Source organism: Mytilus trossulus, unplaced genomic scaffold (assembly GCF_036588685.1).
Source record: "Mytilus trossulus isolate FHL-02 unplaced genomic scaffold, PNRI_Mtr1.1.1.hap1 h1tg000070l__unscaffolded, whole genome shotgun sequence".
In the NCBI taxonomy this organism is placed as follows: domain Eukaryota; kingdom Metazoa; phylum Mollusca; class Bivalvia; order Mytilida; family Mytilidae; genus Mytilus; species Mytilus trossulus.
In genome coordinates, this window is record NW_026963294.1 from 3,015,339 (window position 1) to 3,087,427 (window position 72,089).

The 72,089-nt window shown below is 31.7% G+C and overlaps 3 protein-coding genes across 3 annotated transcripts; all 3 read left to right on the forward strand.

Moving 5' to 3' along the window:
• Window positions 1–1,298: 1,298 nt before the first annotated feature.
• On the forward strand, window positions 1,299–24,144 carry LOC134699534 (uncharacterized). Its single transcript, XM_063561129.1, has 13 exons — window positions 1,299–1,430; window positions 5,193–5,423; window positions 6,132–6,206; window positions 6,654–6,776; window positions 13,511–13,627; window positions 14,780–14,934; window positions 15,920–15,965; window positions 16,360–16,590; window positions 16,997–17,071; window positions 19,104–19,208; window positions 19,593–19,757; window positions 22,105–22,188; window positions 23,986–24,144. Exons 1-13 carry the CDS (start codon window positions 1,359–1,361, stop codon window positions 24,142–24,144), a joined length of 1,638 nt encoding a protein of 545 aa, XP_063417199.1. The 5' UTR covers window positions 1,299–1,358.
• Window positions 24,145–26,700: 2,556 nt separating this feature from the next.
• LOC134699464 (uncharacterized) lies at window positions 26,701–38,402 on the forward strand. Its single transcript, XM_063561055.1, has 6 exons — window positions 26,701–26,931; window positions 28,900–28,974; window positions 33,080–33,208; window positions 33,602–33,796; window positions 34,316–34,399; window positions 37,788–38,402. The coding sequence occupies exons 1-6, from the start codon at window positions 26,893–26,895 to the stop codon at window positions 38,139–38,141; spliced, it is 876 nt and encodes a 291-aa protein (XP_063417125.1). The 5' UTR covers window positions 26,701–26,892; the 3' UTR covers window positions 38,142–38,402.
• A 26,591-nt stretch (window positions 38,403–64,993) lies between these two features.
• On the forward strand, window positions 64,994–65,530 carry LOC134699535 (uncharacterized). The gene has a single exon (XM_063561130.1). It carries the CDS (start codon window positions 64,994–64,996, stop codon window positions 65,528–65,530), a length of 537 nt encoding a protein of 178 aa, XP_063417200.1.
• The last annotated feature ends 6,559 nt before the right edge of the window (window positions 65,531–72,089 follow it).

Consider the following 72,089-nt stretch of genomic DNA (forward strand, 5'->3'; position numbering starts at 1 on the left):
CGTCATACTTTGAACCACACAATTATTTTATTTATTATTATTACTTTTACTGTTAAGGTTGTTTTTTGTGATATCTGTTTTACGTGACTCTGTATTTATGTATCCCGTCATACTTTGAACGACAAAATCATTTTATGTCTACCTGTACGAATTTCAAACGCGCAATTTTACACCAGTACTTAAAACCTCCCATCCTTTATGGGTGGATTTTACATTGATAAATAAAATCGTATAATATAAGCAAAATGAGGAAGTTAAATTTAATGTATGCCTTTTTGTGCTTCTTCGTTACATTTGTTTGTTTTTATAGTGATTAATTAAGATGATAACACAATGTTGACTGCTGTACCCCTATTTTTGACATTTTTACCTATTGTGTCTGTTTGTTTTGATCACGCATCGTTGACAATATAATGGAATTTGATGCGACTGTCATACAAGTGAGAGATTAGCTAGCTATAAAACCAGGTTAAATCCACCATTTTCTACATAAGAAAATGCCTGTACCAAGTCAGGAATATGACAGTTGTTATCCATTCGCTTGATGTGTTTGAACTTTTGATTTTGCCATTTGATTGGGGACTTTCCTGTTTGAATTTTCCTCGGAGTTTGGTAAAGTCACAATCAAGGAGTAGAGAACAGAATTGAGGCTACGAATCACATACTTTTTTTTTATAGTCGAATAATTTATGAAGGCGCCTGTAATACATTCGAAAGGATGACTTTAAATTAAGCATTTGGTTCAAAAAAAATTTCTTTTGATTTTTTAAGTTAATATTAATCATATGATGAACGTGTAATTCGTTTGTTCCCGATTCTTGATCGGTCTTGCTTTCCTCTGATTTCGCTATCGTGATGTCAAATAAACATATCCAAAGATTGATCCCCTAACGCATACCTAACGCATTTAATCATCATTAGATACACATATTACGCCACAGGACTTCACAGGACTTCAGAATGCTTGACTTAATCCTGAGGAAATATTTCAGCATGTATCATCGGATTGAGTTTTCAAGTTTTAAAATTTTCATTAAATAATATCTTATTTTCTTCTTTAAAACCCGAAATAATTCATAAGTAAAAAAAAAGTGTTTAATGCAAAAATTGGACCACTTTATTAAGTGTAAGATTCGTGGAAAGCCGTTATTTTTCATTTTATTATTTATTTTGTATCCTCTGTGTAACAAAGAAGTAGGAAGTCTATTATATAATATATCGTCTTAAATGTCATGTATTTAAATGTAATATAGCCTCGAATTTCACGTATTTTTTGTTTGAAACATGTATTACAATAACAAATTAGACATTTAAATTAACAACCACATCACCGATAGCATCAACATATTATTTGAAAAATGGTGAAAATAAATCGAGGTCGTTTGACTATTTCAGCAAATATTGTTTTGACAGCATCCTTAATAACCAGGGTAAGTTATACATATATATTTTGTCTGCTACAATAATGTACATATCACTGGGTTGATACCTCTGATAGTGGGGTATAAGTCCCCGAGAATATCACCATCCCAGTAGCCAGTACTTCGACAATACGGATACTGTGTTATGGACATTATCATCAATCGAGGAATATATCTTCCAAATGGAAAGGTCAGGTTATAATTTTATTCTTTGTGATTTACTCAGCAATTGAAATTTTTAAAATACGTTTTGGAGTGTCAAATATTTTGGCCTCGAGCATCACTAAAGAGTCGTTTATTGTCGAAATGCGCATCTGGTAGTTTCGAACAAATTCAATTAATATTATAACTTTAATCGTTTAAAAAAATGCGTTTGCAGATAGAAATACCAAAAACAGAAAAATTAAAATTAGAGTTATGTTACATTACAGCTCTGCTTTTTTAGATACTATAATTTACTCTGGTGTTTACTATGCTAACAATCTGGACCGGCTTTTTAACGTAATTCACAATGAAACACAGGTATATATGACTCCCTATCTGGTCACATTATTCTTACTCCGAGCCATCCAATCTTTGAACTTACTTTTAAATATCACGTAATAACTAGATAAGCAGCAATAAAAAAAACCTTCCGCACTGAAAGCGAGCAAGCTACTTTGAGACCATCGATTTGGTTGTAGTGTTTTTGAAATAATATATAGTTTGAAGTGTGAAAACAGATCAGTGAGAATAGTTCTTGTTTGATTCGTGTTAGTGCCACTGAATGCACGCATGGTAGTGCCACTAATATATTTTTATAATTTTTACTATGTCTTTCTCATTGGATTCTATGTTAAACTCCTGTTCACTGAGGACAGTCATATTGGATGTCAGATAACTAGCAAAAACTAGGCATACTTTTGGTGGAGAAGCTATTTGTAAGGATTTTCAACATGATTCTACATAAAACTATGTTCAACAGATGTGTCAATCTTTGTTTTCAGATAGGTACGATATATAAAAGAATAAGTATGGGAACACCCTATGAGCATTTGTACATGATTTGGTTTTAAGTAATGGTTTGGTGAGAAAGGGGCAAAGAATTTGTTTGTACTCATTAATTTTTTTCTCGTATAGTTTTGTTTTGTTCCACTGCGGTGGTCATATCGCTTTGATTGGCAACAAAAAGCGCAAATAAATATAGGACCAGCAAAGTATAATTAGTGCAAGATATTGTTTACATGTATAAAACAGTTTCTCAGAAGATACCATGTGTATGTATTTCACATGTTCTATGGCAATTTTGAATTTGTATTGGCAACATCAACTCAAAATTTACATAATACAAACTCTGGACCAGTTCTATATGACAAGATTCCTCAGATCTTTGTAAAAAAAAATAGAATATACTACATACGACATTAATGTTTCTTTAGTAATGCTGAACACTAAAACCAAATACGAAACCTAAAACAAATATTGAAGAGCTGAACAATTCCAATAATAAGCTGTACCAAGATTAGATGATTCGCCCATATTGTGCATATTGCAATTGGTGCATAGAACGGGATGTTATGAAGTTTTTTTATTAAGAAAAAATGAAAAGGCTCTATAGAAAAACACGCATGATGATAACCATAGGAGTACACATATTGCTTCAAATATGACGGGTAGAAACTTATAACTCTACACAATTTTCGAAATCAAAAGCAAGTCTAGATGGACCAATTACAACGACAGTGTTAAGATTGTAGGAAATTGATCTAAGCATACTAGATCAATTACATAACATTTAAAATAAAAATGAGAATGGAAATGGGGAATATGTTTAAGGAAACAACAAGACCAAAGAGCAGACACCAGCCGAAGGTCACCAATGGGTCTTCAACGCAGCGAGAAAAAAATGTTTTTTTCCTTATCTATGGTAAAAATCCATTAACTCTGATATGAAATATATGAAATACCGGTATTTTTTTTATTCAAAATTTATGTTATGTTTACCAATTCCAACAATTAGGTATTTTTTCCAAGAGTTCGGTATTTTTTTTTTTTTTTTTTTTTTCAGACGATACTTACCCTGTCGAAATACCCGGATCGGTTCCCACTTGCTTTAAGAAATAAGTATACGAAATTACAATGTAACATTGAAATTAATTCTGATTATCAATTTCAAGCATTTCAAAGTATAAATTAAACAAGATGTGATTGTATATTGTTGCATATAATATTTAAAAAGAACACGGATGGAAACGACCTCGTTATTTCAGAACTTGAGTAATATCTTTTGTCACTTTCTGGTTGTTAACTATGAATGTATCAAAAATAGAACACGGATGTTTGTGAACCAAATTCTAAATTTAAACCACGACAAATCGTTTGTAAAACATTAAAATTATATCTCTTTAGAGTTAAAGTCGTTATCTGAAATCAAATACAATGATGTCAGAATAATTAACTTAAATCCTGTTTGCTTGTATATATATAATATATATATTTAAATGCGTATATCAATTGATCTCAATCTCAATCCACAACCTTATCTAGTTTACATCAACTTTTATTTATTTGTTTCTATGGTTTTTTTTTTATATTTCGGACGAAAATGACGCGAAAAGGTCGGGTCTGGTATAAGTTCTGCAATGGTTAAGGCGAATAAAGTATCTGGCTTAAACATACACTCATTATAGATTCCAGGATACAAATGTTGTACGCCAGACGCTCGTTTAGTCTTCAAACGACTCATAGTAGTTATGTTAAACACAATCTAAAGAACGTAGTTGAAGAGCTTCAGAACCCATATTTCCGAAAGAATACACGAAAGTAATAAAATCACTGGAGTACCTGACTCAGTACAGGTTAAATTTATTTTACTTAATATTACTTCTATGTGTAGATTTATTTTTTTAAAAGCACCGACTCAGAAGGAATTTGAGGAACCAATAAAGTATTTACAAATAAAGTATTACAAAACGAGCAACGTTTTTGTTTTGCAATGTTTTAATTCGAACAATTGTTGTACATAATTTGGTTGATGAGGTAATTTAGTATGCTATTGAAATGAACAAGTACATAACAAGTACTGAACAATATGATTATAGACTGAACAGATCTTAGGTGAGTGCAAGCGAATTGTCTGATCACTATTGTATTTACCGCAGTGGATAAATCTCATTATTGACTGAACGACGGAAAATTATTTAACTAGAGAGTCGACAGATACCAAGGTGATCTTAGAAAGCTGAAATCATAACTTTTTTCGTAAAGTTTTGATCTCAACCGATCCTCAATATCAATTTCTAGATAAAAGTTAAGATATGAGACCAAAAAATCCATCTATTGTTTCCTTCAAGTTCAATTTGGTAGATGCGTATAATTAATTAACTTTTTTATTCTTCCTAAAAAGCATATATATGAAATTACCCTCATATGAATAAAGGAACAAGTTGGCAAGACGAAAAACACAGTTGCTTCCCATTTATTGTTTAGTCTTTTAAGATCTGTTCAGATAAAAATGACCGTTTCAGATTGATTGTAATAGGATAATGAGGAACTTATTGTGTATTGTGCAGTAGGGAATGACTAATGATAAAATAGGGAATGGTATATCGTGTGTTAGGGAAAGGTGTATGCGTTCTAATGGTGCACTATCGTGTATGATTAAAATATGTATGGTGAAATGGGGAATAGTATATAGTGAAAAAGGGGAATGGTGTGTGGTGTAATAGAGAATGATGAAGGGGGGAAAGTTTACACGACTCAAAGAAAAAAAATGAAATTTCTTTATTACAGACATTTACCTTTGGTTTTATAATGATGTTGATATTAATGAAGGTTAACAACGACCTTTTAAACGAAGACGTCATCAAAATTATCGACATTGAGATACTAGCTGGGATGTCATTAGGAACAACCGTTAAATCTGTTGTATTTTCTTTTATTGGAGTATTTGTCTTAGAACTGGTTTCTGGTATTTTTGGAATATGGGGAGCTATTGGAAGGAAAAAGCGAATACTGGCCGTTGTAAGTACAACTGGTATCCTGCTTATTACATTATCCAATGATTTACATTATGTATATCTTTACATAAAAACTATGTATGAATAAGATGAAATTAAGATCATACTTATAAAAATGTATGACATGTTTAGATTTCACAACGACCTCAAGATTTGAATTACAAAATATGAAGATTTCCAATCCATGCAAAATTAAAAAGTGATGGTTTTGTACGTTGTTTGTAAGATAAGATGTAGCAATATATACAAAAAAACTTTACAAAGGCTTCTATTTTAAACCTAGTTAACTCTATTTTTAACATTTTTACAACATATTGATAGCACAAATGCCGAATATATGGTATAAATGTTTTTGGCCGACAAAAGCTGAAGATTTTAACTGATAAATAAATCAACATTTTACATTGAATAAAATCGCTATCTCATGCAGCTATTGCCAACAAGAGCTCATAACCTATAAAAATGCTAGAAAGTGTCGATGATCATATATAATTTAAAAACGCCAAGTATTTATATTAATCAAACAAATAAGATACTATACACTTATATACTTAACATTAATTATTATTTAAGATTTAAATGAACACCTCAATTTAAAATAAATGTACCTTCTGTGGTAATTGTACATATGATTACAAAATCCTCTAAGAAATTAGGTGCAAAAATCAAATGGATAGGATTGTATATATAACAATTTGTTTATTTATTGCAGAACGTCTTAATGAGTTCCTTTATGATAGTGGTCTACTTCATAAATATAGTGAATCTTTCTATCATATACGACAAGGTAAGTTACAAATTTTAAAGAGAGGACATAAACACAGAATAAGAATGATAATTTGATAACAAAATCGGGTATTTTAGAAAATAATTTTAATTTGATTCCATTATGTTTTCCCTGGAAACACCTTTTTTGAGCTCATTTCAAATTCAGCACTTGAACGTTCGCAAAACGTACATATAGTTAAATAAACAATTAGTCGTTTTTCCGACGTTAGTTTGTAATTATTGAGATAGAAACTGCTGTTCTGTTCATTGTATTTTCAAATATAATCGATCGCAAAATGCTTGTCCAATATAAATGTAAATTAAGTTCGTTTCTTTTTGGAAATAAAATTGGTACATTTCTCTAGATCCGGTGTTCAATTATATTTACAGAGAACTGAATAGAATGGTTTATGCATTCATTTTGCTTTGAATTATAGTACAAATTAGGTCTTTTTTTATTTTACAGAAAAATCACCTCAACGACACATTATCTAATTACACATTAGCGTACCAAGCCACTACTCCTTATATCAAACACTACATATCATACACGTACTGGGAAAAAACCTTCCCAAACTTTCTAAAAAAGGTGAGATATTGTTGTTTCTATTCGGGATAGGTTTTAACAAGTTTAAGGCCTTATTTTCCCCAAAATATGAATTCACAAAATCGTATTGAATTGTACAAATAGGTAATTAAATACTAAACAATCATGTCCCAAACTTGACCTGTAACGTCTTTGAAACAATATAAAGCATGTGTTTTGATAAAACAAACAAATTTGCGGGAAAGGCTACTCCCTTTTAAAGTGTAAATAAAATCGCCATAGGTACCAGGATTGAAATTTTGTATTTGCGCTGGAAGCGCGTTTCGTCTACAAAAGACTCATCAGTGACGCTGGAATAAAAAAAAGTTGAAAAGGCCAAATAAAGTACGAAGTTGAAGAGCATTGAGGACCAAAAATTCCTAAAAGTTTTGTCAAATACAGCTAAGGTAATCTATTCCTGAGGTAGAAAAGATTTATTATTTCAAAACTAAAAGTTTTGTAAACAGTAAAGACACAGAAATAAAACTGAAAGATTTTTGATACACTATATAGTATATATAACTTTTGAAAGAGTTTTTTTGTGTGTTACATTTTTGCCAAGTTTTTCAATCTCTGTTTTCGACTCACCTTTGTTTTTCGATTCAAATGCACTGCTAAAGTAGTTAAATACATTGTCCTTTTTTGGATTATTTAGTTTACAGGTATTCATCGATTCGCATAGTTTTCCTAACCATTGCTCAATGTTTTTAGATATTACAAAGATTTAAGTAGCTATACCTTGTTCAGGTCTATCGGTTATTCGATGTTAATCTTCAAGAGTCTTAGTTTTCTGTCTAAAAACAACTATTTGATTGAAATTATCTCAAGACACTGGTTTTTATGAATTATTCATGGTTTGTTTATTTTCCTTTGTTTACTTATTGTTTGGAATAAAATATGACTCACCTATTCGACTATTTCTTATTTTCAACAATAAAATACAACACCGTCATTTACAAAGAAAATTAAACCAATTATATGACATTATTTTCATTTTGGACTTTGAATGATGAAATTACAAAATTTGAAAGTCACAAAATTATATTTTGTCAAATTCCTTCAACATTTATACACTGATTGACAATAGTTATCTTCCCTTCCAAAAAAAAAAAAACAATTTAAAAAAAAATCTTCGATAATCACTACAATTTGTTTATCAAAGTATACGTTAAAAGATTAAAAGTTAAAACTAATCAGTTTATAATAATGTCTAGCTACAATTCATCTTTCATCTAAAGTTATAATAAAATAATAAGTTTTAACATAAAACTCTTAAATATGTTGTTCATCAGCTGTGTTGCCATAATTGCTCTATTTGTGGTAAACTCTCTCAAGGTTGATGACCTCCTGAAATGGACATCTCACTTAGAACAAAGCATATAGCGCATCCCGTTATTATTGTTACACCAGCTGTCAACATGCTCCACATGAAGGCATAAGATGCCCACTTCTCAGAATACTTCATATCACCATCATTGTACGATCTTGTTGACATAACTGAAAGAAAGATAGAAAATGATCATGATTATCATTTATGCATAAATCTAGATTAAAGGATCATAACATTTTCTTTTTAATTTTAATTTTTCAATAAGAGAACAATAGTTGCTTATAGTAAAATACCTGTCTCAATTAAATCCAATATTTCAAAATTGACATAGAATGGTTTTGCATACATATACAATACTACAATTGACCATTGTTGAAGGCTGTAGAGACTAATTACATTCTGGTTCTTTGTTCACACTACGATAAATGTACAATATACTTTGTAGTTGTCTCATTCAACTTTAGGTAATCATAGCACATTTCCTTATTTTTATGTTACAGTGTTGTTTTAAATGTTGAAACTCAAAAAAAATAATTTAGAAATAGACTTGTTTCAAAATAGATTCATGCGGGATCAGTGTGTATTTTTAGGTACTGAGTATACATTGTAAATGGAACTTCATTTGTTGTTTTTTTATTCTTAGCCTTCGGCAATTTTTCACAATTCTCAATTTTTGGCAATTTTTTTCATATCTTTAAATTCATAATGACTCCATTATTATATTGTTTATATTTTTGGTCCATTAATCTGTATGAAAGTATGGAAACACATTCAAGCATTTATTTGAGCATTAAATAAAATGTTTAAACCTTTATACATAAAATTTCATGCTACACAGTGCAGTACATGTGTTATTCAGTTATTATAAAAGTGAAGGTTAATGTTAGTCTATGGAAAGGTATATACTATCAAATGTAGTGTGAGTCTTTAATTGGTCTATTGATAGTTTATTTTTAATGTAAATTTTCTCACTTGTATCATAGCAGTCATATAAATCAAATTTGTGACAGAGATTTACAAGATTTTGAGTTTAATATAAAAATGTAGCAAACCCCAACAATTGCAGCATTGGCAAACCCCAGCGTGGTCCCTGAATTGGAAGCTAACCAGTTTCTATGTCAATCAAACAAAACATCGATGACTTTAAAGGCCATTGACATCTGAAAGAAAAGATGATATAAATGTGGCTGCTGGTTCTAGTACATGCACATGTATGTACAATGAATATTGAGATAAAGAGATGTCAACTTGTTTGCATAATAAAATATATTGACCATAAAACGGCGTATGGAGTTTAGTACAAGTGGGTGTTCCACATATTTTTTTGCTTTCTATTTCATGTCAAAACTAAAGCTATGTTAATTTAGAAAACAATAAAGATGTATGCATGGTGTGACGATATGGGCCTCGTCTTTAAACTTTAGTTTTGGGTTGGGTCTAGCTCATGAACAAAAACACGTCTTACGTTAACGACATTTAATAACAGAGAGAAAGCAAACAAAAAGGCGTTTCCCGACATCACTTGTACAATTCCGTATAAACATATAAATGTAACTGAATTACACATATATGATATATATACATATCTAAATATATAACAATGGTTCATCAAGTTCATAGATAAAGTCGTTGGTACAAATGTAGTAGACATTAGAAATCAATAGATCAATAATAAAATTACAGGTTTTTGTGTTTTTGTAAATAAATATTTCTAAGTCAAAGTAAAGCTGTGTCAAAACATAGGTTAAGGTGGCACATTCCCTGCAGACATTATCAGTTCTCATAATGAAAGGGATCAAATTCTTTGAAGTTTATAAATTGACCGCAATATGATCACCATTTTATGTGACATTATTTTTTCCAACTTAAGTAAATATATCAAGTCCTTGTACAATCAAATTGCTTGAAATTGAAAACACAAGATTTTATATGACTAGACCGTTGGTTTTCCTGTTTAAATGGTTTTACACTAGTCATTTTGGGACCCTTTATATCTTGCTGTTCGATGTGAGCCAAGCCTTCGTGTTGAAGGCCGTACTTTGACCTATAATGGTTTACTTTTTACTAATTGTGAATTGGATGGGAGTTGTCTCATTGGTACTCATATATATCACATCTTCTTATATTTATAAAAAATAACTATTCTTCCCAACCGCTGGTTCAGTAATTAAAGTTTTGGAAAGCTAGAGATTCATGTATTTGGTTTTGATGTTATATTTGTTATATTTGTTATTCTTGTGGGATTTTGTTACCCCGATTTTGTTTTTTGTCCATGGATTTATGAGTTTGAACAGCGGTATACTACTGTTGCCTTTATTTAGGTTATTTTTTTATTGTAAAACTTATTTTCTTTTTCTTTTGCTTTGATATTGTTTCTTTTTTTTTGTAATTTGAAGTTATTAATATTTTCATCATCATATTAAACTAGGTAAAAATTTTACTGCACCAGTAAACTTCAATTTATTTTGATTTGTTTGTTTGTTCACAATTCAACTTGTCAGTTTCAATTAATGTGATAATCCTTTCGATCTGATAAATGTGAATCCTTTCAATCTGATAAATGTGTAATTTTTAAATTGTTATTTGGATGGAGAGTTGTCTCATTGGCACTCACACCACATCTTTCTATATCTATTTGATGGGGTAGTTTTAACTCATTTATAGAATCTCTTTGTTTTAAACTGTAAATAGACCCACATAATAGGATAATCCATGACTAATAACATGATTACATTAATCTTCACAATTTAGAGACATCAAATCCTACAATTTTATTGGTCGAGAGCACTTTGCTATATTCTAAAATTTTGGACACCATATTTTAATCTAAAAAAGCCAGTGGCACTTTTTGTTTTAAATATCTCAATTACAATACAATGAAAATATTTTCCTTGTAGTTATTCATGCAAAAAGTAACATGTACTTACATTTAGTACATAGAAAAAGTATGTACTAGTAAAACTTACAAGGTATATTCAAGTAATTCGGTTGGACGGGGAGTTGTAAACATGTGCCTAAATGTATGTTAACACCATCAAAACCTTTTTTTAAGCATTAAAATAATGTTGAAGCCTAATTAAATAAAATTTAATGTTATATTACTGTACATGTGTTATTATTTGAACAATAGCGTAAGATTCAGGAAAAGGTGACAGGGATCAAAATGGTGCCCCTAAAGACAATAAAAATATATGAACAACTTTAATTGGCCTTTTTAACTTTTTTGAATCGAGCGTCACAGTCTTTTGTAAACGAAAGTCACGAAACCCTTGTTTAATTCTGGTATCTTAGATGAGTTTATATACATTGTACCTGGTACTATTGTAAGCGGCTGGATCAAAAAGTGATTAAATATTTACAGGAGAACAAAATAGCTTTTGGACCCAATAGCGGATTTAACACAGTAATAACAATAGCTAAGATAAAAAAGTTTGGTGGTCTTTTTCCAATGTATCTTCCATCAATGATGTTCTTATTGACAAAGACTTGATCCTTTGTCACAAGTTTTTGTTTATCGTTCATTGCCATTTTGTTCCGAAAAAAAAAAAAATATTATATATATTATCGCTGTTTTGTGCATTTTTGATCTTTTTTGTGATAATTTTCATATCGTGCTACTCGCCTGAGATGGAAAATTTTCGCTAGAAACTAAGGAGCCACGTGGCGTTGCTAATGAAATTGACATGAAATTGACAACATCGTCATAGGTAAAATAGCGATAAACAGATTATCATTGGTCATCTCAACTCGATTGCTTTTCTCGCTTTCGCCGTGACCGGCTCAAGCGAGAAAATCAATCTCGTTGAGATAACCAACGATAATCTATAAATATCCTAAATATCCAAGTGAAAGAAAGTTTTAAAACTTTGATTTTTCAAAAACTAAGGGTTTTCTTACGCCCAGGAGTAGATTACCTTAGCCGTATTTGGCACAACTTTTTGGAATTTTGGGTCTTCAATGCTCATCAACTTTGTATTTGTTTGGCTTTTTAACTGTTTTGATCTGAGCGTCACTGATGAGTCTTATGTAGACGAAACGCGCGTCTGGCGTATTAAATTATAATCCTGGTACCTTTGATAACTGTTTACACCACTGGGTCGATGCCACTGCTGGTGGACGTTTCGTCCCCGAGGGTATCACCAGCCCAGTAGTTAGCACTTCGGTGTTGACATGAATATCAATTATATGGTCATTTTTATAAATTTTCTGTTTACAAAACTTTGATTTTTCAAAAACTAAGGGTTTTCTTACGCCCAGGAGTAGATTACCTTAGCCGTATTTGGCACAACTTTTTTGAATTTTGGGTCTTCAATGCTCTTCAACTTTGTATTTGTTTGGCTTTTTAACTGTTTTGATCTGAGCGTCACTGATGAGTCTTATGTAGACGAAACGCGCGTCTGGCGTATTAAATTATAATCCTGGTACCTTTGATAACTGTTTACACCACTGGATCGATGCCACTGCTGGTGGACGTTTCGTCCCCGAGGGTATCACCAGCCCAGTAGTTAGCACTTCGGTGTTGACATGAATATCAATTATATGGTCATTTTTATAAATTTTCTGTTTACAAAACTTTGATTTTTCAAAAACTAAGGGTTTTCTTACGCCCAGGAGTAGATTACCTTAGCCGTATTTGGCATAACTTTTTGGAATTTTGGGTCTTCAATGCTCTTCAACTTTGTATTTGTTTGGCTTTTTAACTGTTTTGATCTGAGCGTCACTGATGAGTCTTATGTAGACGAAACGCGCGTCTGGCGTATTAAATTATAATCCTGGTACCTTTGATAACTGTTTACACCACTGGGTTGATGCCACTGCTGGTGGACGTTTCCTCCCCGAGGGTATCACCAGCCCAGTAGTTAGCACTTCGATGTTGACATGAATATCAATTATATGGTCATTTTTATAAATTTTCTGTTTACAAAACTTTGATTTTTCAAAAACTAAGGGTTTTCTTACGCCCAGGAGTAGATTACCTTAGCCGTATTTTGCACAACTTTTTGGAATTTTGGGTCTTCAATGCTCTTCAACTTTGTATTTGTTTGGCTTTTTAACTGTTTTGATCTGAGCGTCACTGATGAGTCTTATGTAGACGAAACGCGCGTCTGGCGTATTAAATTATAATCCTGGTACCTTTGATAACTGTTTAAATATAAGAAATACATTAACATATATATTTAGTTATATACTTATAGAAAGTAGTCGATTGTTAAGAAATGATCCCAAAGAAATCGATTCATACGTTACCAACAATAAAAAACAATATTGGGTTTGGATGATCGATTCCAGCTAAATAAACATCACGACTACACACCGATCAGTACACACCAAACGAATTTAAAAGTGAAGATATTATCTATATTCTGAGAAACGCATGACCGTATGCAATTTTTCTTCATATTTGTAGCTTGGATGCCAAAATAGTTATCCAGAAATATATCACTGTGGTAGTGTGTATGTCCAGAAATTAGACACTTACTTAGAGATATACATCGGTATATCTGTGACGTGTATAGTATGTCAGGTATTCATCAATACATTATAACACTGAGCGCTTAAAACATTAAAGCGACTTTATTGAATTATTTATGTCGGCGAGACAGTTTTAAAATAAAATATCTTTTACACCTTTTTATCCTATTTGCACATACAATGTCCCAGTAATAATTTGTAATTGTACTATGAATAGTTTTTACTGAAAATACTATAACACGTTAATGGATTTAAACAGATAAAAGTGAGGCGAAACATACCAGACTCATTAGTGGAAAACAAACTCATGACAAAAAAAACAACATTTAACGATGAAGCAGTATAAGATAAGATAAGATAAGATAAGATATTTTATTTCCAATTATGGGCCCCAAAGGGCATAAACATTACAACATCAATAAACATAACCTACAATATCAAAGACTAAGCAACACGAACATCACTAAAACAAGAGAAATAAGAAAGGAAAGAAAAAAAAAACCCAAACTTGTGGCTGTCTGATTCCAATTGATATTTTGTAATCATAGTGTTTTTTTCGTAGGGTGTGTTTGAACTTTTTCCAGGTTACTAAATATATAAATTCCGTGATTTGTTTTATTAAAATCATAACAACATCTGATATGCAAAAGGACAGAGAAACCATAAATACAGAAAAACAAATAATACTATGGCCAAGTAGAAATAACGAAAAGATAAACAACTGTCCACAAATCGTTTCAATAATTGAGCAAAACCCACCCAACAACAAAAATTGAATTGAGGAGTATTATTGATCTTCATTCGTGATAGACTTAACTGAAAACTGGTAAACAACTGTTTCCTATATTGAACAATAACCAACATACTAATAAATCATAGAAAGATTCAACAGCCGATTCACTCGACAAGTGACTTTATAATTTACAAACGGACAGACAACCGCATGCCTCATTAGTCACTGGATTGGTAAAGAAGACTAATGTGAAAAATGTCAAGAAAAATAGAAGGTGTGCAATATGTTAAAAAGGATCGTAATCGTAAGTAATAAATTATACATAAACTTACTATTTACATGTTTTCTTGAATTAGTAAATATTTACTAATTCAAGAAAACATGTAATTAGAAGGTTTATGTTAAAAGAAAGATTGCTCTAACGCTTTTTGTTCTGCCTTTTGTGTTTATATATTGTATGATTTATTACAGATAGTTACAATAGTTGCAGCTGAATATACTTTCCGTAAACTTGAATATAAAGAAAAGAAACCAAGTATTTCAGAGAATAAGTACTATCTTATGTTGAGTTTGAAGCATGGAATATTTCGAAGTCTGATCATCTTTATAAAGGAAAATTGGAATAGGTGAATATAGCATTTTATCTTACCTCCTATACATTTCTAGAAATATAACTGGTTAAAAACGACCGCGTGGAGACCGTGTATATTTCATATTGGGTAAATAGGCGTGTTTTTTTTCAATACATGGTTAGTAGTGGTGTTACATCCTTTTGTTTTGTAAAAACAACACGGTGTTAAGGAAAAAAATGAAAGGTTTCAACAGACGAAGAAATTGATGATGAACGATTGAAATCATTTCATAAAACACATTAAAAGCTAACAAGCTGTTATTATTGGCATTTGTTTTTGTATAGATCCATGGAAGTAGGTTCTTAATATTGAAGACTTGATCATTTTGATAGGCCACTAGTCTGAATACCACATGTTAAGATAGTCGGTAAGATAAATTCAATATATAGTATGCTAGGGACCCCATATGGAATTTACTGACCCCATATATATCGTATTAGGTCACTAGCACACTATGTAACTAATATTCCCCCTAAATAGTATTTTATTAGTTCATTTTCACATTAGTAGTAGTGTTTTATTTTAAAATGATTTTGAGAATACTTAGTTCTCTCGCGTTGAAGAAAATTGACATATTGGTTGTTTTGTTGATCATTTGTTTTTACATACATTTTGTATATTGCTTGAAATATTATATCAGTTTTCTAAACAAAGAAAGTTTCGGTAAATTCGATACTTGTTTCAACAGAGTATTTCTCTTAAACCGACTACCGTTGAAAAACAACGAAACAAATTTGAGAATGAAAATGGGGAATATATCAAAGAGAACAAATTGACCAAAGAGCAGAAAACAGCCGAAGGCCACCAATGGGTCTTCAACACAGCGAGAAAATCCCACACTAAGAGGCGGCTTCAGCTAAACCCCAATATTACCAATATCCTTTACAATATGAAGTATTGTCAGGAAATGTCGACAAACAGTCTAATTGAGTGGGGTCCGAGAGATCATTATGATAATTCTAACTACCTTTCGTTGCAGGTCAAAAGTTGGTGTTGCGTCGGTCTTACTTAAAATAGGCTCTCTTGTGAGTATTGGTAGTGATAGAGGTCATGAGCAATAGATTTGAAATACTTATCCACATCTTCAATGTTCGTCGAAGAATTAATATATTTGCCTAACAATTTTGGCTAGTATTTAATTAAGCATTTTACTCTTTTGTATCATTGTATTTTTTTTTTTTTTTAGAAATTTGTGTTTTCACAAAATAACATAGATTCATATTAAATCTGAACACTATGTTAACTGTTAATATAGCTATCGTCCGAATTTGATTTTACAATAGTAATTACACATAATAATTTTAATGAGGCAATTAAGGATAACACCAAATTAGACTAATTAAAAGCTGAAAAAGAAGATAACAATAAGAAACCACATTAGTGCGACATGCAATAAAATTACTTGAAATATTTTTTTAGACAGCAGGTGTTGGACTTCTTGGACTAGGATTAACACTTCTAGGAGACGAATTTATAAATAATAGCTCCCTCAAACATATATTTTACAAACTACAGTTTCACAACTACTATTTTTATGATATACTGGTTGGTCTTGCTGCAGCTTCTGTTGTACTTGGGACAGTAACATCGACAGTAGCTGTTCTTGGCTTAGTTGGTTCCTGGAAAAAATCACCAATCTTACTTGTAACGGTAAGCAATTTAGCAACAACTTGTTTAGTTAAAAAAGAAAATGATAATGGTAGGATCAATAATGTATCGTTAAAGAATCCTATATATACCAGTTTATTCATTGCACCTTCTTTTAAGAAAAACAGTCAGTTAGTGTTTAGATTCAAATACAAAGGAGCTAAAGATAAACAATCAATCGATTAAAGAAATACGACATCAGTTTCAAATGAAAAAAAGACATTCAACTGTCCACATATAAATACAGATAAGATTGTTTTGTTTTTTGTTTTTTGTGTTGGTGGGTTGCTTTTGTATACAGTAAAATAATTCAATACAAAAATATTGAGGTGTAATATGATTGTCAATTAGACAACTGCCAAGGGACGAAGATGTAAAACAATTTTTATATTAACACTTTCTATTTCAGAGTACTGCCCTCTCTCTGGTTTTGCATGTACCAAGAATCATTGCAGTTACATTTTGGATATTTTTCATTGCAAAGGTATGCACAATAGTTATCAAAGGTACCAGGATTATAATTTAGTACGCCAGACGCGCGTTTCGTCTACATAGACTCATCAGTGACGCTCATATCAAAATATTTATATAATATTGCAAATTTAAATCATTTGTTTTGCGGCAGCCTAAACGTTATTGGTTTTAATTTTAAACTTTTGATCTAAAATCACAAGTAATTGAAATTGCTGTAGTTCAAATATAAGAGAAACAAAAGATATTAAAAGGACAATCAATCTCATAAGTCGAAAATACACTGACTACGCCATGGCAAAAACGAATTCTTATTATTTCATTGTTAGAACTGGAATGAAACCTCTCAGCTTGAACTTAAAATTAGTCACTGAGATTATTGAACGTAGATGAAAAATCAACTAAAGGCGTACACATTTCTTTCCTTCATATTTTCTCAATGTTTAAATCCTAAATTTTACCTTGAGATGAAGGACAGTGATAAGAGTTGAGATTCGTGAAATTTCTTCGCATTTACAACAACCTATTTATAAAGAACGGTTTGCGACCGGTATGATTATCTTCTTTTGTGAATTCATCCTGTGAATGTCACAAAATTAATAACATTTTCATTTATCAGTAGAATTAAATAGTTTTGATTGAAAAAAAGGGATCTAATAATATTATTTATCTTGGTGTAATCAGGGGTGTACAGAATTTTACACCGTTGTTGAAAATTCATACACCCTGAGGCGCAGCCGGATGGGTGCATGAATTTTCAACAACGGTGTAAAATTCCGTACACCCCTGATTACACCAAGATAACGAATTTATTTATATAAACAATTCCTTTACTCATTTTTAAACCAATATGTAAAATTGAAAAATGCTAATGAAAATTTCAGTGTAAAATGTTTCAACCTACATGTTGCTGCATATTGTCAAATCCTTTTTTTCTTTGTTTTTGGGAAATTAAGAAAAATTAAGTTTTTTTGAATGTTTAGGATTTTTTTTTTTTTTTTTTTTTAAATTTTTATCTTCAAATTTATTTATATATTTTTTTATATTTTTTTATAATTTTTAATTATTTTTTTTAACATTTGATTTTTTTTTAAAATTTTGGTAAAAAAAAAATAAAATTAGGTAAAATTTTATTTATCCCGGGGTGAACAAGGGTGGGGTGTTATTTACACCGGGGTAATTAACCAATCAGATTGCAGTATTTTTGCTGCATAAGAAATAATACTTCTTATCCAAGACCAAGATTGATTTCTACCCTGACATATTTCATAACCAGTTTTTTGTTGTCGTATTGTTGTCTTTTGATATCTTTGGTTGAAGTCTCATTGACGCATATATTTACAATGTGAAATATACTGTACTTTCTATTAGCCTATAACTTTGTTTATTGATATAGATATACTGATTATCAATCGGTGTCTTTTTTTTACATAAGGAAATGTCTGGAAAATGACAGTTGTTTTCCATTTGTTTGATGTGTTTGAGGTTTTGATTTTCCCATTTAATAAGAGACTTTTCGTTTTGAATTTTTCCTCGGAGTTCGGTATTTTTGATATTTTACTTTTTTTTAGATTAGTATTGTTGCAATGTTTTTGTATGCTGCTCCTTTTATTTTGTCAACAACGATCATCACTATGTGATCTTAATGAAAGTAAGAAGCGAAATTAGTAAACAATTTTTTGAAATGTAAATACGAGGCAGTAGTTTACAATCGTAAATCGTTTTTTTTATTTGAACATTTCACACAAGAAAAAAGGTTGAGGTAATCACACGAACTAAAAATGAATTAAAATGCATTTACACTTACAGCAAAACGTCTATTAAATGGGGTTGACTATTATTTTAGGTCCGTTTTGGTTATATAGCTCATCAACTGTTTAGTTTATGTTTACATTATATTCTTTACTTTCGAATTTTCGGCTTTGAGCGTTCCTTGGAAAGCTGAATCCAGAAAAGCTTTCGGACGAATGTCATTTATTATGTTTTATAGAATGTGGTTAGGTAGAAAAGTATATCTTTAAAATTGAAAATATCTTCCTTTACAGATCAATGGTGGCATGAAATTTCAGATGTCTTTACAACAATTAGGTTATTTTATTCCTGGCTTCAGAAATGAAATAACTACGAAGTGGAATGATATGATTATGACAGTAAGACATCCGTAGACATAGAGATAGAAAAAAAAATGTCCGACATAACTATGTTTAAAAGTACATATTTTTAAAATTTTGAAAGAATTAATAAGAAATTGTAAGAAATTTAAAAAGACATACTGCTATATTCTTAAAGATAGGAAAGTTACAAAGAGAGAAATAAAAATAATGAAAAATAAAGAAAAAAAAATGACGAAAAGACAAGTTTAAAAAACAATCGAAAGGAAATTATTGATTAAGGTTCAAGTCTCGTACACTACCAACATATTGACAGTAGATACTAAGTGGGCAATGCTAAAAAAAGTTAATAATAAAAAAAAAGCTATCACCATAAGAAATTCCAATTTTGAATATTAATAAGTCGTCTTCTAATGTTTTCAGCTGCAGTGTTGTGGCGTCAATCATAGCAATGAAACACATACCACGCAAGGAATAATATTTTGTTGTAAAAATGCTCATCCCAGAATACTCGACTCTGCTGAATATAATACAATATCCTACACATCATTTGATTATTTTGGTGGATGTGGTGGATACAAAACAGAGGTAAGTCTTAAAAGTAAATCAGAGGCCGTGTTAATGAAAGTATCCTAGGAAATGTCCTAAGATATGTCTTAGGACATTATTTAGGATGGTCTTAGGACGTGTCTGAGTTATGTCTTAGGATGTAAAAAAAAAGCTATCTTAGGACAGTCCTAAGTACGATGGTCCTAGGACCATCCAAAAACATTTATCTAATTAAAAAAAAATATGCAGAGAATTCAATGACATATATTTTATTGTATTTCAGTATATATGTAAAGGGAGAGAGGATTACGCTTTTAGAGAAAACAATTAACGCAAAATAAAAGTTTTAACGTAATACTAAAAAATACTATATATGACAACATGACTGTATGATAACAAAATATAAATGAATTTCATACGACAACAAAACTAATAGTCACAAAGCTCTGTAAAATGCGATATTTGTGCTGCAATTTTAGTATATAAACTAGTTTTGTCCTTAGGTCCACTTGATTTCATTACATGTATTGAATCAGGATTAGTTAAAAAAATAATTCCATTTTTTACCACATTTAAGTTATTATTGCACCGTTTGGTTAGGTGCCAAAAATGTTGCTAATGATGATAGTATTTTTCAAGCTTCTAAAAGTACAGCACAAACTATTTTAAATAAGCTTAATAATATGACATCGTCAAACATACTTTTTGGAGAGATACTATTAATGTCCATATCATATAAATTTGTATATAGAAAAGCAAGTTTAGTTATTACAGAACTTCACCAAATAACTTCACAATATCTCAATGTATTCAAATATGTGCATCAAGTTAGTTCTAGAACACGCACACAAAGATCTTGAAATATGCTTTGTTAATATCTTGAATTAATTTATGGATCAAATTTGTCTTCAAACTGAAAATAAGGTTAACACAATTGAATCTTTAACAAATATTGAAAAATATTTTGTTTAATTGGTTTAATTCTATTAACATTTTTAATAGTTTGATACTGTATCTTTTTTTTTTATTAATGAGTTTATGCCATATTTGTTGTTTTATTTCGTTTAAGGACATCGTAACTATTTGGACTATCCTAAGACACCTATGTACATATCCTAACTTTAGGACCAAACTTAGGACATATGTTATTTTTAGCAGATTTTCGTTAACCTGACTTAGGACTCAGACGTGTCCTAAGACCATCCTAAGACAAGTCCTAGTCCTAAGACAGTTTCGTTGACACGGCCCCATGAATCTTATTTTATCAGGTATCCTTGATAATATATTTTACAACCACTGGGTTGATGCCACTGCTGGTGGAGGTTTGCTCCACCAGCCCATTATTCATCATTTCATAATCTCCCCCAACTGGGTTGTGAGAAAAACGAAGGACATCGACACTTTATAAGCTAAGGGCCAAAGTCACTATTGGTTATACTATACAACTTGTCTATGTCTGGGAGAGACATGTTTTTGAGCTTTTAGATCTTAAGACAGTTTCGTTGACACGGCCCCATGAATCTTACTTTATCAGGTATCTTTGATAATATATTTTACAACCACTGGGTTGATGCCACTGCTGGTGGAGGTTTGCTCCACCAGCCCATTATTCATCATTTCATAATCTCCCCCAACTGGGTTGTGAGAAAAACGAAGGACATCGACACTTTATAAGCTAAGGGCCAAAGTCACTATTGGTTATACTATACAACTTGTCTATGTCTGGGAGAGACATGTTTTTGAGCTTTTAGATCTTAAGATTTCATAATAGTTGTCTGATATGTAAAGTAACCGACTCTATCATATTCGGCGTATCATAAATCTGGATTCGCATGACTTGTGATGCCTGACTCGCAGTAATTTCTCAATCTGCGGGTCTCACTCACTCTATCTATTTTATTTTATTTACATTTTTTGAAATACTTTTACGTGAATTAAATAACGGTAACGGAAACATGGTCTATTGACTATAAATATTAGCGGTTCTTTTATTTTTGGTAATTTTTCTTTAAATTCGTGGAACACTTCAACTGAAAAAAGTTTTATGTTGTCATGAAAAACAAACAACTATATATATTTATATATAATTTAAAGAAAAAAAAAACATTTTCAAAAGGTAAACCACGAAATCCGTCCTCTTCTTAAGATCAAATTAAATTTTGGGAGAAATCAAGCTTTACATTGAGAAAATTGCTTAACGTTCGTATTTGTTAATTTACCAAACCTTGTTTTCAATTGCATTTATAATATTTTCTTTAAAAGACTCTTATTTCTGGTCTCAAATTGACCAATCGAAAAATGTTGCTGATTGGTCTTCGTTTGCGTACTAAGTACTTGTTTTTGTAAATCGCATGTGTCAAATAAATTAAACCATTATCTCTTTCAGACATGTGCAGGTGTTATCTTGGACAAGACTGAGATGTTTGTTGGTTGGTTTCTAGCGATTGTGTTGCTGCAAATTGTTTTAGAGGTATATAAGTATAGCTTATACAAAATAAGTATATGGTTGAATTGTAATCTCATTTTGATGATCTCAAACTCACTCGTTTTGTTAATTTATTCCCGATCGTTCCATTTATTTTTTAAATTCGACTTCTGATTGTCCAACATCATAATTTCTGATTGTATCACATTATTTTATTATGGTAACTGTTTTGAATAAACAATGCTTCGTAATATCAAGGTTAAGGACACAATCTACATTCTCATATTAAAAAATATATTATGCCATAAGTGTACTCTGAACATATATCATTTTATTGAAAAAGGTGCTGGAGGGCTGTTTTTCATCTAGTGGATAGTTAAATGCATATTCAAGACGGAAACATGTTGATGTTAGATGACCTTTCAATCTGGTTTGAACTAGACAAATACTCTGAGTTGTATACACTTAGTTTCAGTACTTTTTTACTTTTAAAAAGTTGAACAATCGGGAAGACACCAGTTGGTTATACCAAATTATATCTTTGCTGAATTATTTTTTATTCAAAGCACCTTACGGGATCGAAGAATATTTATGTCAAGTAAACCTTGCGTCGAAACAGGAATGAAAACAAATGAAAATAGAAAAATCAAAAGTAAACGACTGCAGACATTTTGAAAAAAAATAATATACAAGGTCACGTTTAACTGTGAATGCATTTATTTTCGTTGGAACCAATGTTTGCGGATTCAGAAAAGCTTGAATTTTCGTGGATATTTTATTTCGTGAATTTTTCGAAAAACGGATTTTCTTACCCCAGGAGTAGATTACCTTAGCCGTATTTGGCACAACTTTTTGGAATTTTGGGTCCTCAATGCTCTTCAACTTTGTATTTGTTTGGCTTTTTAACTATTTTGATTTGAGCGTCACTGATGAGTCTTATGTAGACGAAACGCGCGTCTGGCGTATAAAATTATAATCCTGGTACTTTTGATAACTATTTAGCAATAGTCTGGATACAAGCTTATAGAAAGTTTATAATTCGTTGATTTAGATTCTTGTTTCACTTGTTCCAACGAAATACACGAAAATTGGTACCTAAGGAATACTACCGAATCCACAGTACGAACACTATGGATACATTTAAAGTTCACTTAATACAGTTTGTTTGAGCTGTGTTGGTAGTTCTATTTCAAATAAAAGAATAAATTTAATAGGACTTCTTTGATAAATGTTTAAAAACTAAATGTTAATAGTTATCAAAAGTACCAGGATTATAATTTATACGCCAGACGCGCGTTTCGTCTACATAAGACTCATCAGTGACGCTCAGATCAAAATAGTTAAAAAGCCAAATCAATACAAAGTTGAAGAGCATTGAGGATCCAAAATTCCAAAAAGTGTGAAAATGATGTTTCATTTTTTCCTGTATTTCGTTTGTTATTTTAGTGAGAATCTATATTGAAGAACACAAGTGAACGCATTATTTGAAATCATGAATTTGTACTGATATAGCTATCACTTGATCATATTTAAAATGTTGAAACTCAAATACCTTACAAGGTAAATTTTTTATTTTTTTATTTGTCAAACAATGCTATAATATCCTTTATTCCGTTCGGAACGAATAACGAATACTTTAATATTTGTTCAAGTGGAAATAATATTATAGAATATTCCTTCCATTTGGAATTATATAATAAAGGAACTTTTATTTCATTACACAACAAATTAAATCGTCCTTCATAGAAAAACAAAAAGAAGATGTGGTGTGATTTTTTATATTTAATGAAACATTCTACGAAGAGGAATGTATGCAACCATTGTATTTTTGTTTCGCCTTAGATTATTGGTTTCGTATTTGTTAGCAAGGAATATCTCATTATAATGTTGACAGAAAGCGCTGAAAACTCAACAGGAGCAACATTGAATGCTAAGTCTGTAATATTCAGAAAGATGGGTAAAGAAATAAAATCATTCTGTGTTAGTAACTGGAAAAGGTAACAACAAAAACAAGTATATCGTATATTAATTATGGGAATATGGTGCAATATATAATTAAAACATGACAAATGTGGCATATATCGTATTATTTAACACATCATAGCCGAGGATGTTTGAAAAATATACCCTTATTCTTGTTTTTTAAGTATGCGTTACCAAATTTGTTTATAAATGTGGTTAATTCTTAACAGAACCGAATCACATTTTTGTTTGTAATGTCATTTTCCGTTAGAAAAAGAATTGTTTTAAATGTTTGGCATATTTTTGCCATAGGTTAAGCAAATATAAAAGTTGAACGTTGTCTTGTATACTGTTGTTTGATTTACGGACCCTGTTCGCGTTTTTTTTTGCCATGGTTTTGTCAGTTTGTTTTCGAGTTATGACTTAAAAACTAACTGACCCGGCCCCTTCCCCCCCCCCCCCCCCCCCCCCCAAAAAAAAAAGGATGAGGAATGAGATTTTTAGGAAAAGCTTATTTGGAGCTATGTGGGAAATTTATTCCAAGTGAGAAAAGAATCAAAATGATATTTTACCAATAGATCATTTGCGATGTCGTTTTAACATTTTTATAGAAATAAAGTGGTTGCATGGAAAAATTTGAAGAATTAATGCCCATAAATAAGACAGGTGGGTTAATAAAAAACGAAGAAAAGTTTGAAAACGTAAGAATTGAGCATCGATTAGCTATGAAGGAGACACGCCTCATGTATTACGAGTTATAATTGAGCATACAGAATTAATAAGTTCAATTAACTTGGGTTGCCAACAATAAAGCATTAGAAATTGTTTACTATAGCCTTGTGTTATAAATTTATAACAAAACAACTCTTGATCTGTCAAGGAAGTTCTCAAACGTAGACTTTGTTTTGTCAGTGTATTTTTTATTGAAAGGATACATGATTACCAAACATATATAATAACATATAACACCAACCACATTATTCCTCCGTGAAATTTTTTTTATACATCGTTGACGTCAGCATTCAATAATAATATAATCGAAAACAACATAATAACCGATTGATTAAGAAATGACAGAATCACGATAATATATATACAATACATGCAATAAATCATATCAGGAAAAATTCAATTATGCTAATAAAAACTTGAAATATTTAGAATATGTAGCAATTTAATTTGTATGTATGTTATGGTATAACACGCTCATGCATATAGTAAAAATCGTGCTCTTTCATGTTTTATTTTAAAAGTAAAAAAATGTATGTTTGAATGGTTTTACACTAGTAATTTTTTGGGGCCCTTTATAGCTTGTTGTTCGGTGTGAGCCAAGGCTCCGTGTTAAAGACCGTACCTGACCTATAATGGTTTATTTTTATAAATTGTGACTTGGATGGAGAGTTGTCTCATTTGCACTCATACCACATCTTCCTATATCTATGTTTGTACTATGATATATTTACATTATAGGTCAAAAAGATTTCTGGTTCACTTTATATCTCTTGGATGTTTGTTTGTGAGTATTTTTTAGTATATATTTTATCCTTGGATGCTAGATACTAGAATAATTTTGTAAGTGTCATTTGATTGTTCTTCTTTGACATATTTAGCATACTGCTTTTGTCTATATTCTGTAGAATATGGTAGGATATATATGAAAAATTTCGCTGATACAACAAACCAGTATAACAAGTTGATTAAAATACACGTCATCGCCGAAAGTCGTCTTTGCTTTGTGTCGATTTGTATCGATCTGGTGAGTAAAGAAAGCCCTTTTCAACTGATTTTTAAATCTTGCTCTTATGTTGTGCCGTTACATTACTGTCTGATGTTAGGGGCGGAATGGGCGCCTACAAACATGTTTAAACCCGCCACATGCTTTATGTGCCTGTCCCAAGTTGCCTGCAATTCATTGGTTGTCGTGTATTGCTCTACAACATACTTGTTTATTGTTTATAATAATTTAAATCGTTAGCTTTTGTCGTTTGAATTGTTTTCCATTTTACATTTCGATGTCTTCTATTGCTTATTTTGAGGTATCGATTTTGCTCATTGTTGAACACCGTACGGTGACACTTAGTCGTCTGGTGGATGGTGTCTCATTGGCAATTACAACCCATCTACTTATTCTTATATTGGCCTATTGTTTATAAGTTCAATATAACGTTACAAACACCGACTAATTTATAGACTAACAATTAAATGAACGAACAAAAGATTAAAGATAAAGAGCAAACGCAACTGCAGAGATTAATAATTTTGTACATCAACACACCATGTGGTTTGGCTATATTTATAAAGAACAACCAGCCTATATCCTGTTTTCTCAATTAGTAGATGAATAACATCAAAACGTGTAAGGTCTCAATAAAAATAAAACCAGCATATTCAGTTTTTCGACACCATAGATGCAGGTAAATGAATGTCATACACATATTCAGTAAGTCAGAGAAATCATTCTATTAGTAATGAATATGTCTGATTCCTTAATCCTACACAAAAAGATTGTTCAAGAATATACGCGTATGTACTGAACTGATTGCAAATTACTATACATGGTTGTGAATTACTGATTGTTTTATTTAACAGATATTCAACATTGTGGTGCTTTGTCTAGCCATCAACATACGATTTGACAAAGTTTTTGGAAACTCTGATATACAAGAATTATTTTCAAGAATAAACGTTACCGATCATACCTTTACAAGTGCTATCAACACGTTTTCAATTGTGACTGTCACTTTTTCCTCTCTATCAATAGCAGTTGTTATATTTTCATTCGTTGTTATGGTCTTACCGAAATGGAAATCAGTTCTAAGTTTTGTCGTAAGTACTATTTTTGTTCTAATTGTTTTAATTGTCATACAGCAATTTAATGTCTTGGTTTCTCTCTGTTTTCGTAACAGTGCATTTAGCATTTGATTGGCGTAACTTTATAGTAGGAAAGAAATATCTGAAAAGGCTGTATTTAAACTTATCTATGATGAGTTTATTTAAAAAGTTTTATATTGCTGATGAAATTTGTTAGAGCATCGAAAATTTAAGATAATATCTGTGATTTTCATATATATTGAATTTATATTGATGTCGTACGATAATGTTTCTTCTTCATATTGATGTTTTTTATTAACATGAAAGAAATTTAATTTAAATGGAGATGTAACTGCATTAATTTCATTTAAGACTAAATTATACTATGAATTTACCCGTCTTGCTGTGTTCCCTCTGTTCAAGTAAGTGAGTTTTGTCTCTCAAATCCTCAAGAAATAAGTCAATTATAGAATATTCCGCAGCTTAAACATATTATGTCACAAACACATTCTATCATAATCACTAGATTTGGCAACTTACGAGGAGATTGTATTGATGTGAGACAAAATAAAAACGGGCCGAAACATCATAATATGATATACCCGATGGTATCTCCAGCCCAGGAGTCAGTACTTTGGTACTTGCATAAAAATGCGGAATTAATGAATGTATATTCCTCATGCAAAGCTCTGATTCCTTGCCCGGCTTTTGTTATAATTTTGTTCTTTTTGGTTTTTATCAGCTTTTCAATTCCTAATACGTTTTGGATTTTCAAATTGTTTGGCCTCAAGCATCACTGAAGAGAATTTTTTTGTTTACTCTTGGTTTTCTTTTGATCTTTTTCTATTTGTGCCATGGAGTTGTCAGTTATTTGTCTACTTATGAGTTTGAATGTCCCATTGGTAGATTTCGCCTCCCTTTAAATTGTCAAAATGCGCATCTGGTGCAGTAAAATTGATACCGTTAATGTTATTACTACCACTGGGTCGATGCCTCTGCTGGTGGTATGTTAGTCCCCGAGAGCATAACCAGCCAAAAACGGTTACACGTTATTGTGTAATTAAAATTTGTTGTTTTAAAATTTTTGAAATTTCTTTAAATTAAGATAGAAAATAAAAGAGTATATCTCTCGTATGCATCATGTGCATAGCGCTGATTCCATGTCCGGTTTTGCCTATACTTTTTGTCCTTTTTGGTTTTATCATCTCTTCAATTCTTAATAAGTTTTGGATTTTTAAATCTTTAAGTCCTGAAAATCACTGAAGAGAAATTTCTTGTGGAAAAGAGGGGCGAAAGATACCAAAGGGACAGTCAAACTCATAAATTGAAAATAAACTGACAACGCCATGGCTAAAAAAGAAAAAGACAAACAGACGAATAATAGTACACAAGACACAAGACACAGCATAGAAAACTCAAGACTAAGCAACACGAACCCCACCAAAAATGGGGGTGATATCAGGTGCTCCGGAAGGGTAATCAGATCCTGCTCCACAGAAAATGCATCTGATGCAGAAACATTGGTATCGTTAATGTTATTGTTGTGACTAGATAAAGGCAACAGTAGTATATCGCTGTTCGAAATTCATAAATCGATTGAGGAAAAAACAAATCCGGGTTACAAACTAAAACTGAGGGGAAAACATCATATATAAGATAAGAACAACGACACAACACTAAAATGCAACACAAACAAGAAACAAACTATAATATAACAATGGTAATTTTCCTGACTTGGTACAGGACATTTTAAGAAAAAATGGTGGGTTGAACCTGGTTTAGTGGCTAGACAAACCTACCGCTTTTATGGCAACGTTAATTATAACTTTAAAATGACAACATTACATGACAACTTTACATGACAGGACTACAATACAAATAAATGGGAGAACATACAGGACAGAGAAACACACAAATAATAGCAAATAATAAAGTTATTATATTTACATTTATTTAATACTGGCATACTTTCTGTATTACTAGAGTGCTGGGGTATTGTGTATCGTGGCAGTTGCAAATCTTCTTCAAGAAGGATTATGGGTGATTTTTTTCAATAATGTAAGTTCCAGAAATACATAATTCATTTATTCATATTAATACTTTGTATATAGTAATACAGCTTTGTTAAAATATGTTTATTCGTTATACTTTATGGTGTGACCACACCTTTGCCTTTTCGTCTGACTAGCTTCGTTTTTTATAACGTTATTAAGAAAAATGATATCAAGATCTGTGTAAATAAAACAAATTTTCCTAAATCGATTCTAGTATCCATCGAATAAAAGGAAACTTATTAAGGGAAATATGAGAAAATATGAAGAGGAGATAAATGTCAAACAGATATAAACGTTAATTATTCTGTAGCTCCAATTGTTGTGTTTGATAGCATCGTGGAAAAAAGTTTCTGCAAAACGATCATAGAACTAAAAATTGGATAAATATAAAATATTTTTCTTTAGTTCTCCATTTGCACATATTGTGTAATTTTCCGAAGATGTCGTTTAAATTTTTCGAATCATATTGAAGTAAATGTTCCTAAAAATATAGGATGACATTCGGAGAACAACAGTTTTACAGACATTCGTAAGGTTTATTTTCTAGATAAAAAGCAAACTCACACTTTTCATATTTAATATTCTTTTATCGTGCAATTTGAATATCCTTCCTGAATCTTTAGTCTCTTTTTTAAGGATGAATTAATCTATACAAAAGTACATAAAACAAAATGTTGGTAACTATGTTTGAATGAAAAGTGACTCGTTATTTGTATTAGATTTTGAAGTAAAATTTGATATTCGGATGTTGGTCATTTCCCCCCATAAATAACTAATTAGAGCTTTAAAATAAAAATCTAATATAGTTATTGTACATGTTGTATCACCAACAGTTTTTAAAAATTTCCTAGTCGTTATACTTAATTTGCAAAACAATACACAATATGTATGCTAAAACTCAAAGAAGTATGATACTCTATGATATATTTCATGGATTTTTTTTTGCAAAAAGTGTTCTCGTTCCTTCAAATTTGTCACAACATGTGGGAGTGTTTCGACCGTAAAATTGTATAACATTTATTTTACAAATGACTAACTCAGAGTAATTGACAAATGATACCACTGTACATATTTTGTAAAATAATTGGAAATAAATCTACCTATTTACAGGAATTAACTTCATTTAAATTAGTAATCTTTGCCATTACATGTATAGTTCATTATTTAGATGAGTAATAATTTAAATATTTGCTCCTTGAACTGCCAAGGGCTAGGAAAAAAAGAAAAGCGAGACAGACTATATATTTGGTGTGAAAATCAAAAATGTGACATCTTGTTTATTCAAGAGTCCCATTTCACGGATAAAAACATAAATGTAATAAATAGTGAAACTCATCATATCCTAAACTACAGAAATCTCATTATAGGATATAAAATCTGTGATATCAATTATTATGATATAAATCTGTTAGTGACACTCATTACATTTTCTATCCACAAGTGCACTCACAGTTCAAATTATAAAACTACAAATTTTGATGTGTATGCCCTGTTCAAAAAAGATTTTTTTAACTACTTAAATATTCTCGACACTTTCAGGTGGTAAACACGGTAAAATTTTGAAAGAATTAAGCTTATACATATAATTATTATTCTCGCATATACGCTTTATGCTAATTTATTCAGCAATACATGTGTCTCTATATTATTTAATCTTAAAAAAAAAAAAAAAACTTCATTTAAATAATTGTCTAGTATGAAAAAAGTAGGATATGATTACAGTGGCCATATATGGCAACATGTTGAGTACTTTACTAATTTGCAAAGCGGCCATATTGCCGTATCATTTTGACATCCATTTCAATAGGAATATGCATGCCCCTTAAGTAAATATTCAAATATGCCAATTCGTAATTACATTAACGTTTTGTCCAGATATTGGTGAATTGTACATACTTTTGTCTTGTGTTCGTGTACAAATGAACCTTATCAACACTAAAAACTTTCGGGCTTTTCAATTTAACTTATTTATTCCTTTCCATTTTCTTAACCCTCAAATTCTATGCATTTTTCCTTTGCACTACATAGCATATTTGTAAATATCCACCTGAGGAAGTTTTCAGAGACACGTTAGTTTAAGATTAAAGACGGAAACAGACTTGATGATCAGCAATTTTCTATTTTTCAATCTACAGCTAAGGGAAGTAATTCAATTTAAAGAGCCAAAGTGACGTGATGCTTATCCAATGTATAACGTATCTAGGATTTTGCAATATTGACAACTCTTTTGTTTGAATACATTACGTTTGTTTGAGACCAAAATGTTTGGATAGCAAAATATACAAAATGTTTAGAGCATAGAGATCAAACGGGTCCATCCGGAGTTATACTGAGGTCTATAACAACTTCATATTTGTCTAAACTGTATATTCACCCTAACAGAATTGATCACAGACATTGTAAATCGGGATTATACCGTAACACTGGTTTCTTTAAAATGGTATAATTGGAGACTACTAGTCCTCCAGCAGGTACGATAGAGACAAAAGTTTAGAAAGCCAAAGCCAAAAAATATTAACCTTTAAGAGCATACCACGTAATAAGCATACACAAACCTGTAAACCTTACTTAAAATAATTTGATTACAATTAATGATTCAACATAATTTTCTGATGATAAAGATACGATAATTTTTATTCAAGACACAAATCGCTACACGTACTTTTAAGACTAACGAAGATGAACCGCGTTTATTTGCTGTTCTTCGTCTTAAAGTAATAGCTCAGAGCAAAAGCCAATGTTCCACTGCAAAATGCAAGTCGTCCCATTGCACTGGTTTGGGAGGATTTCTTTGTAAGATCAAGCTACATTGATCACTTGCAATCTATCAGATACGGGGTAATATTAAAAAAATATTGACCATAAAAGGCAAACAGATTGAGCGAATAGTAGCTGTTTCCTATTTGTCAGTAGTTTGCCTGTAACGTGATTTATGACATTTATTTTAAAAAATTTCCTTTCATTAATGTAGAAATGATTAAAATGCTATAGTTCCAACTACTTTAGGCAAATTTGACCTTTGTTGGAAATTCATTTTAGGTCACTTTTGATGATATGGCTACTTATTGATTTTTGATATTAAAGATTGTTCCTGATGAAGGTGAATCCAGAAAAGCGCATCGGACGCAAATAGTTTATAAAGGGAAATTTGTATTGACGGTTTAGTATTTCCTGTTGAATTGAAATATTCAGATGTTACAAATAAGGCAACAGTAGTATACCGCTGTTCAATAGTCATAATTCGATAAAGCGAAAACAAATCCGAGTAACAAACTAAAACCGAGGGAAACACATCAACTATAGGAGGAAAACAATAGAAAAACAGGTACACTGAACTGGAACAAAAGCAAACATCAATGTAAATTGAAACGGACTGTTTGATAACAAGTGCCATATTCCTGACTTTGTACAGGACTTTTTAAGAAAAAATGGTTGGTTGACCTGGTTTTATGGCTAGCCAAACCTTCCGCTTATATAACAATGTTAAAAATACCGCTAATAAAATGACAACACTACCTGACAGGAATACAGTACAAGCAAACGCAAGAACAATCATCACAAATATAATAGTAATAATATAATAGTACATGACAACATGTAAACCAAAGAATAACACCGGACACTTCCCTTGACACCACACCATGACACCACAAACGAAATAAAAACTGCACATCACATGAATGGACCAACGTCACAAAAAGTGACGTCTTTTTGTGACGTTTATATTACCACAGGTGAATTTCTAAAAATAAAATAAATTTGCTTTATTTATAGACATGTACAAGAATAAAAATAGATAGTTAAAGGACATGTAGTTTCTGCTCAAACTATCTTTATGACATGCTAGTATTTAAAAAAATAGGTATAAAACCCAGACTAATACAGTAGGATAATGTCTGGCAATATAAATATCATATTTAGATATGATTGCGATAAGAATTTTAAGAAGAGCTCGACATATTACCTCGAAAGTTGTAAATAATTGAAGAACGTGTGCTAAGATTTCTTTGCTTTATAGTTTTGTTGGGTTGGTTCCCCGCTTACCTGCTTACTCTTACTTTTGATACACATATCCTTATGAACGTACACTACATTGATTTAACTTATAGGTATCTGCAGAGCTAGAAGATGAACTTATGAAACAGTTTAATAGTACTAATGGTGGTTATGATTACTCTGACAAATCAGCAACACGTGATTTGTCATTATCATTTTCGTGGAACACACTATTTGTACAGGTATGATGACATGAAAAGAGTTAAAAAATTATTACTACACTACGGATACATACATGTATTAATATAGTACCTTTAAAACTTGTCCAAGACAAGTTTCAAGTGTTGTGAATAAATCACAATTGACAGATGGACAAACAATATCAGAAGGAAAATAGTCAGCTAATTATAATAGATAAAGTATATGCATGATATGAAAATCTTAGAAAAACTGCTGATATAATGTTAAATTGAATACAAGATATCGCAATTTTTCAAAAGTCTGTCGTTTGTCTCTTATGATTTTGTTTAAGTGATCAGTGGGATCATATGCATACATATACCACTGACAACTTTTAAAAGTAGATATCAATTTGAGGAACCTCTCAGTAAAACATCTGTTAACTTTTCATGTAGGCAGAATGTTGTGGAGTAGGACCTTGGATAGAATCGTCATTTAAATCTACTTACTGGTATACATATGGTGACAGATCAGCAGGTCAACGAATTCCAGTACAATGTTGTATATCTCAGACTGATGTCTTCCCTTACTCTACGAGAACAGATAGCAACTGCACAACTTCTATGCTAGATGGCTACTATCGCTCACAGGTTAATTAATTAAATCTCCAACTTTAGGGTATGATTTATCAACATGATATATCTTTTCCAAGGTTCTTATTAATCTAATCAAAATGTCATTATATAAAAAATAGCATTTGATATTTTCATAAATGTAATGTTTTACGAAATACGAAATGATCAAATAGCTCCATGAACAAATGATGAAAGACATCATAAATAATAATGAATTATTCTTCATTAAACGGATTATAAACGGATTAATAGATGTTTTAATTGCAAAACTAACTAATTTGTGCTCAACGGTCTATTTAAATGGTTTTTGGACACACTGTTTTACAAATTGAGATGAAAAATACCAATCCTGGTACTTAATTTAGTTCGGCAATCAGCTTGTAAAAATTGCCCCGTTTGTACAAATTCCATCGCAGAAAAAATATTGCTTTATTGTTATAAAACATGTGATTTATACAAAACATTGATATATACAACAAAGATAGGACTCCATTGTGCGTCCAAGAAATTAAGTTTGCCAACTATGTCTTTTAGTCATGTGATGTTGCAGTTAAAGAAAGATTAGAAATATACAGCACAATCTTCATTGTATTCATGGCTATGATCATTTTTGTAGTGGTGAGTATGAATATGTGTAAAAGAGTGTTTTTTAAGTATACTTCCAGTTTCCTTTTATTCTTACATAATAAGTTGTAAAAAGGTTCTGCACGTGTTTCCGTGATTTTATGCTGCACTTCTGCATAATTTCACATATGATAATGCATAAAAAAGACATCATAGAGATAATCAAACACAAAAGTTATAGAAAAACTGGCAAAACCAAGGCAAAAATCGAAAAACGACGAAAAGACAAAACAACAGTCTATGATACAAAGCATAGAACACCAAACACTGAGCGATATGAACCCTATCAAAAAGCGGGGAGTTATCTCAGGTGGTCAACAAGTGGTAACTATCGTGTTGCTAGTGCAAGTACACATTGAATGATGTCACATTCTAGGAAAAGAGGACGGGATTCTGGTTTCGACAATTTAAACATATCCATCGTCATATGCATGATATGTGGGGCAGATATTCCTTAACGGGCAACCAACTTTTGATGGCGTCTCAAACATTTTCGAATGGATAACTTCAACTTTACCACTTGTAACCCTAAGTTTGATGGCACTAATTCCACTATCGTATAGTTAAACAGGTTTTACCCGCCTCATTCGTTTTCAATGAAGAAGTATCAAGTCAGGACTGCGTTTTACAGAAGGTAGTTCTTTTTGCAATCATTGGTACTTTGTATAGTTTGCTGCTGACTTGTGGTAAATCGAGGAAACTTTTGTGAACGGAGGCCATGACTTAAAACTGATTGCTCCCTGATGTCAATGTAAGAGGGTTTGAAACAATATACAATATATAAGGACACTAATTGCATTGATATGCCCAAGTTGAGTCGATTTGCCTATCTATTTATAATGCATGTAATGGTCATACATGCTTGCTGAGTCAATATAAAAATTCGAAGTTGTAGTTTGATTGCCAATGAAACAACTGTCTACCATTGACCAAATGACGCAGACGTTAAGAACTATATCAATTGAATGTTAAAAAAAAACCCAAAAAAACCCAACAAAACAACTATAGGCTACCGTATGGCGATCACTAATGAGCAAAAGCCCATATCGCAAAGTACCACGAAATGCCCCGAATTGACAAATGCAACATTAATCAGACCAAATTAAAACGGCCTGATTTATGTACAAAATAATGAAACAAAAACAAATATGATATACAGCAACAAACGACAATCACTAAATTGCATGCTCCTGACTAGGACAAGTCACACACAAAATGTGGCGGGGTTTAGTATGATTGCTCGCGCCATCCCTCCCCTAACATGGGACACTTGTGTAACAGTACAACACAATAACAAACTATTAAAATCAGTTGGTAAGGGCTGAACTCATCAGATTGAGTCAATATGCATGTAACTTGTAACACAATGTATTAAACATATTCCGTCAGATGAGGGCAAAGAAACAATTTTTTTATATAGTTCTTAAACATCTTATTCCAATACAGTTTTGAAATTTATTCTAATATAACAGTAGAACATGCTATCGACAATCAATTACTTAGTTATTGAACAATAACAATCAAAACCAAGGAGTAAACAAAGACTCACAAAACCAAAGGACATTTACCTCAACAGTTATAAAAAATAATTAAGAAACAACACGAACTCTACTAAATACCGGGAGTGAAATCAGGTGCTCCGGAAGGGTAAGCATTTCCTGAATGAAGGAAAACAATATTGATATTTGAGGAAGATCCACAAAAAAAGTAAATCTATTTTTATTCTTTCTAACCAAATTCCCAATACAACTGGTGCGCTTTAGGTATTCTCATAGTTTACTAAGAACATAAATATGTTTAGCTGTACCCACTTTTACAGGTCTATAATACTTTATGTGCGGTCAGGAGTTTTATCCAAGTCGCAGCACTAAACCGAAAAAACACATACATAACTATCGGTACCTTTTTAATTTAAATCAATAGTCAATTTATCAGTAAATCTCTTTGATCGAGGTGTTGTCTCTTTGACATATTCCCCATTTCCATTCTCAATTTAGTAAAAGTTGAATGACAAGTTATTATTGACAATAAAAGATTTCGGAACAAAAAGGGAAGCTAAGATCCACGAGCCCCGAAGGTGGGGTGATTTTAAGAGTTCTTTTGCGAGGAGGTCTTTTAATATCTATATTAACTTATCATCAAACTTTTACTGATTTAGAAATCGTAAAAAGTCATTAAAAGTACAGAAAAGGCATCTTCCCCCTAGAAGTGACGAGTCTAAATCGGATTCAACTTACTTGATATAACAATAACAGTTACTTAATTGATTTAAAGACAGTTACATGATATTAAACATTTCCAGTTCTAAATATAAACCGTGGGATTGTTTTATAAAACTAAGGGGTAAACTTATATTTTCAAACTTAAAGTGTTCGAAATAATATTTTTTTATTTCATAAATGAGTCAATCAACGATATACCGACCTCATTTACAACTTACTAATTAATGTTCTGCACATTTACAACTAACTAATTAATGTTCTGCACAAAACTGTTTGTTATATATATATTTGGCGTTTTTTTTATCTGTCTGTAATCAGGAAATATTTTTTTTAAGACCTAATTATAAGCAGACAGTTAGTAAATCTCTTCCAACAATTCATGTATTAAACATCGTGTAATACATTCAGATTCTTACGTTGATAGCAGTGAATAGGTCCGAAAAATTCAAATTGAAAAGACAAATGATTAATGAAAAGGTTAAATTTACGTTTAACAGCTGGACGCGATTAACTCCTGCACTTCTCCCATACAACAGTAAACCCTTGCTAAAGTGAGGCATCCGTTCGGCTGTGTGTCTGTGATGGATGTATGAATACGTAGCAACGTTCGGTCTTTATACGTAAGTTAAATCCTGTGTCTCTGAATGATTGATTGCCACCTAAATGTCCAGTTGCAAATATTTTTATGTATATTTTGGACGAGTGGGTCAACCTCTAAAAAACCTTAAACAAACTTTCCAACGAATTCAAACATGACAGTCTATAAGACGTGTACTTTTGTGTTTATCAATTTGCAGGTTTCGAACATCTTTGAATTTCCACTATGATATTGTCTGATTTTTAGTTGGAGATGATCAATCAAAGGCATTTTTATTCCACGAATTTTTGACTTATTGTATTTTGAATGCCGTGTGTGGACCCCTTGATTATACAAGGCGTACCCAATTAGTCATGCCCGATTAATTCAATGAGAATAAACTGCATTTTCAGGACCTACACCTTATTATTAAGATAGGGGTACAATAAGTAAACACAAGAGATTTTTATGAAATGAAATCGTTCAGGTGTCTCAGATAATTATTTAAAAAGAAAGTCGATTTTGTGGTGGCGTCTACCATGTTTACCACAATATTCTAATTTCAAGCCACTCTCTAATTCAGATATGTTGTGTTGTAACAACTTTATTGAATGCAATACGATTCAAGAAAGACACAAACATGATGCATGTGAGTGTTAAAGCGGGTGGAGAGGAAGCTGAAATCAGAAAAGACAATAAAACACAAAAAGTAGGGGATAACGCTAAGAAAAAAAGAAATCAAAGAAGAGAAGAGGATAACCGAACAAACAAATCATCTAAAAACGAACTGCAATTGTCAGTTAGAACTGCTAATTTACACAGAAAAGCAAATACAATTGTTCAGGAAAACATCGAAGACATTATTGAATTACAATCGATAAAATCTATGGAATTTGAAGATAAGGTTAATTACAAACCAGATAAACCTACCGACTAAATAAAACAAGAAGTTGACGAATTGGCTTGAAATGATATAACAACTAAATCAAAGATATTACTGAAGTGATGACATCTAACAATATTGGAAAAAAGAAACGAACAAGTTAGATATCCTGGTTCATATGTGTATTTGACACGTTAGAACATATATATACATATATATATAAGAAAAAAAAAGAAAAAAATATTGACACCTTGTGTTTGTGGCATAACATTTTGGCCACAAGTTTATCGTTTTCTGTTTAGTATTAAATTTATATTAAGATCCATTTTGTTACATCTCGTGATAAATTTTATTTGGCAATGGCCAATGTCAGTCAGCAGGGTTTAAGAACATCAGTTGTACGACCTGTTAGTCAAATGCGTTTTGTTTAAATATACTTTTTCACTTTTTTGGTCTTTTGGAAAAATGTTGTTTGTGCTGTATTTAGAACCTTCTACAACTCAATTTGTTTTACATGCACACGTATACAAATTGCGGTTTTTATCCAACGCAACCATAGGTTTGAACGTAGTTTTCAATTTAGACTCGTATATATATATATATGTATAACAAGGAACGAATTATTATTGCATATGTTTTCATAGTATCCTTTAAAAGTATTGTCTGTTAATACAAATTTGGCAAAGTCATATATATATATATATATATAAAATGACTGAATAAATAGTCAACGATAAATCTTACGGGGCGATGGATCATATAAACATGATGCAGTACACTACACAATATAATATATAACAAGTCTAAAAGAATACAACATCACCAAAACACAATAAAACGAACAATATGTTAGATATTTCGGATAACAGATATCCTTCTTCGGTAATTGCACGATGAAAAATTAATCATGTCAATTCAAATTAAGACTCTATCAAAATCTTGATTTATACAATTTAAGCGAACGCTGGAACAATTTTAAAATTTTCAAACACACCGCAAAGACTGCAAAAATATGCCAAAAATAAAAAAAATTATTGACGATGTGAACTGGCACAACTCTAAATTCCCAATTTGACAGTTGAGATGTTAAACAACTGCGTGGAAATACAGTCCCAATAAACAGTCCTGACCGATCTAAACTGGTATGATATTTAAAATATGACAACGGTAGGGCAGTTGCATCAGAGACTGCGATGGGTTCCCTCCATCACTAATTTCCTCTCATCACTTGTGGCCAGTTACTACGGCTTCCGTACTGGACCCTTACACTTTTCATGAATTTTTGAATTATATTAGTTTTGATTACAGTTGGCAAGGATGTGTAAGTACGCAGCCACGTTCTATTACTTAACCTAAGTAAACATTTATTACTCAATTTTCTTATCATCAAATTACTATATTTTTTAGATGTTTAAATACGCAGTCTCTGATGCAACTGCCCTACCGTTGTCATATTTTAAATATCATACCAGTTTAGATCGGTCAGGACTGTTTATTGGGACTGTATTTCCACGCAGTTGTTTAACATCTCAACTGTCAACACCTTTGGGAATTTAGAGTTGTGCCAGTTCACATCGTCAATAACTTTTTTTATTTTTGGCATATTTTTGTAGTCTTTGCGGTGTGTTTGAAAATTTTAAAATTGTTCCAGCGTTCGCTTAAATTGCATAAATCAAGATTTTGATAGAGTCTTAATTTGAATTGACATGATTCATTTTTCATCGTGCAATTACCGAAGAAGGATATCTGTTATCCGAAATATCTAACATATTGTTCGTTTTATTGTGTTTTGGTGATGTTGTATTCTTTTAGACTTGTTATATATATATATACAGCCATGTATCACCATCATTGATGGCGATCCGATGGATACATCTGTTGTAGGGTTGTCACTGACTCAGACGTACTTTTGAATATAATTATTTTCTGTGACTGTATCTTACATTAATTTGTAGGATCCTTTACTATAGATAATTTAGCTGATCTGTAACAATAACATCTTCATGCCTTATATATCATGTACTGTAGTACGCCGCTAGATTAAAACTGACGTGGAAAGGTAACATATGCCCACCGAAAGCTCTTTTTTTGAGAGCCAAGGTGGTCGTGTGGTCTAGCGGGACGGCTGCAGTGCAGGCGATTTGGTGTCACGATATCACAGTAGCATGGGTTCGAATCCCGGCGAGGGAAGAACCAAAAATTTGCGAAAGCAAATTTACAGATCTAACATTGTTGGGTTGATGTTAAGACGAGTTGTATATACATTATGTACACAGCCATGTATCACCATCATTGATGGCGATCCGATGGATACATCTGTTGTAGGGTTGTCACTGACTCAGACGTACTTATGAATATAATTATTTTCTGTGACTGTATCTTACATTAATTTGTAGGATCCTTTACTATAGATAATTTAGCTGATCTGTAACAATAACATCTTCATGCCTTATATATCATGTACTGTAGTACGCCGCTAGATTAAAACTGACGTGGAAAGGTAACATATGCCCACCGAAAGCTCTTTTTTTGAGAGCCCAGGTGGTCGTGTGGTCTAGCGGGACGGCTGCAGTGCAGGCGATTTGGTGTCACGATATCACAGTAGCATGGGTTCGAATCCCGGCGAGGGAAGAACCAAAAATTTGCGAAAGCAAATTTACAGATCTAACATTGTTGGGTTGATGTTAAGACGAGTTGTATATATATATATATATATATATACGAGTCTAAATTGAAAACTACGTTCAAACCTATGACTGCGTTGGATAAAAACCGCAATTTTTATACGTGTGCATGTCAAACAAATTTCGTTGTAGAAGGGTCTAAAAACAGCACAAACAACATTTTCCAAAAGACCAAAAGCGTGAAAAAGTATATTTAAACAAAACGCATTTGACTAACAGGTCGAACAACTGATGTTCTTTAACCCTGCTGACTGCCATTGACGATTGCCAAATAAAATTGATCACATGATGTTAATATAAATTTAATACGTCACAGAAAAAAAAATAATTTTTTTTTGTTAACTTGTGGACAGGATGTTGTGCCACAAACATTCGGTGTCAATATTTCTTTAGTACACCATATCCGGATTTCGACAATAAATGTCTCTTCAGTGATGTTAGGGATCGAAACGGTATTTGGAAGGCCATATAAAAAGTACCCTCATTTTTTAGAGAAAGTACCCTCATTTTTAGATTAACTCTTGAATTTTAAGAGTCAATATATAGGATGAACGGATCATATAAACCGGAGGGAAAATATGATACATGCCCAAATAAAAAATATAAACGAGTCTAAATTGAAAACTACGTTCAAACCTATGACTGCGTTGGATAAAAACCGCAATTTTTATACGTGTGCATGTCAAACAAATTTCGTTGTAGAAGGGTCTAAAACAGCACAAACAACATTTTCCAAAAGACCAAAAGCGTGAAAAAGTATATTTAAACAAAACGCATTTGACTAACAGGTCGAACAACTGATGTTCTTTAACCCTGCTGACTGCCATTGACGATTGCCAAATAAAATTGATCACATGATGTTAATATAAATTTAATACGTCACAGAAAAAAAAATTTTTTTTTTGTTAACTTGTGGACAGGATGTTGTGCCACAAACATTCGGTGTCAATGTTTCTTTAGTACACCATATCCGGATTTCGACAATAAATGTCTCTTCAGTGATGTTAGGGATCGAAACGGTATTTGGAAGGCCATATAAAAAGTACCCTCATTTTTTAGAGAAAGTACCCTCATTTTTAGATTAACTCTTGAATTTTAAGAGTCAATATATAGGATGAACGGATCATATAAACCGGAGGGAAAATATGATACATGCCCAAACAAAAAATATAAACGAGTCTAAATTGAAAACTACGTTCAAACCTATGACTGCGTTGGATAAAAACCGCAATTTTTATACGTGTGCATGTCAAACAAATTTCGTTGTAGAAGGGTCTAAAAACAGCACAAACAACATTTTCCAAAAGACCAAAAGCGTGAAAAAGTATATTTAAACAAAACGCATTTGACTAACAGGTCGAACAACTGATGTTCTTTAACCCTGCTGACTGCCATTGACGATTGCCAAATAAAATTGATCACATGATGTTAATATAAATTTAATACGTCACAGAAAAAAAAAATGTTTTTGTTAACTTGTGGACAGGATGTTGTGCCACAAACATTCGGTGTCAATATTTCTTTAGTACACCATATCCGGATTTCGACAATAAATGTCTCTTCAGTGATGTTAGGGATCGAAACGGTATTTGGAAGGCCATATAAAAAGTACCCTCATTTTTTAGAGAAAGTACCCTCATTTTTAGATTAACTCTTGAATTTTAAGAGTCAATATATAGGATGAACGGATCATATAAACCGGAGGGAAAATATGATACATGCCCAAACAAAAAATATAAAAGAGTCTAAATTGAAAACTACGTTCAAACCTATGACTGCGTTGGATAAAAACCGCAATTTTTATACGTGTGCATGTCAAACAAATTTCGTTGTAGAAGGGTCTAAAAACAGCACAAACAACATTTTCCAAAAGACCAAAAGCGTGAAAAAGTATATTTAAACAAAACGCATTTGACTAACAGGTCGAACAACTGATGTTCTTTAACCCTGCTGACTGCCATTGACGATTGCCAAATAAAATTGATCACATGATGTTAATATAAATTTAATACGTCACAGAAAAAAAATAAAATTTTTTGTTAACTTGTGGACAGGATGTTGTGCCACAAACATTCGGTGTCAATATTTCTTTAGTACACCATATCCGGATTTCGACAATAAATGTCTCTTCAGTGATGTTAGGGATCGAAACGGTATTTGGAAGGCCATATAAAAAGTACCCTCATTTTTTAGAGAAAGTACCCTCATTTTTAGATTAACTCTTGAATTTTAAGAGTCAATATATAGGATGAACGGATCATATAAACCGGAGGGAAAATATGATACATGCCCAAACAAAAAATATAAACGAGTCTAAATTGAAAACTACGTTCAAACCTATGACTGCGTTGGATAAAAACCGCAATTTTTATACGTGTGCATGTCAAACAAATTTCGTTGTAGAAGGGTCTAAAAACAGCACAAACAACATTTTCCAAAAGACCAAAAGCGTGAAAAAGTATATTTAAACAAAACGCATTTGACTAACAGGTCGAACAACTGATGTTCTTTAACCCTGCCGACTGCCATTGACGATTGCCAAATAAAATTGATATATATATATATACCTGATGCAATTATTGAAAGCTAGTTTTTTTTTGTGATTGGGTTGTTGACACTTCAACACCTACTAACCAACAATTCTGTTCTATGAGTATTCCCCTTAAATGACATGAACGACTGTAAATTCTTCAAGACTGTCAGAAACTATTTGGAGGATTATCTGTAGGCGATAGTGTTTATGAAAGATTAGCTTTGTTTGTTATGATTTCAGCAATGACTCTATGTTATAACACCATTTATAAACAAACAAACTCAAACGTTTAATTGTTTATGACTGTTACGGGGAGGGCCATTTGATTATAGGTGGTAGAGGGGAAGAGTAAATACAATCTATTAAGATGTGTTAGCCTTTCAGATTTTTAATGAGTTTTAAATTTTCGATTATTTTGGCCTTCAGCATCCCGGAAGACACATTCATTGTCGAAAAGCTAATCTGGTGCAGTAAAATTGGGATCATTAATGATATTATCCAATGATTTCCATCATTTTTCGATGGAACATAAATTAGAAATAAGTGGGAGGAAGTAGCTTTAAGCTTTACATATTTTTGTGAGCAGCAGAAAAGATTAGCAAGACATCTACAATTAAGATACATTACAATGACTCCTTATTTTAATGAATTCCCTCAAAAAAGTTAAACAACATGTTTATATATTGTTTTCATGTGGGTTTAAACTTTAAACAACTATTCGATGTACACCAAACTAAATATATATGATAAGCAGTGTGTGAGAGATTTAAATGTTAAATACAGTTTCACTTAAATATTGATCTGGGTTATTATTTCGACATCGTGTCAAAACAATCTAAACATAATTAATAACATGTGAAAATTTAATGATAACAAAAACATTGAAAAAAATAAAAACATAAATGCGTACAGTACTTTTGAACAGTATAATCAAACTACATAATTATATGTTTAGACTTTTTATAGATAGAATTTCAGTACACGATACAACGATGTTGGTAATCAATCTGGTTTCAAAAACCCGGAAAAAATTGTGTATGTTTTAGATTTTTTTAGTAAAAATTGTTTTTATTTGATGGAGTTGAAAAATATATAAATTTATTCTCGTAGATATATTAATCCAAAATATGAATAAGAAAATATGTTTTGAGTTAATAAGACTAAACTGTGTTCGTACTTTCCATTAACAGACTATATTCAATCATACTTTTATGGCCAAATCGTTAATTATTTTACAATTGTGTATGCTTTTCTTTTATTTTGCAAATGTGTACTATGTTAAAAGTTTTATCTTTTCGTGTAACTGTATGATAATGCTTAGTTATTTTTGTTTCAACTTTATATACATAGATGTAACACTAAATATTTATTCTCAATAAAATAATTTAAGGATGTAGTCCGGTGATATTAGAAAAAAATAATTCTGGAATTTAAGATTAATACTATAAATTAGAAGAGCATTAGTTAAGGTACAAAATAAGCTAAAAATGTCCGTTTGTTTTCGACTATGGATTTGAATATCCCTTTGGTATCATTTGCTCTTCTATTACAAGCAAGTACTACTATTGCAGAACACTTAAATATCATTTCTACTCAACATTAAACTCAGTGTTTTGCAAACTAGCTTGGTAACTTACAAATCAGACATTTTTGTTTTACTGCTGACACAGTCTTTACCTCAATATATCACTAGCAGGTATCCATTCGGTCACGAAAAAAGAAAACTAAAGGAAATACACCATATTGGAGAAAAAGCTTCCGAAGGTTTATTTTAAAAGTGTCACATGTAGAGCATACTGTTCAATCTTCAGGATTACATAAGTTTATCCGCTGATTAATGGTGGGGTTCGTGTTGCTCAGTATCATTAATTAATATCTTATCTTAAATCCTAAAAATTATCAATAGCACATAGGGCGGAATGAATAAAGACTTACAAAGAAAAACTCTCTATTTCTGTAAATGTCAAACAGTTATCCAAGTCACGGTTTCATCAAAGATGAAGGTAAATTACATAAACTGACAATACCAAAGATGTGGGGTAGTTCAATGAAAAAGTAAAAAATCTATAATGAGTCACTTGAAATCGACACTTAGCTAAGTAATTAATTCATGGTTTACAGACAGTCCGTTTCTATGTATGTTGGCGTTTGCTTTTGTTGTTCCGTTGTTTTCCTCTTATAGTTGATGTGTTCCCTCGGTTTTAGTTTTTTAACCGGAGTCGTTTTTACTTAATCCAATTATGACTATTTAACAGTAGTATACTACTGTTGCCTTTATTTAAATGTTAAATTGTCATTAAAAAGTAAAATAACAAAAATACCAAACTCAGAGGAAAATTCAAAACGGAAAGTACGTAATCAAATGGCAAAATCAAAAGCTCAAACACTTCAAACGAATAGATAACAACTGTCATATTCCTAACTTGATACAGGCATTTTCTTATGTAGAAATTGGTGGCATAGCCAGAAACTAGTAGTGCTTTTGCTAATTAATATTCATAATATGTAAATGAGAATTGTACCACGTGATTATAGTTTGAACTAGACTGGCTTGATATCGTTAAAATCTTTAAAACACGGATATTATAAGTTGCCCGTCACAGTGTTTATAATCACTCTGATATTTCCGTAAAGATGTCAAGCGGTCAAAATAAAAACAATGAACGCGAATTAAGTGAATTTTTCGTGTTCTCGTGAGTTTATACTTCTTAAAATATTGGCATTTTAACTTTACATGGGAACCTAGAGTTCAACGACTACACATACAACGTTTGGACTTGCTTATTCTTTGGACATCCAAGTTTCAAGTTTCACCCCGGCAACTTGTTTTTCTAAAAACCTTGTTAGCCAATTTTCAACACGAAGTTTGCAAATTTGACGTTTCAGCCATTTTAGCCTGTATTTTATATTGCAATAACAAAAGCTTCTCGCTTCGATTTTCAAAATAGCTCAGGAACCTTGATTTTTGCAACGACAGTCATTATGTTTCGTTTAAATGGTGTATATTTATGTGTATATTTATTAAAGTTAAAATATACCATTCTTTTCAAAAATCCCTATCATTTCAATATAATTTCCGTGACCCATATCCGATTTCATGAGTATAATATTCAAATGAGCAAAGTGGCGTTGATTTCTGGATATGGGATTAAAACTGGTTTTATAGCTACTAAACCTCTCACCTGTATGACAGTCGCCTACAATTCCATTATATTGACAACGATGTGTAAACAAAACAAACAGACATAATAGGTAAAATTTCAAAAATAGGGGTACAGCAGTCAACATTCTATTATAATCTTAAGAGAGTACATAACACCTAAGAAAAAATAACTCTTACTCATAGTCTGTTTCATTGCAGCGTTTTAAAATCACATGCAATATGGAAGTACTTAATAGATCCTGATCAGAATGATAACATTGTTGCTAAGAGCAGATCTACACCTATTATTATTCATTTATTCATTTAATCCAATTATAGTTACACATTTTCCATCAATAATTCTTCAGAGACAAGATATGAAAATTCAAAGTAAAATGAATTTACAAAACCAAACCAGGAGGTCAGATTTTTTCAAATTGGCAAATGAAGGAAAGCAGAAAGGACCATAAGTTGTTTCCTTTTTTTTTTTTTACCTAGGCCTTACATATAATATAATGAAGTATAAAGTATATAAAGTAAAAACGCCTAACAATAAAACTATAACCAAATAAATAAATAAACCAAGGAAAATTCTGCTTCTATTCGTACCAAATTGATTAAAATCAAACCAGAATTAACTAGTATTCCATGATACTTTTTCTTTGAAAACCGTAATGTTGAATGAAATACACGAAGTAGTGTAACATTGTAGGTTACGAAAAAAATATACATGACATGTGTATTTGTGTGTTGAAAAACGCTGGCATTTTTTTTTGTATGCAATTGAAAATTTAAGGACATGATTTATACTCATATATCAGTAAAAAGTCAGAAGATACCAATGGGATAATCGACCACTAGAGTGCTTTATTTACAAGTTGAGGAACAAAGACAAAAACAAGAAAAAACAACATCAGTGAATACAATTTTGAAGGAAAGTTTTTCTTCTCGAGTCCCAATTCAAGATTATGACTGGAAAAAGTATAAGGGGGCCTAAAAAATAATGTGACACTTGTAACTGCAGTTTGATATTTTGTGGACTGAGAGGTGAAATGAGTTAAGAGTCTTACATTTTGATAGCATTTTTTAAGACTGATTTGCTTTAAACTAAAAACCAGTTGTATCTAAGTTTCATAACCTCTGCAGAAATACGATCAAATTCTATGTTTAACGAACAAGATTATATATAAGGATCTTGCACGGTCATATCTATTCTATCACTTAGTTCAGATTTTCAGGAGTAGTGGTTCTTCGTACAAATGGATTCGTTGTTCATTTTTGAATCGTACGTCTTTTTTTAAAAAAAATCTGTACACCAACAACAAAGAAAATCTTGTTAATGTAAAATATCTGCCGATTTTTAAGACTTTCCCTATGTATCCTTTGTATTCGTTGCGTCTCATGCTGTTAATTTCAACAGCTCGTATCACAAAAACACCCTTTTTAATTTATTATCTGGAGTACTTTTACAAGCAGAATCCGTATGATAAATTTAAAAACAAATTCTGTGGAGTAGTTCAGTACTTACACATCATCTCAATGGAAACTAGGCCTTTTTTGAATTTTTTTACGTAACTACAGGTACTTTATGTAATCCGTATGCATGGAATTTGTTTATATGTCTATATTGTTGTATGGTCGATTAATGTAGAGCTACTGTAATATGCATTTGTTTACTAAATATTGACTCTAAATAAAAATTTGATAACAAGCCAAAAATGTTAGGCCTAGATCAAAAGACAACAAGTCATGGCCTGCTCAAGTGTTTCTTGCCAAAAATATAGTTATTGTCCTCCAGGTTAAAGTTCAAGGTCACATGAAGGTCAAAATTGTAAGGGGACACAGCTCCTCGTGATGATACATCCACATGCCAACGATGTAAGGTCTAGATCACAAGACGAAGAAGTTATGGCCTGGTTGTGTTTCTTGCGAAACATACATTCAGGTTACCTTGAGGTCAAATTTGAAGGTCACATGAAGGTCATCATGATACTAAACACTTTACCTCATGATGATACATCCACATGCCAAATATCTAAGGCCCATATCAAAAGACAAAAAAAGTTGTGGCCATTGTGTACTATCAAAATGGATTTTGCTTTTATTCATTAAGCCAATTTGAGGAATATTTGAAACTTTAATAGAAAAAAATCTGGTGGTCAAATTTTATATATTTTTTTGCAAGAATAACAGACTGATATAGCACGACAAATGGTTTGTTTTTTGAAAATAATAAGCGACAGCTTTTTCCAAAAAGAATTTCTTCTTCAAATACTTGATCCATCATATTCACTTTTGGGGGCTTCCCTTTTTAAGTTCTGACAAAAATTTAAATCCAGTATTAAAAATTACAAGTAAAGGGTATCGATGAACCAAAATTCTCCTTAAATATATAAACTATGATATTGTCAATTTCGGATTAATTTCTTTAGATATTAACATATAAACCCCTATACCCATATTTCTTAAACTTCCAAATTTGGCCGATATTAGCATGTAAAAGGTGCATATTCGAGTTGCAAAATCTTTTAAACCTATCGTTCAAATCTTTTTGAAATTTTCACAAAATGTTAAGCTAGGTCTAATTTATCACTGAGAGAAAAATAAGAAAAAATAAACGACATGTTTTTTTTGGGTATAGTGTTGGGTACCCCCTTAATCGCTATAAAACAAACAAGAAAATTGAGAATGGAAATGGGGAATGTGTCAAAGAGACAACAACCCAACCAATGAATAGGTCTTCAATTCAGCGAGAAACTCCCGCACCCGGAGGCGTGCTTCAGTTGGCCCCTAAAAAAGTATTAAAAAAAGTACTTAAAAAAGAAATTCAAAAAGGCACATACACAAAGCCCATTTATCTAGCAAAAATGAAAAACAAGAATACAAACATTTACCATAGGACAATAACACAATGACAGGATGTATAAGTACAGAGCCACGTCAAATGGATATCGCAAAAAAAAAAAAAAAATAGACTAAACAGTAAAAGTAATATTCATAAAGACAAATAAACGAATACTATAACACGTTATTAAGATGATAAACACCGTCAGTACCCAGAATCTATACTTCAAGACCATCGTGTATTTTTTGTGCAGTTGATACGGAATATCTATCCACAAGATCTTGGTATCTTCCGATGAACGTTTTTAGAAAAAGGACGAGACGTTCTTTGACATACCACTGGTTCATCAACTTTCTGCTCAGACACTGGTGACGTTTTACAAAGTCTAAGTAGGAGCTGTAAGCTCTAGAATACCGAATAAGTTGGGAAATGTATACCCCTTATGCAGGTGAAGTTGGTTTATTGCTACTAAGGTGGAGGAAATTGATAATTTCAAAACTAAAATCGTCTCATTTGTCATAGAATCTAGTATTGAGATGACCTAGTATGTCAAGTTTGAAGTATTAGTATAAACATGAGGCGGAGGAAGCTGTGTCTGTTGTTTTTAAATTCTAGTTCTGGGGGATATATTAATGAAACTTAATCAGAAAAGTTTGGATTGTTAATGGAAAGAACATCATCAATATATCTGAATGTGAAATTAAATGATCTGGCTTAATTTATTCACCTATAAGATACACAACATATTTTTTGGTTTATTTGCGATTGATTTTTCTGGAATATCATTTAAGACCAAAAAACAATTTCTAAAAGAGAACATGAAAACTATAACATTAACGGTATCAATTTCATTGCACCATATACGCATACCGACAAGCAGTGTCTCTTCAGAGATACTCAAAGCAAAAATATTTGAAAGTCCAAAACCTTTAACAAATGTTGAAGAGCTTTACTTAACTAACAAAGGTATACCAGAACACCCAAAAGCGTCGAAGATTGATTGATTGCTTAATTGGTGCTAACAGCCACTTTCAGCACTATCATGATAATTCGCCAATTTTAAGGGGTGGAGGAAGCTTGAGTGCACAGAGAGAATCACAGACCTTCTATAGGAAAAAAGACAACCCTAGTCAATTAAGATCGGAGTCGAGCGCACCTACCACGTGCAGGATTCGAACTCACAACATCAGTGTTGACAGGCTAGTGATACAGTAGTTGGACTACCTATGCCGCTCGCCCTTTGAGGCCCACAAGCTTCAAAGACAACATTTGAATTTTAACTGAAGTTTCAGTACAATAACGTTAATTATCAACTTGAATTTGACAGACAACAGGTAATATTTTAATACTAGTTGAGTATTCCACAATACTATCAGTAACAATAACATCAAAACCAGTTACAAAACTTCATTGATCAATTTTCAAGACAGTCTTTCGAGCGATTAAATAATTCTCTTTGAATAACTTGAAAAGGTCTGTGCTGTTATTAAATTGCCTATTTAGATATACATTTACATTTTTTTGTTATCGATAAAAGGTCAACATTTTAATAATAAATAGGGAGATAACATACTGTTTGTAGAAACTGCAATTTTGCAATTATTTTTTTTTTCGTTTTTATTGTGATATAAAAAATTGAAACAACACTGTGATACTATTCTAGTATTTAAAGTAAAGCAAAACGATACATATTGGTAATATATTTTATTACTTCCTAGAAATATATCAAATGTAATACAAGAATAAAATGAGAAGCAATAGTTGATAACCGATGATCAAAACCCGTTTATCAATGACTAACACAGAACACGAACTATGAGATAAATGATAGAATTTTAAATAGAAAGTAAAAATGAAACAATAATAATAAGATACCTAAGCTAAACATTGCTAAAGAAAGAAACAAAGTGTAATTATAAATGTATATTGTTTTGTTTTAGATCAAGAATGACATTGGTGTACCTAATTTCTCTAATTACTTTGCTTGTGAGTTTAAATAAATACCTTTTAAACAAAAGATAATTTTGTTAAATTTTGCTCATTCACTTTACAAATAAACTCATCACAGATACCAGGATTAAAATTTAGTATTTGCGCCAGACGCGCGTTTCGTCTACAAAAGACTCATCATTGACGCTCGAATCAAAATAAGTTTAAAAGTACAAATAAGTACGAAGTTGAAGAGCATTGAGGACCAAAATTTCCTAAAAATTTTGCCAAATACAGCTAAGGTAATCTATTCCTGAGGTAAAAAAGCCTTAGTATTTCAAAAAATTCAAATTTTGTAAACAGTTAGTTTATAATTATGACCATATCAATGATCATGATGACTATTCATGTCAACACAAAAGTGCTGACTACTGGGCTTGTGATACCCTCGGGGAATTAAAAACTCCACCAGCAGTGGCATCGACCCAGTCGTTGTATGTAAACTCATCACATATACCAGGATGAAAATTTAGTATTTGCGCCAGACGCGCGTTTCGTGTACAAAAGACTCATCAGTGACGCTCGAATCAAAATAAGTTTAAAAGTACAAATAAGTACGAAGTTGAAGAGCATTGACAAGAGACGTTCAAAACTAATCAGTTAAAGAAAAAAAGACAACGCCATGGCAGACACGAAAAATGACGAACAGACGAACAAGGCAACAAAATACTTCATAAATAACTTAAGCTTTAGCAATAACATGAACTCCAGCAAAATCGAGAGTGAACTCATGTGCCCCGGAAGAATAAGACCTTGGTGTTTCATTGTTTTGTATTCAGAGTGTAAAAAAAACCATTAAGCTGCATCTGTTTGGTGTGTACCGACCGATATCGTATTATTTGTATTGATGATTTACCCTATTAAACGTAATAGGTTTTGAAGTATCTTTCTGTATCTGTGATTAATCATAAATCAATTCTTTGTGTCTTATGTGTTTTTGTCACTTTTGTTTGCCTGATGAGCCTATATATTTTTAAAGTGCGTTAGCATCATTCATAAACCAGTTGAACTGGGCTCATTCTTTAACTGAACATTGTTTTCTTAGCGACTAAGCATGCATATTGTTTCCAGGCATGAAATTTCTTGGTATTCCTAAACGGAAGATTTTATACACACAGAAGAAGAAGTATGCTTAACAACAAAATTATTTTCATTTACCTGTGTATAAAATGACGCAGGTTTTTTCAAAAGTGATGATTTTCTGAATATTTTTTAACATTTCACAGTGATATCATACTTTAACTTTGTTTAAACCTGTTAATTACTTTTGAACTTAACTATTTATCCTTTATATTTTTTATTAACTATGTATTTGCATTCAGGTATCACAGATCAAATTTATTCGTTCATTGTGTGTTAATTTGCGTTTTTTTATTGAGTTAAGCCTTCCTATTGATATTTTATAGTATGTCTTTCTATGTTGTGATGTTATACTATTGTTTCAGAAGAGGGAGAAGGTTTGGTACCAATAAAACGTTAAATCCCGCTGCAAATGTTTGCACCTGTCCTAAGTCAGTAATCTGATGTACAATAGTTGTCGTCTGTTTATGTAGTTCATACGTGTTTCTCGTTTCTCGTTTTTATATAGATTAGACCGTTGGTTTTCCCGTTTGAATGGTTTTACACTTATGTTTAGTAATTTTTGAGGCCCTTTATAGCTTGCTTTTCGGTGTGAGCCAAGGCTCCGTGTTGAAGGCCGTACCTTGACCTATTATGGTTTACTTTTATAAATTGTTACTTGGATGGAGAGTTGTCTCATTGGCACTCATACCACATCTTCCTATATCTATGGGGTAGTGCAAATTTGTAATTGTAAAGCATGGTAATGCATTACATATTCCCAAGTAATTGCGTGTAATGTGTAATGCAGCAATTTTTGCATTACATGTAATTGTAATATAATGCATTACTTTAGTACTTTAGCATTACAAAAAGTTGTGTAATTTCATGCATTACATTGCATTACATTGCATTACATGTCATTACTTTTTCACATACTATATATCTTTAACAGATTGTTGTAGAGTTTACTAAAGCAGAAATTGAGTTTTCTTGATTAACTAAGAACATAATGAATTGAATAATCATTTTCTGTTTTCTATTCATATTTCGCTCTTTACATAAATCACTAGAGGAATCTTGGAGATTACTATTTGCCCCATGTACATGTAGAACTTGAAAAAATGGTATAAATACTAGAATGACCAAATTTCAATTCTAAATGAATAACAAAATCCTGTATATCATAGGGTTTATTTTAAATTAATTTTACTTCATATATTTTCATTCATTTTCCTGTATGAAAAGATTGATATTTATAAAACATTACTGTATTTGATTGTTGTCAAAAGATCAATGAATACTATGTTATGATTAAATAACAGATAATTTAACATTGTCATAAAACACGCATTAGTTTGTTTTACAATTAATCCTTTCACCATTTTGACACTTAGTTATTAAGCTCTTTGTTTATTATATAATTAAGAAATAATTCTCAGTAAACATTTTGATTGAACTTAAAAAAAACCAATCTATTAGAGAAAACACAGAGATGTCTACCTTGAAATGTAGAATTCGCATGAAGGATAAATTCTTTGAAACCCTTATTATACATTTATTTTGAAAAATGTATTATTTGTATCACATATTGAATAACCTTTCTACATGTATGTGTATAATTAAATTCAATACATGGAATATTTACTGCATATGCGAGAATCTTTTGTGACCTTTTGTTGTTTTCAAAATGTTTTCAAAATGTTTGATTTTACTTTTCACTTGATATTTTTTTTTTACCTATGTAATGTGTAATTCAATGCATTACTTTGCAAAAGTAATTGTTATGTAAGGCATTACTTTGATAAATGCATGTAATTGTAATTTAATGCATGGTTTTGTCAATGTAATTGTAATATAATGCATTACACTACAATGTAATTCGCCCCATGCCTGATTATTTCCCACTGTAACATGCATTTGGTAATGCTAATTTGTCATTGTAATGCATTACATTTCCCCAAGTACTGAATGTAATGTGTAATGCCCAATTTTGTAATTTTAATGTAATGCGGCAAACATGCATGTTTTTAATGCATTGTATGGCATAAAATGTAGGATAATAAAGGAAATATGCTTTTCATAGTAAAGCATGTAAAGTGTTGATATTGATTTTTTAGAAGTTTGAAAATTATCAAAATGAATGAATTATATGTCACCTTGGTATAGTACTGCTGGATAATGTTTATCTCAGTCTGTTTCTGTAATTAATTCTAACATAACTTTTGATTGTATAACCCTGCATACCACCATATCCATGTGAAATTATAATTGTTTTGTATAAACAATGAACAAAAATTCTTTTTTGTGACGTTTGTATTTCTGACGCCCAACAAGGAATGTGTTTTTTTAATTTGATAGATGCTTTTTGTGTTTTTTGTATATGTTTGTTTGTCTTGAGATTGTAACACAGTGTTGACTGCTGTAACAATATTTTTTATTATTTTACCGATTATGTCTGTTTTGTTCACGCATCGTTATAAAAATAACGGAATTTGATGCAACTGTCATAAAAATGAGAGATTTAGCGCTATAAAACCAGGTTCAACCTACCATTTCTACATTTGAAAATGCCTGTACCAAGTCAGGAATATGACAGTTGTTGTCCTTCGTTTTTGATGCGTTATGTCATTTGATTTTGCCATGTGATTAGGAACTTTCCGATTGAATTTTCATCGGAGTTCAGTATTTTTGTGATTTTACTTTTTACGAGAACAAAGAGGCTGACGATACGAGCGGGACATTCAAAGTTCAAGTTGAAGAAAAGCTGACATCGCCAAATGAATAACGAAAAATAATTAAAAGATTAACAGATTTACAAGACACAACATAGGAAGCTGTGAACAACGGGTGATCTCATGTATCTTGGAAGGGCTAGCAGGTCATGATCTGCCTATGACACACGTATGATACACCTCTATCAAGTTATAAAGCACAATATAGCGGATAAGCAATTGATTTTTTTCTAACTATAAGAGATCGCTAGATTTGCAACCCATCGGTCATACAAATTTTCCTTACCTAAGACTTGACTGAATCTGAACTTCTGAAATAGAAACAGGACAAAGGATAAGCAAGACTGTTGCCGGTAGGAAAAACATAAAAATTTAAAAAAGGAAAAAGAGCAACATTGAAAATTAAAGCAAGATCAACATGGATCCCCTTTAAAACGAATTGGGGGATTTCTGATGCTTTAGAAGCGTAAGAAGACCTTAATCATATATGGCATTTGTCATCTTTCTCATGTAAGTGTAAGGAATGTCACAATTGAGAAAACGATGACGGGATTGTAGTCACGACAAAAGGAAACTAATCATCCGTGATCATCTAAAAAAATGGTTAAGTCAATTTTTGAAAATATGCGTTCAGCACAATTTGATAGAAAATAATTGTTACATATTCTAGTATAATTTATATAGTATTTTTGTTATTATGCCAATATCCCTTTCAAATATTTTATTTAAGTTTACTTGGAATAGCAATAAACGTAAACAATGATACAGTGTTTGGAAATTTAGATATCCTGGAAATACGTTCGAGATTTAGCATAGCCGATCACACATTCAGCAAAGCTCTTAACACATTTTCTATCGTGGTTTCAACCTTATCGTCATTGTCGATTGTTGTTGCCATTGTTTCATGGATATGGAGGAGAATACTTTCATTTACAGTAAGTAAATTTTACGTTATGAAATTATTTGTATAAACATTAAAGTTCTATAAACCCCTTACAATCAAAATCATGCTCATATTCCCGAGGATAATTTCCTGGAAGGTATATTACGGCATATGTCATACAATGCAATACTCTAGTTTCAAGAGTACTTGTTAATAAAAGGAACATGGCAAAAGTTGTTCAGCAATACGACAATGATCAGAAAAGACGTGAACTAATGAGTCATACACTACGGAAACATATAGATTAATGGAAAGTTGTTCGCGATATGCAATATAAGACAAATAAAAGTGTAAAGTCGTTTAGCAAATACAAAATTTCAATCCTGGTATCTATGATGAGTTTTTTTTACAACCACTGGGACGATGCCACTGCTGGTGGAGTTTATTCCCCGAGGGTATCACCAGCCCAGTAGTCAGCACTTCTGTGTTAACATGAATTATCATTGATATGGTCATATTTTGAATTAACTAAGGCTTTTCTACATCAGGAATAGACTACCTCAGCTGTATTTGGCAAAACCTAAAGGAATATTTGGTCCTGAATGCTCTTCAACTTCGTACTTTATTTGGCTTTTAAGATTTGTTTTGATTCGAGCTCCACTGATGAGTCTTTTGTAGACGAAACGCGCGTCTGGCGCAAATACAAAATTTCAATCCTGGTATCTATGATGTTGAGCTATGATGAGTTTATTTACAACCACTAGGTCGATGCCACTGCTGGTGTAGTTTTTATTCCTCGAGGGTTTCACCAGCCCAGTAGTCAGCACTTCTGTTTTGACATGAATTATCATTGATATGGTCATATTTTAAATTAACTGTTTACAAAACTTTGAATTTTTGAAAAACTAAGGCATTTCTACCTCAGGAATAGATTACCTTACCAGTGTACTTGGAAATGTCTGTATCGAGTCAGGATAATAGCAGTTTCCACTGGTTTCGCTGGGTGATAACGTTAAATTTTGTCAGATTTATATACTTCCCCTTTTGAAATTTACCTTGGAGATCAGTATTTTTGTTATCCTTTTTTCCCCTGTACATTAAGATTATTCTAAATATAAAGTGACATTATACAAAAAAAAAAACTGCGTAACGAAAACATTTTCTGATAAACCGTATTATTAAACTCGTGAAGGCAAAAAGCAAGAGCAAAGATTCTTCAACCAAAGGAATGGTATAGAAATTATCACTTCGTTTGAATCCGTGTAATCACATTATCATTTATTCCGACTGGATTATTACCAGTAGCTTCAAAAGGGCAAACATAGTCTGCTTCGCATCAACATAATGTTGAGCTTTAAGTGAAAAAAATCAAAAAGATTTGATGTTAACTAAGGAGCTAGATAATTGAAATATACCTCTTTAGGTTCTTTTTTATCCTGGGCTTTCAAATATTTGGCTTTCAGCGTTCCTGATTAAATTAAGCCCAGAAATCGCTTCGGACGTATACAATATATGTAAACAAATTGATAAAGTGGACTCTTTCCTAATCGCTAATTGCAAAAACATTATGTCTATCAGTTTTAAAGAATAAAAAATAGGATTTTTTCCGATGGCCCAAAACTGAATTCGGTGTTTGTTTTTAAAATGCACCAAAAAAAAAAGTCAAGCTTGACAGCATGTTTAAATATCATTTCAGAGTGCTAGATTGTGGAGTGTCATTCTGGTTGCAAATATAATTCAGATAGGCTTATGGGGAAAATTTATCTCGAGTGTAGGTAAATTTTAGTAGCCGTTGTATAAATATATGATTCTGTCATTTCCAGACAGAACAGCAGTTTGTTATATATACTTGCAGTTATTTGGATTTTAAAAACTCGAACGGCTTCATCTTCATATGCTTTCTGATAAAAGTGATCCTTTCTAAGAATATCAAATACTTCTTTTCATATATCCTTAAGAATAAGTGTCATGGATCTGTAAGTTAAAGTTTAATATGTTTAAACACTTCTAAATTAATGTTTGAAAATCAATACAAACTGTTTGATGTGTTTGACTTTCACATATAAAGGGCGATCACTCTTATCAAGTCAATTTTATAAAGGGATGTGGTAGGAATTTACATATTTTGTATTGTAGCAAGCAATCGAGTCCTGCGACCCAAATTTTTGTTTTTATTTTCAGAACGCAAACCATAAGAGCTATCTTTTCTTATTTTATCTTCTATCGTTAATTTTTTTTTATTTGACACTTTTTATTATACTTTTGAAAAGAAGCATGAAAGAAACTATATCTTGGTAAATTATAAAAATATTCTATCACTTTTAATTCAGACCCAATTTACCTTACATGAATCAGATTTATTTCACAGAAGAAAATAAAACTAATTTACAGATATTGTATGTATACACAAAATTATCAGTTTCATGGTTATAGTCTAATAAATATTTCTATTGTTCTATTTGTTAGTGTTGCATATTGCATGACGGTGATTATTTTTCCTGAATGGGCAAATAGAAAAGACAAACGTTTTTTTTCTTCCTTTATGAAATAGGTCGATTCTTCACTAACAGAAAGATTACAGACTGTGTTTTCTGCAAATCAATATTCCCATGCATCAGCTCGTTATGATTATTACCCTTGGGATGTTTATCTCGGTTGGAATACACTTTTTGTAAAGGTACTGCACTTGTATATCGATTTAGAAAAAAAGACAGAAAAATGTCTGAAAGGAATCTGATATTATTTTCCCGTTAGTTGATAAGGTACAAGGTTTTATGTTATCAGTAATTTATGGACTTCCCCTATTTTTGAATTTACCCTGGAGTTCATCGTTTTTGTTAATACGATTATGGATGTCATTGTTTCATCAAGGTCAGGGATAAGTCTTTTTTAATAGTTTATGTCTTTGTTCAATTATTAACTACTATATGACTTATATTCACCATTAAAGACAATAAAACAAAACTGTATGGTATGAAAAGTGCACATATGGAACCGTTTTCCCAAAACGTATATACATTTTACTTAGGTAGGGGACATTTTCGGACACTTTACGATTTTGAATCTTGATGAAAAGATATCAAGTGGAATCAACAAAATCTTGTCACCGCTATCTGTACTCATTACTTGTTATAGTTAAAGTGACCAGCGAGAGCATTTAGAACTAAAAAATATATATTCTTTTGATTAATTGTTTTGTTGGAATAGATTTTAATCTGGATTCAGTTATACATATGCTATTCGTATGTAAGCATTCCTTTCATTCTTATCTGTTAAATTTTAAACCATAAATGCATCACTGCTCATATTGTACGAGAACAGTGACAATGCTGAGGTGAAAAACAATTAAAATTATAATTATTTTTAATATTTCATCAATATCAATGATTTTTAGATTGAATAATCTGACATTTGTTTGTGTAATAAGAAAAACGGAAAACAACACTTAATACACGTTATGCGTCTGAGGCGCTTTTCTGAAGCGCTCAAAGCCGAATATTTGAAAGTAAAAGATGTTTAAGAACTGACACATAAAAAGAGCTCTATTATCATAAACGGTCTTGAATATAATAGCAAAATCTAATAAAGGTCTACTTTGCCTGAGGTAGTTGAAACCTTAATTTGATGCGACTGTCATACAAGTGATAGGTTTAGCTAGCTATACAGCCAGGTTCAATCTACCATTTTCTACATATGAAAATGCCTGTACCAAATCAGGAATATGACAGTTGTTATCCATTCGTTTGATGTGTTTGAGCTTTTGATTTTTCCATTTGACTAGGGACTTTCTGTTCAGTATTTTTGTGATTTTACTTTTCTCTTAATAATTTCTACATTTACAAACGGACAATTTAAGGAAGATTAGTAATATATCCTGTTAGTACAGAAATACTGCCTACTGAGCTCATGAAACACTCGGAGATTAATAGTCCGAGTGGATCGGTATCGACCCAGTGCTGTAAAAAATGAAAATAACACTCTATAAATATTATACGCTAGAAAGGCTTTCTGGATTTGCACTGATCAGGAGCGCCCAAAGCCGAATATTTAAAAGCCAAGACGGTTTATGAACTAATACAGTTGAAAAGCTAGGTTACCAGAAAGGAACTAGAAATTAAAGCCAAATCAATCCGAGGTCATCTTAACCTTAGGGAGTTAGAACCTTAGTTTCTAAATAATTTTTAAATATATGAACGGACGATTTAAGGTTTGTTTTAAAAATCATGCCAATAAGGAAAAACTGACTACTTAACATATGATACCATAGGGACTGATAGTTCACCAGCAGCGGTATCGACTCAGTGCTTAAAAAAAAAAAAAAAAAAAAAAAAAAAAACCTCGCACACAGATTTGATGCGTTCGAAACTTATCTGGATTTACATTTATATCAATGACGCAACTAACTGAATTGAACTGGACATAAAGTTTTCAGATTTATTTACTAAATGTGACCTACCGAGTTAGACTGATCACAGGGTGTGTACTAATATGAACAATATCTACTTTCCCTTCCGGAGCACATGCGATCACCACTGGGGTTCGTGTTCCTCAGTTTCTTGTTTTCTATATTGTGTTTTGTATACTGTTGTTTCGTTTTTCATTTTCTTTATTTGCCATGGCGATGTCAGTTTATTTTCGACTTATGAGTTTGAATGTCCCTTTGGTATCTTTCGTCATAGTTTTCTTAATGATGTTCAGATGCCCAGGGGAAAACTTTGAATACCATGAAACATGAAATTGTTTGTTAGGAGTCTGGGGACTTATTTATATGTTAATAATAATTATCATGAGAGAATTAATGTCTCTTAAGTGATGCATTACTTTGAAAAAACAGAGCCTTAGACAGCAGCTAAAAATACGTGTCCGCGGCGATCACATGGTGTTAAGATTCTGATATGCTTGGTATGTAGCTGCGTAAGTGAAATCAACGGTACAGAGTTTGAATAACTTTTATGGTATTTTCGGCTTTCTCTTTAGGAAACACTTATTTTGAAATATAGATATCTCCTCCACATGTGTTTTCTTTTGATAATTTACCGAAGAGAAATCAATACAAAATGATTACACAATGAAATTCGCTGCTTGAGAAAAAGAAAGAAATTGAGAGAATATAAAAGAAGCATATAGATTGACACATGACTAGGTCATGTATCAGTTTCATTTTTCCCATAGGCGTGTATATTGTACAAAACATGTCTAATACAAACTCATAAATAATAAGAACAAGACATGATTTTCGAAGGGTCTTATTTATGACAGAAAAAGAAATTATTATCATCTTAATTTAATTTAATCTTTTTATTTATAATTTGAAAATTTGATTTATTGCAAAAATAAAATAAAGATAAATAAATTATCCACCTTAATATATTGTAGGGATGCGATGCTGCAGTTGAAGATAGACTTAACATGTACAGCATCCCGTTCTTTGTGTTAATGGCAGTAATCGTTTTAGCAGAGGGTTGTATGATTTATGCATTTTTAACGGTATTGTATTCCATATGTTTAAACAATATAAAGTTCAAAGGAAAACATAAATAATCTGAAAGATGAATAATTAGACCATAAAAGATTGCCACAATACGGTATGATTGCCAATGACACAACTCTCCATAAACAGACCAAATGACATAGAAGTTAACAAATGTAGGTCACCGTTCGGCGTCCAACAATGATAAAAACCCATACCGCATAGTCAGTCAAGTAGGATTTTGTCACACAGAAAAAAAAGTTTATTTGTTACAATACATTATTTATAACATCATTACGGAGGAGAACATAGGTAAAATAATTTGTTATTTGTTTTTAATACTGGAATTACCAGGTGCTTCGAAAGGATAAACAAATCTTTCTACCCTAATGGCAAACGTCGTGTTACTCATGGTAAAGGAATTCGTCGAACAGTGTCTTTCGAGGATGGTGGTGACGTCAATTGAAGCATATCTGTGGTATTGGATTTGGTCATTGTTGAAGGCCGTACTATCACCTATAGTTAATTTTTGTGTCATTTGGTCACTTGCAAAGAGTTGTCTCATTGGCAATGGAATATTAAACTTAAACAATGTTAGCCATCTTCATAATATTAAGGGTGATTTTCATCTATCATTTCACTTTTGTATACAAGAATGGCGATGTAGCTCTTTACCAAATATCTTACGATGGACATTTAAATGAGTAGCAAGGGTATCTTGTGGCAATAATTTTGTTAAATCAAAATGATACTGGTCCTAAATCACCGAGTAATCAGACCAATGACTATAAAATACAAAATATTGTGTTTATTACCCTGAGTTTAGATTTATACTCATTTATCATATCCTCATATAAATTTGATCAAATTATTACTATAAAAAACATACAAATACGGATGGAATTTAACAAACGTCAAGACATCCACGCGGCACATTGCGATAAATGCCTGAATTGTAACTAGGCATGACATATTACACATGAATTAATTATTATAATTGTCGGATGTATCCATGATATTAACGTCAACAAATTGGCTTAAAGCTAGGTAAATAAAGAAGAGGCGGGGTAAACGTACACTTACTGTAAAGTATAAAAGGATTCACAGTTAGTCCCGCCTATGCATTTACAATCTTTTATTGAAACCCTTTATACTATAAGAATGAAAAGTTTATGTGTCCAAAAAAGGCAACAGTAGTATACCGCTGTTCAATAGTCATAAATCGATGACGCGATAAAACAAATCCGGTTCACATTTTTGACTAAGGCCACATTTTTGACCAAGGCCACATTTTTGACCAAGGCGTCTTTTTCATTTACCTCAGGTTTTAGCACTTTAAATTTTGAGGTTCCTAAAATAAACATCTAACAAGTACTCTACTAAATAAAGTGGTAAAATGATAAGTATCACCCACACATGACTGTTTGTCAGTTTCTTGTGCGTTTTGATAATATAAATTTAGGCGATGTGGCAGAACTGCACTTTGGACGAATATCCATCAGTGACGAAATGACGTTGATGTTGATAAGCCAGTTATTGAAAAAAAAAATATACTTTAACATCTATGTTACACATAATGTATTTACATAATTTGGTGAGCATTGATGCCAAAAAAGTAAAATAACAAAAAATATATCACACAAAGTTGGACAAATTGGACTCTTCAAAGCATTCATTGACTGCATTAGGATTTTTTTTTATAAAGGTTCTACTATAAATATATGAAAATGATGATACATATGATTTGAAAAGCACAACATGTGCTTCCGATTTTTGGGTATTAAGTACATTTTAAGATAGATATTTTGAAGGTACATGTAGGTAAATGCATGTAAATTCTATTGGGGTCTTGGGTCTTCAAGAACACATGGAAGATATGATCTGGATAACAACTCATTTATAATCTCATGCTTACAAATGACGTACTTGAACATACAAATAGAACTGTCACACACACGACAGGATTAGGTCCTTTTTAGTTGTATAAACTGTTTTGGTTCTTATACATCTTTGGCTTTCAAATATTGAGCGTTACTAATGAAGGTAAATTCAGAAAAGTGCTTCGGACGCATGAAATTTAGAACGTTTTCATTTTTTTTAGCAAGCTATAAAACCATCTTTAACCCACCACTTTCTTTTAAAAACGCCTGTAAGCTGTTGTTTTCCATTCGTTTCGTTGGTTGATATAGTTTAACGTTTGACTTTGTGAATTTTAACGGGGTCCCCCCTTTCTGAATTGACTTTGGAGCGGCTGGAGCGCGATATGATAGTGAACACTTATTCTTTCCCAGTGTAAATGTTCCCTTGATGAATATCAATAATTTCCATTATAATAATTCCTTGACTTATTTTTGGAAAACTGTGAATTTACGCAACACAGAGAGAAACTGTAGAAGAATTTGTAGAAAAACATTGCTTTATTCCATTTATTCTTTTATTCGTTGTCTGCAAGCCAAATTGTTTAAACATTTATATTTTAAAGGCCAAATTCCATACGATCTTGTGGTTTTAAAGATATATAAACCGTTACTATCACTGCTTTTTTTTGGCAGAAATTAAACGATTCAATTTTTTCCTAAGATGATTTGATTTTTAAATTAACATTAATGCAATTAATATAAAAGTGAATTTTCAGAATTGTACGACAAAATATGAATTACAAAGGAGTACAGAAATGTTTTGATATAAAAGATGAACGTTTGGAAGACGTATGATTCATAACAGAAAAATGGCAGTGTTATTTATTATCCTGATTATCATTGATCAACATCACAGAGTTGAAATATTTATGTATACGACTTGATAATTCTACAGTGTGACGTTTCAAGGTTGAATTTTTAAATAACAGATACGTCTGAAAAAAATCAATCTATCTATTAATACATTTTATTGGAATTTGTTTAGTAATAATATTTACGTTTCCGACATTTTTTAATTGTATTTATCTCGGTCGTTAAAGGAGTTTATTGATGTGTAAACAATCAATGAATTTTTAAAATTAATTCCCACCTTTTCATCAAAACCTCAAAAACTTGAACAATGCGTGTGTATATCGAACTCATGAAAAGATTAAACATTTTTGAGGTAGAAGAAGTTTTCCGATGTTTAACGAACACCCCATAAGTCCAGTAAGTCCCAAATGTGGAGACAAAAATTTCGTTATCACATACACATACATATCTTTGTCAATTTTTTGTGTTATTGATGACCACGGTATGTTCCACTTGTCTTGGATTCAATCTTGACCTTTTGCTCGCTCAATTTAGAATTTTGATTTCAGCCAATGAGACTTTTTTTTAAAACAAAGAGTAACACGACAAAAGCAACAGATTGGGCAGTAACTACTTCCTGCTAGAAGCATCTGTATTAACACGAATTTTTGGTTGGGTCGTGAGTGTTGTTGGTTATAGTTTGTTATTTGGTCGTTTTTTTTTTTTACCGTAGTCTTGTTTGTGTTTACTCAGCTATTGGATTTTATTTGTAATAAAAAAATATTGTCATTTCAGATTTCGTGTATTGTGATGACAATATATAACGCCATTGACCTACCATCTGAACCAAATACTATGCATCTAGAAGAGAAAGCAAATGAAGGAAAGGTAGAATTGTTAGAAGTAGATGAAAAATCCTCAACAAAACCTACAAGCACTGTTTCTGATAAAAAAGATAAGAAAAAGAAGAAAGAAAAAGAAAATTCTGAAAACGCTGCAACAAGAGAGAAGAAACAATCAATTGAAAAACAGAAATCTTTCGTTAAGCAAAAGACGGATGAAACAGAGAAAGTTAAAGACAATATTAAAATACAGTCGTTGGAAGAGACAAAGAACGAAAATGAAAGAACGAGATCGAATACTGAGGAAATGCTTGATTCAAAACATTTGAATAAAACAGAAAACACACACGATGACAAAAAAGAGGACGAAGACACCATAAATCCACAAAAAAACGATGAAACAGAAAATATGCATCAAGACAAAGAAGATAAAACAATGAAAGACACAATTATACAAATTTCTGAAGAAACAGCTTCAGATAGAACCGAATTGAAAGACAAATTAATAGAAGATATCGATGCCGAAGATCTAAATGAAGAAGACTTATAGTGTTGAATTTGAGTGCCATTTGACACATTTTGCCAAATACTAATCATTATATAATGAAACACAGCATGTACAATTTTAAATTAGATTTTTAAACTATAAACTGTCAACTTAAATAAAATCAGGCTTTCGAATTTTTTAAATATATATACATGATATATTTCTAAATAAATTATTGTGTGTAACTTGTATTTTAAATAAGAAAGAATAAATATTACGTCTTACAAAAGTTGACGGCGATATAACGTCTTCAGAATAGGCTATTTGCCAACTCCCGTAACTGACCCTGTAATTAGAGATCCCCTTTTTAGTTGTCTCCCTTATGAGGGACATTGATTTTTATTTACATTGGAGAGCTACCAGAAAGAGAAAATTTACCTGTGCGTAATGTGAGTCATCTTTTATGTTTTCAAATCTTTCAACTACGGTAATTTGTTGTAAAGCTAAATACTTTAGCCGATATGTCACTTTCAATTCATCATGCTTCGCATTGGCAAAAGATACTTTTGTCCGGTGGATCCAGTCTATGATTGACAAAGGGAAGTTATCTGTTTGAAAAGTGTGTAATAACCGAATCAAATCGGTAATTGGCAAATGGACTATTGACAACTATGCGTTGCAATATAACAATTCATAGGCTAATAGCATTATTCAATAATTCGGCTTTAACATTAAGTCAAATACTGAACAATGCATTTCCATTCTCAATTTTATATTCCAAACAAAAGTTCCGCAAATTTTCTTAATGCAACAGATACAAATGTTGATTCAAAAAATTTTATGAAAGAAAATTCATAGGACTTTTGTTAAGTGTTTGTTTTACAACATTTTTATTCTGGCGTTTGCATTGTTTTATATGAATTGTCAGATAATGAGTCTGTAACGGTTGTAAGGACACTAGTAAACATGAATAATTTCTTCGACGCTAAAACCCTGAATTTCAAGTTTTGTATTTTATAAAAAGCAACATAAATAGTATTTGATGTTGGATATGATATATAAATGTCTTGTGTTAGATAAAGGTTATCCGTAGAACAATCTTATGTCACACTGAATCTGACATTGTTAACATCATACCAACAAAAACAGAAAGGCGAACCGTCAGTGTCATTTCTAAAAAAGTGTTGACATGAATATCAATAACGTATTCATATTTTATAAATTTCCTGTTAACAAAACTTTGAATTTTTCGAAAAACTAAGGATTTTCGTATCCCAGGCATAATTTACCTTAGCCGTATTTGGCACAACTTTTTGGAATTTCGGAACCTCAATGCTCTTCAACTTTGTACTTGTTTGGCTTTATAAATATTTTGATATGAGCGTCACTGATGAGTCTTATGTAGACTAAACGCGCGTCTGGCGTACTAAATTATAATCCTTGTACCTTTGATAACTATTTACGCATTTAAATCATCATTAAATCACCATTAGACAAATATATTACACCACAGGACTTCACAGGACTTCAAAATGCTGGGCTGGTAATACCATCAGGGCGAACATTCCACCAACATTTGAATCAATCAAGCGGTATTAAAGTTTATGAAAGTTATTACCATTTGATACGCCTGAAGCGTGTCGTCTGAATCCAAATCGCCAATAGCACTCGAACACTTTCAATACAAAATTAATTAGGAGTTTGAATAGCATTGTAAAAAGTAAACAATACTAATAAGTTCTGCCACATCAAACAAAATATACCTAATTAAAAGCAACAGTTAATTTACTATTTACATAATTGATAAGTCGGCGTTTATTCTGAACCGTTTTATTAATATATAACAAGCTTAATAGTTGAATGGAGTGAACTTTAATTATATGGCTCTTAACTTAGTCCTAAGGAAATGCTTCAGTATTTGTTTTTGTGAACAGTGTATCGTCGGATTGAATTTTAAAATGTTCATTAAATTAAATGTTGTTTTTTGTATAACCATAAATAGTTCTTGAATAAAATAAAAATGTGTTTGGTGCAAAAATTGGTCCACTTTTTTTAGTGTAAGGTTCATGGAAAGCGGTAATTATGCCCCACCTACGATAGTAGAGGGGTATTATGTTTTCTGGTCTGTGCGTCCGTCTGTTCGTCCGTCCGTTCGTCCGTTCGTTCCACTTTAGGTTAAAGTTTTTGGTCAAGGTAGTTTTTAAGGAAGCTGAAGTCCAATCAACTTGAAACTTTGTACACAGTTTGCTTATAATATGATCTTTCAAATTTAAAGCCAAATTATACTTAAGACCCCGATTTTACGGTCCACTGAAAATAGAAAATGAAAGTGCAAGTGTCACGTTAAAGTTTATGATCAAGGTAGTTTTTGATGAAGTTTAAGTCCAATCAACTTGAAACTTAATACACATGTTTCCTATGGTATGACCGTTCTAATTTTAATGCCAAATTAGATTTTTTACCCAATTTTACGGTCCATTAAACATGGACAATGATAGCGTGAGTGGGGCATCCGTGTACTTTGGACACATTCTTGTTTTTCTTATATATTGTTTTCGTGTCTCCTTTGTGTAACAATTTAAGAACTCGGAAGTCTATTATGATATATATCATCTTGAATGCAATATCTTTAAATGTAGTTTAGCCTCGAATTTCACGTTTGTTTCGTTTAAATCATGTAATACAACAACAAATTAGACATTTTAATTTAAAACCACTTCACCGCTAGCATCAAAATATTTTTCGAAAAAAAGAGAAATTTAAAAACCAATTCTTCAGAGAACAATTGAAGATCTTTCCACCTCGATAATAAGAGTGAAATTAAAAGAACGATGTTAGAAAATGTCACTCCTTGTTGATGTAATTTGGTTCTTCGAATTGATATAAAAAAATAAGATTAATAGGTATATGCAGAAGACTTAATTGTTTTAGTATGAACAGAAAATAATTTTTAGCAAAGGTCAAAATCTAGAACGTCAACTTGACCTTTGACCTTGACCTCAATTTCAAGGTCATAGGTCAGTGATCTCAAATCAAAAGACCCCAGGTCAATCATTTGTATGGTTGTAGAGAAATACTGATTTCAAATACATAAGGGGAGAAAACTCCTATAAGAGTTAACCAAAACACTTCGACTGAAAAAGGTTGAAGTTGCGCCTTTTGGCAAACAGATAATATCATTTACTGTAACAGTTTCTTTTGAATAACGATAACAAGCAAAATTCAAAATTTATAACATGACCTTGACCTTCGACCTTGATCTTAATTTCAAGGTCATAGGTCAGTGAACTCAAAACGGAAGACCGGAGGTCAATCACTTGTATGGTTGTGGAGAAATACTGATTTGAAATACATAAGGGGAGAAAACTCCTATAAGGGTTAACCAAAACACTTTGACTGAAATAGGTTGAAGTTGCGCCTTATTGTAAACAGTTGTTCGGTCACACAGGTTGAGTTTTGAAACCCCCATTACTGTACAACATCATTGGCCAAAAAATCCATTCGATATGTTGTAAGACAAAAAAAATATCTCAGACGGCAGAAGAAGAAAAAAATCAGAAGAAAAACAAAAGGTCTTTCCACGAAAAGTGGAAAGACCTAATAAATTGACGTCGTTTGACTATTTCAGCAAATGTTATTTTGACAGCATCCTTAATAACTAGGATAAGTTAAACATATATATTTTATTTGCTAAAATGGATATATCACTGGGTTGATACCTCTGATAGTGGGCTATTAGTCCCCGAAAATATCATCAACCTATTAGCCAGTACTTCGGTACTGGCATGACAATACGGATACTGTAATATGGATGTTTGAAGTGACATAATTAAACATGTTATACACTTAAATCGATTAATATATTTCCCGATGTCTGACCCGGCTGTGGTCTTAATCAAATTAAAAGCTTTGGTTTCTGGCTCGGCTGCGGCTTTGCATTCTTAATTTTGACCTTTGTAGTTTAATCAGTTTGAAAACTAAGCATCAAATCATAGTCGTTTATTGTCGAAATTAATGCGCATCTGTTTCATTAATATTATAATTTAATGACAGAAAACGTAAAATTGAATTAAGTTGCAATCATAGCGCTAATGTGGATAATTCTTTTTGCGTAACATTTTTTATATGGTCCGGTTTGCGATCCGCGTTTAAACTATATCGGTTTCTCTGAAAACATTAGAGACTGTGATTTGGATTTACACAACTAAAGTTTCAATAATCGCGTGTAAATTGCTGGACACAAAAATATATTTACAGTGACGGTAATAATGTATTTGTACTCCATACGAAACACAGGTAAAGCTCGGTAAGTCTCACTTTTCGTCCTCTTTGATAGTTGTTCATGTGTTTTCAGATATGGTACATGTTAAAGTGGAAAGACCCGTTTTTAAAGGTGTACGAGGCGGTTTCTTCTAAACATTCCTCAAAGCTGGACCCAATTTTGTCTTTTAACATTATGCACAAAATTAAATGAATTTTAATATAATGTTCAACGGACGATCAATGTCTTGTTGAAAGACGATTTCTATAAGCGGATAATCTATTATGTATTTGAATCCGTAAATAGTTGAATTCCTGCTTTGTGAAAACTGTTTCGTTATAAAAGATATTTTTAATCGCATAATGAAAAAATGATTTTAGCATGTCGGATGCCATATGTAAAGCAACATGTGCATACCTTTCATGAGCAACATAGTAAACCATCGTTGTTTTGTTTGGTTTGTGCTGCTGTCTTAATTTTAATATCTTATGTTTTGTAGACTGTCGTTTGTTTTGAATCGTTTTGTTTATGTTTGTTTTGTCAGCTCGTTTTCGACTATCCCTCCCTGTACAAACTTAAATAGTGTACAGCCTCGAAAATTGAATACACTTATTTAATACATCTTTGTGTTTATCTAGAACACAGGATATCGAAGCTAGTATTCACTTTGACCAAGGGGAGGGTATAGTCTCGTATGATAGTAAATATCTTGCACACAAAAGGTTTAACCTATATTGATGCAGAGTTGTTCTTGAAAATTATCATACGGCGCCATGGATTACAATAGTTACGAGTAGAAAAAACGTCATACGCATCCTTGGAACGAATAAGGTTGGCGACCCCTTCTGTTGGCCTTTGAATTGCGAGATTTACTGAATAAAAGAGACATTGTTTTTGTATATACCAAAGTGGAGTGTCATTTTCAGAAATACTATTCATTGTTTCATCACATTTAATAGAAAACATGATTTTTGTGACAAAAGCATCATAGGCTTTCACTGCAAAGCCACAACAGTTCTTACAGAGACAGTCGTTCTTACGTTTGAGACATAAATGAACTACTTGGTTGTCCATTAGAAGGTAGCGTTTTTGTTTACACAAAGCCAGTAAAAAACTTAACAGTATAAAAAAACAACTTTCTGTCACTAACAACGGGAGCACCCTGGAATATGTACTTGACGAGGTCCATATGTGTACTTGCTTAAACAAATACCATTATCTAAGACATTGTTTTCGGGAAATCATTGTCAGCAGTGCATGCTTTATTCACCTATTTATGAAAGTAAAACAAAAATGTACATAATTTTCAAATATAACAGTACAATGGGAAATGCTAAGGATTTTCAGAGTAAATCTGTGTGTTTAATATTGAAACAACAAAAGGGTACATAATCCTCAGTAAGTAAAGTAATCCAAGCACTTCGAGAAAATGCAATGCAGAAACTTTTATTAATACAGAAAAAATAAATGGTACTGTTTATTTGTAATGATTATAATACACTGCCAAATGTTGTACATTTTCCAAATTTCCAAGTTAAATATTATAACTCAGGCGTTTTGATGGTTTTGCGCATGCTTAATAATTTCATACCTGTCAATTTCAAACTTATTAAGATTGGTAGGATAACTACATTCGACACACAGTGTCTCTTCAATTTTTTAATTGTCTATTAGACAGGTTCACATTACCTTGACCTTATTTTATGGGTCAGTAACCAACTTGTCGTGGTCAAGCTCTTGTCTATGATACTGTATATAGATCAACTGTATTTGGTGTATGGTGTACCTGTCTTAATGGCAGGGTTCATTTTAACTTGAATATGTTTCCATGGTTGATGTGTCATTGTTGCGTTGTTGTTGTTTGATGGTGTAAGTCATTTGAGTTTTCATTATTCTACCAATGAATTGATTTATCTGGTCACCTAATTATCGAGTTTCTTGTCATATGATGTCTTAACAAAAATATATGTTGAATTGTGTTATAAATGTTATTGAATGTTAAGATACTAAGTTAACATAAGGATTTTCAGTACCTTTGATTTAATTTGATGGTGATTGATATTTTAAATGTCACATAAAGTTTCCCAATATCAAAGTGAAGAATACTAGGGATAGCAACGAGTACTCGAGTACTCGGGTACTTGATCGGAAGGCCGAGTACTCGAGTACAGTTTTAGTACTGGGATACTCGTTTGCCTGTTATACATCTTGAGATATTTCTCTTCACATTTCCTCTTCATTCTAATTTAGGTCCGTTGTAATATCCCCTTGAAGTCTTCGTAATACTAAATAAAGTCTATTAACAACATAGATATGTTTATCCTGAGGCTACTATTTGTTATAGAAGTACCAGCAACGTCC

What these genes read in the sequence shown, in the direction of transcription:
- LOC134699534 (XM_063561129.1), top strand. Translation starts at nt 1,359, where the DNA reads ATGGTGAAAATAAATCGAGGTCGTTTGACTATTTCAGCAAATATTGTT. An exon ending in TTTCTATCATATACGACAAG is followed by an intron (nt 6,207 to 6,653) that starts GTAAGTTACAAA and finishes TTTATTTTACAG; the next exon opens with AAAAATCACCTCAACGACAC. An exon ending in TGACGTGTATAGTATGTCAG is followed by an intron (nt 13,628 to 14,779) that starts GTATTCATCAAT and finishes GATTTATTACAG; the next exon opens with ATAGTTACAATAGTTGCAGC.
- LOC134699464 (XM_063561055.1), top strand. Translation starts at nt 26,893, where the DNA reads ATGGTCTTACCGAAATGGAAATCAGTTCTAAGTTTTGTC. An exon ending in ATGGCTACTATCGCTCACAG is followed by an intron (nt 33,797 to 34,315) that starts GTTAATTAATTA and finishes TATGTCTTTTAG; the next exon opens with TCATGTGATGTTGCAGTTAA. An exon ending in CTATGATCATTTTTGTAGTG is followed by an intron (nt 34,400 to 37,787) that starts GTGAGTATGAAT and finishes TCTCTAATTCAG; the next exon opens with ATATGTTGTGTTGTAACAAC.
- LOC134699535 (XM_063561130.1), top strand. Translation starts at nt 64,994, where the DNA reads ATGCATCTAGAAGAGAAAGCAAATGAAGGAAAGGTAGAATTGTTAGAA.